General features: G+C 47.0%; 2 protein-coding genes, 1 long non-coding RNA gene and 1 pseudogene across 6 annotated transcripts in view; 3 read left to right on the top strand and 1 right to left on the bottom strand.

The window, feature by feature from the left end:
• C16H10orf143 (chromosome 16 C10orf143 homolog) overlaps positions 1–7,980 on the bottom strand; it is a 108,321-nt gene extending 100,341 nt beyond the window's left edge. The window contains exon 1 of one of the 2 annotated variants that reach the window (XM_067709027.1): positions 7,665–7,980. In XM_067709027.1, coding sequence (XP_067565128.1) covers positions 7,665–7,733 — 69 coding nt within the window. In that variant the 5' untranslated portion in view covers positions 7,734–7,980. The remainder of the gene's footprint in view (positions 1–7,664) is intronic. The other variant, XM_067709028.1, reaches the window with a different exon arrangement.
• A 16,630-nt stretch (positions 7,981–24,610) lies between these two features.
• On the top strand, positions 24,611–55,544 carry GLRX3 (glutaredoxin 3). Of its 2 annotated transcripts, none has more exons than XM_067709024.1 (11): positions 24,611–24,752; positions 30,144–30,252; positions 38,293–38,367; positions 39,073–39,274; positions 44,141–44,313; positions 44,552–44,613; positions 46,779–46,836; positions 47,808–47,860; positions 51,656–51,695; positions 51,804–51,896; positions 55,280–55,544. In XM_067709024.1, the coding sequence occupies exons 1-11, from the start codon at positions 24,664–24,666 to the stop codon at positions 55,328–55,330; spliced, it is 1,005 nt and encodes a 334-aa protein (XP_067565125.1). In that variant the 5' UTR covers positions 24,611–24,663; the 3' UTR covers positions 55,331–55,544. The 2 variants fall into 2 exon arrangements, with proteins under 2 accessions (XP_067565125.1, XP_067565126.1); XM_067709025.1 differs by lacking the exon at positions 24,611–24,752 and adding an exon at positions 26,000–26,019.
• Positions 55,545–62,998: 7,454 nt separating this feature from the next.
• The window catches only part of LOC137208615 (uncharacterized), a 515,571-nt gene continuing 508,034 nt past the window's right edge, over positions 62,999–70,535 (top strand). For both annotated transcript variants that reach the window (XR_010935686.1, XR_010935687.1), the window contains exon 1: positions 62,999–63,077. This is a non-coding gene — a long non-coding RNA (uncharacterized lncRNA). The remainder of the gene's footprint in view (positions 63,078–70,535) is intronic.
• The window catches only part of LOC137209463 (small ribosomal subunit protein uS5-like), an 80,278-nt pseudogene continuing 76,352 nt past the window's right edge, over positions 66,610–70,535 (top strand).

Raw genomic sequence — 70,535 nt, 5'->3', positions numbered from 1 at the left:
TCTTCAGGCCAAGATGGAGCAACAGGGACCAGATTCACCCTCCTACATGCAACAACCAAAAATGGACAAAATAAATGAAACAAAAGATTTCAAGACACTGACCAACAAGTAACAAAGAACAGTGACCCCTGAGAGAGGGACACAAACGGGCTGAGCCCTATACCTGCCCTCCCTCACTGCCTTGAGTTTCCAGGCTGCGGCATGGCAAGGGGAATCGAGGCAGAGCCTGGGGGATTCCCTGAGTTCATAACACATTCCTGAGCATGTTGGGGGCTCACAGGACAGAGCCCTGGAGAAAAGACAGTGGCTTAGAGCGAGAAACAGGATGATGCACACACATACAGCTGAGTGCCGATCAGCATACATGTGTAAAGGAAGTACCCAAGGGCAGGAAAAGAGCCACCCGGAAGGATTAGAAGCAGTAGTGCCTGGTGCTCAGACATGGCTGGGAATACTGTCTGACCCTGCCGCCAAACCTGGAAAACCTCATGACTCATGACGCAGAGGGCAGACTACACAGATCTTGCTTCAGGAGTGGGGACTTATTAGCCCTAGACCAAGCCCTATTCTGGTCTCACCTAACAAATCTTAAAAGCATGATCCAAAGGCTCAAACTTTTTCCAAGTAACTTATCTGTGACCCAGAACAAAGTTCAAGCATGCTTATAGGAATCTAAAAATATCCAGCACCCCATACGGTAAAATTCACAATATCTGAGCAGCAAAGCAGCAGAAAAATATGATGCACAGTGAAGAGAACAACCTACCAAAGCTAGCCCCAAACTAACACAGAGGTAAGAATTAGCAGAGAAGGACATTTAGGAAGTCATTTTGACTGTATTCTATATGTCTGGAATGCTACGCAGAGATATGGAAGATATTTTAAATCCCAATCAAACGTTGTAAGTTGAAATCTACAATGTCTGAGATTAAAAAAAAAAGTAACGGATATAATCAACAGCAGATTAGACACTGCAGAAGAAAAGGTTAGTGGACTTGAAGGCACAGCAATAGACACTACCTGAAAATAAAGAAAACAGATTTTTAAAAAAGAACAGAGCATCAGTGGTATGATCTCAAGAAGCTTAAATGATGTATAACTGGAGTTCCAGTAGGAGAAAAGAGAGGGGAAACAGAAAAAAAATATTTGAAGATATAATGGCTGAAAATGTCCCAAGTTTGAGGAAAACTATAAACCCACAGATCCAAGAATTTCAGTAACACCAAACACACAAAAACATGGAGACAATTATACCAAAGAACACCATGGGCAAATTGCTCGAAGCCACTGATAAAGAGAAAACTAAAAGGACACAGAGACCAAAGATATTACATTCTGAGGAACTGAGATGGGATGACGGCAAATTTCTCATCAGAAACAAACCAATTAGGAAGACGGCGCAGCAACATCTTTAAAGTACTGAAAGAAAAAACTACCAACTTAGAATTCTGTATGTGGTAGAAATATCTTTCAAAAATGAGGGTGAAGTAAAGACATACAAAAGGTCAAAATTTTTATCACCAGTAGGTTTGTCCTATAAGAAATGTTAAAGGAATTCCTTCAGGAAGAAAACCAAAATATAAAACCAGATGGAAATACGAATCTACACAAAAGAATGAAGTGCACTGGAAATGGTAACTCTGTGGGCAAACAGTAAGTTTTTGCTCTTGTTACTGAAACTTCTTTAAAAGATGACTGACTGTTTAAGCAGAAATAGTAATAATATAGTATGGTTTACAGCATATATCAAGGTAAACTGTAGGACAAGAGCAGAAAAGCAGAGAGGAGAGGGATGGAAGTGTATATTGTAAGGTTCTTACATGCACAGTGGTATGGTACCACCTGATGACAGACTGTACAACTTGAAGATGCACATTCTAAATCATAAAGCAAAAAACAAAGTTACAGGTAAGTCAATGAAGGAAATAACATAAAATAATAAAAAATATCTTACTAAACCAAAAAGAAGTAAATAAAAGAAATAAAAAACAAAGAGCAATATGATAGACTTTAATCTAATTATATTAACAGTCACATTAAAAGTAAATAGACTAAATACTCTAATGAAAAGGCAGAGATTGTCAGACTGAGTAACAAAAAAACCCCAATTATAGACTGTCTACAAGAAACTCACTTTAATACAAAGATACAAATAGATTAAAAGTAAAAAGGTGAAATAAGATATACAATGCTGACACTAATCCAAAGAAAGCTAAGGTGGCTATACTAATATCAGACAAAATAGATTTCAGAATGGAGAATGTTACCAGGGATGTAAAAGGTGATTTCATAATGACAGAGGAGTCATTTAATCAAGACGACATACAATTCATAAATGTATATGCACATAAGAGTTTCACAGTACATGAAACAAAAACTTATAGAAGTTTTTGCAAGTTGTTTGCAAGGAGAAAAGACAAATCTACGATTATATTCAGAGGTTTCAATACCATCTCACAAAAACCGTTACAACATTAAAAATATTATAGGACATGAAAAAAATTGTTAAGGATACAGAAGATATACACCAAACTATCAACCAACTTGACTTAACTGACACTTATAGAACACTTCACTCAACAGCAGAATACACATTTTCCAAGACTAACCATATTTTGAGTCATAAAAGAAGTCATCTCATAGGAAAAACAGTATGGAGGTTCCTCAAAAAAATTAAAAACACCATATGATCTGGCAACCCTACTTCTGGACATTTATCAAAAAGAATTGAAATCAACATCTCAAAGAGATATTTAGCATGTCCATGTTCACTGCAGCACTATGCACAATGGCCAAGATGTAGAAACAACCTAAATGTCCATTTCAAATGAATGGATAGAGAAAATGTGGTATATTCAAACAATGACTACCATTCAGCCCTTAAAAGAAGGAAATTTTCGCAATATGCAACAACATGGAGGGGCATTGAGGACATTATGCTAAGCAAAATATGCAAGATAATGAAAGACGAGTACTGCATGATTCCATTTATACGAGGTATCTAAAATAATCAAATTCACAAAACGAAGACTGGAATGCTAACTACCAGGGGCTGTGGAGAGGAGGAAATGGAGAGTTATTCATCAGCAGAGACCCGCTGTACAACACTGTACCTACAGTCAACAATAACTGATTGTACACCTATGATTTGTTAAGAGGACAGATCTCATGTTAAGCATTCTTACTACAATAAAATTTTAAAAATAAATTAAATTAAATTTTAGAAAAAGAAAAAAGTGTCAGTAAACTTCAAAGGATTCAAGTCACACCAAGTGTGTTCTTGGACCACAGTGTAATTAAACTAGAAAGCAGTAACAAAGATCTCTAGAAAATCCCCAAATATCTGGAAACTAAATAACACACTTCTAAATAACAAATGCATCCAAGAAAAAATCAACTGGAAAATTATAAAGCATTTTGAACTGAAAAAATAAAAACCAAAACATTACATTCACTAAAGAAGAAATGTATAGCGGTCAGTGCCTACGTTAGAAAACATGAAAGGCCTCCACCTAGTGACCTCAGAATCCACCTTCAGTCACAAGAAACAAAAGAACCAGTGAACCCAACATGAGAAGAAAAAGGGAAATAAAGAAGATGCGAGTGAAAATTATTGACAAAGTAAATAGAAAAGCAATAGAGAAAAATCAGTGAAACTTAGAAAGACATCACATGTACATAGATCAGAGACTTAATATTGTTAAGATATTAAGAGATAATATTCCTCAAATTAATCTATAGATTCAATTCAGAATTCCAGCTGACTTCTTTGCAGAAATTGACAAGCTGATCCTAAAATTCCTATGGAAATTCAAGGAACCCAGAATAGCAAAAACGATGTTGAAAAAGAACAAAGTTGGGGGACTCTCACTTCCAGGTTTCAAAACTTACTATAAAGCTACAGTAATCAAGACAGTATGGTACTGATATAAGGACAGACATACTGATCAATGGAACAGAACTGAGAATCCAGGAAAGAACCCTCACATTTGCAGTGGGTTGGTTTTCAGCAAAGGTGCCAAGACAACTAAATGGGGGGAAAGAATAGTCTTTTCAACAAATGGTGCTTGGACAGCTTAATACCTACACGCAAATGAATGAAGTTGGAACCTTACCTCACACCATATATAAAAATTAACTTGAAATGGAACGTAGATCTAAATGTAAAAGCTAAAACTATGACTTTTAGGAAAAATACTGGGGTATGAAATAGAATAATTTTGAAAATCATGTATCCAATAAGGGACTGGTATTAAAATATACAAAGAACTATTACAACTTAATAATAAAAAGACAACCACCCAATTTAAAAATGCGCAAAGGATCTGAGAGACATTTCTCCAAAGATATACAAATAGCCAAAGAAACACATGAAAAGATGCTCAACATCATTAGTTATCAAGAAAATGCAAATCAAAACTACAAAGAGGTATTACTTCATATCCACTTAGAATGGTTACAATTTAGAAAGCAGACTAAGTGTTGGTGATGATGCAGAGAAACTGAAACCCTCATACACTGCCGGTGGGAATGTAAAATGTGGCAGCCACTTTGGAAAACAATTTAGCAGTTCCTCAAATGGTTAGAGAGTTACCATATGACCCAGAATTTCCACCACTAGGTATATACCCAAGAGAAATAAAAATATATGTCTATACAAAAACTTGAACATGTTCATAAAAGCATTATTTATAATAGCCAAAAAGCCAAATTGTACACTTTAAGTACTTGTAGTTTGTTATACCCCAATAATGTTAAAAAATAAATAAAAAGAAAGAAAAATTATAGGCAAAAAACCCTGCAATAGCCAATCAATTAATGTATCCTTCTATTTTATTTCTAAAGGACATTGACAAAGAATGGAAAGAAATTACAACACAGGAAATGGCCACTTATCCCTAGGAACCAAAAGCTGGGAAAGGGGATCTTGGATCACCTCAGATTAAACCAGAAAAAAATATCAATTCAACGTGAGCCCAGGTATGCTCTGCCTAGAGAACTTGCTCTTTACAGAGCTTTTATGGAAGGAGAGTCTTCAGGGAGATGAAAGGCTGAGTAGACATGAATCTTCAGGTGTTCTAGGCAGAAACTTCTATTCTTAAAGGAAAGGTGAGTGTGGTGGGCAGGGACTGAAAGGAGCCAGGCACTGGATGCCCCGAGTCACGGGGTCAACCTAGGCAAGGACCTCACGTCTCTTCTTCCAGAGCCTAGAACAGTTCCTGATACACAATAGATGCTCAAAAAACGGCGACCCAACGGAAACGATAATCACTACTGATATTTAACTGCTACACGTGTTACCACATTAGCCAACCTTACCATGATCAGGACACTAACAAGATTACAGGAGAGGCACCTGACTCTGGTTCATGAGACTCACTCATTCCAGAGATGGGTTCTGGTGGCTGTAGCTCCTAACTCCACGGCTGGTTTTAATGCACAGGGTGTAAGGCCACTAGGCTGTCCTACCTAGAGGTAGGAAAGGAGCTGCACTTCCTGAGTGACCAAATTCTGAAGGGGGGGTGTGTGTGTGAGAGAGAATGGAAAACTTGGGACAAGAGCTTGGCTACTTAATTGAACTCAATCTGGATTATTAGATCAAAGACTAGGACACAATACAACATAAACAAGAACTTTATCAAATTAGGAGGCAATATACACCACAGCAATAAGATACCACCTCATCCTTCTTTGGTCACAATCAGGAAGTGTTGTAGCCTCAACCTGGGCGTTTAATTTCAGCAATTCCAGTCTGAAAGATCACTCAAGGTCTCTTCCATTAAGCCCTTCCTGTTCCCTCTGATCAATAGTGACCTCCGGCTCCCCACTCCTGACAGCCCATGGCATCACACTTTTCATCATTTTATGGCCAATTTAGGACTTCGTTTTGAAGTCCCATGTTTTAGTTCCACAAGCCCCCCATGGGAAGCTGTATAGCCCAGTGGTTAAGAACACAGGCTCTGGAGGCAGACAGTGGGGTTTAAGACCTACTGCCGCCACTTGCTAGCTGTATACCCTTAGGCCAGTTGATTAACCTCTCTGTGCCTGAGTTTCCTCATTGGTAATACGGGTATAATAACGGATGGTTGTGAAACTGATAACCCACATGGTAGCCGCTCAAGGACTGGCAGTATCTGCCACATCTCTGCTAAATGTCTCTAAGACACACAACTCAGTGTGGCCTAACAGGAATGCCTCATTTTCTCCTGCAGTCACACGTCAATCTTTCCTCAATGACAGCACCACTGCATATCTGGGTGCTCAAGTCACAACCCTGGGAGTCACCTGGACTCCTCCCTTTATATTTCCTTCCACATCCACTCCACCAGCAAGACCTGACAGTTCTTCCTCCAAAATATACAGCCAAGTCTGTGTACTGTCACCATCTCACTCCCCTCTGTCTGAACCTCTGTCGCCTCTCACGATCTATTTATTCCTGGCCTCCCCTCTGACCACTATCCCTTTCATTTCCCACAAAGCTGCTCTGTGGAAAGAGTTAGCTCTTTAAATGTCAGTATGATCGTGTCATTCTACTATTTACTTCCCACTGTCTGGAGGACAACACCCAGGGAGTGGTGAAGCCACGGACAAAAGGAAACTGAGTCCTTGGATGTCTTTGATCTGGGTACCACCAGTCCCATACTTATATTTAGCGGCTCTGTGTTCCACGGCCCTGGGCTCACCTCCATACTGTAATGTACGGGAGAATCAAACTTCCATCCGGTTTGAGCCAATGTGGTTTGAAGTCCCTCTGTTACACAAGCTTAACCTATGCCCTGTAATATGGCACAAGGGAGTGGGGCGCCACTGTGACAGAACATAAGTGATACTGGCTCGTGGTCAGGCAGTGGGTGGTCAGGAAACATGCTGCAGAGTAGAAAGCTCGTCACTCCTGCTACGCTGTGCAAAACATGAGAAAAACGTTGCCTGCATTAACTCAGAAGGCACACCCCGTGCTTACGGAGCCCGTAGGTCCAGAAGAAGCGGACAAACAATTAAGAAGCACGGTATGGTAGCAGATCCTTGCTGCTCTTAGAAGGAAATAAACGAGATGAAGTGAGAAACAGCAATTCGCAGGCAGAGGTGTTACACAAGAGCGCAGCTCAGAGGCCCTGCACTCCTGCTCCAGTCCCACAGGACTTCTTTCAGTTCCCTAAAAGCCTACGCGCTTCCTACCCACACTGTTTCCCCTTCAAGCCTCACACAGACCCGATTACCCTCCCACCCCAGCTTGATTAGGCCCTGGCCCCCCTTACTGATCACCTCTTACCCTGCTCTCTCACAGCAAAGGACTGGCGTGTCTACTCACCTGGCACCCATACCACACCCAGTCCAGCGCCTGCACGTGGAGGCGTGACTTAGGAACAGCGGCGTGCAGAACGCAGGACACCCCCCTGACCTAGACATCGAGACCCTGCAGGGAGCCCCGCGCACATCTGAGGGACCCTACGTCTCCAGTGCTCCTGAGCGCCCGGGTTCGCATCCCTGCGCAGGCGCGGTCTGAGGGGCGGCCCCGCCCACTACGCTCCGCCCCAGCAGGTGCACGTGGCCCGCTCCGGCCGGGCCTCCTCCCAGGCAGGGCGCCAGAAGACGCGAGGCCCAGTGGGGGCCCGCCGAGAGCCGCCGCCTTCCCATTCCTAAGGCCCAGGCCCCGGGGGACTCACCGCGTCCCCCGGAACCTGCAGCTCCTCTGGCCTCCGCCGTCGCCACCGGCCCAGCGCCAGGGGGTCCATGCGGGCCCAGGCCCGAGGCCGCCCAGCCTCTCATGCCCACAGGCTGCAAGGTGCCGCCGCCGGGCCACGCCGCGGCGACCACGCCCTCTTCACCCACGTGCCCCGAGGGAGCCAATGAGGGGCTGGGGGCGGGGCGTCGCAAGGAACCCTTGAGACCCGGCGGGCCCAGGCGACAGGCCTGAGTAGCGGAGGCCAGAGCCTTGAGGAGACGAGGGGACGTTTGCCTCAGGTCATTGATTAGGGAAGAGGGCTGAACGTCACTTCTCCGATCACTGAGTCGGCCGTGGGGCTCCAAAGAACCTACTCTTAGGGTTTCGTCACGATTCGACTACAGACCCTGGACCGGCTGGAGGAGCGCCCGCCTCCTTTCTTGTGATTGGTCTCCGAGCCCAGTCTGCGGCCGTCTTCCTGTGGCTGGTTGGCTGATAGAAGGCGCAGCGGGCCTTATCAGCTGGGAGAAGCTCTGGCGTCTCTGGGAGATGTAGTCCCGGGGATGCAGCTTCAACTTCCGGGCGGGAGTGGGCCCCCGGTTGCTGCGAGACCGCGCAGTGGCCTCCTGCCGAGTTTGCTCGTTGTACGGTAGCTTCTCGTCTGGAGGCCCCGGGAGCACCCGTTTCTCTGAGGCAGCAGGCCTGAGCTGCCGGGGCCTTTGGGCTGTGCGGAAGGGGAAACCGAGGCCTTGCTGTCCGCGCCGTCGTGGGGTGGGATTCCCTCTGTGAGCAGTCCCCAAACCGTGGGCATCGCACCCCCGACCCAGTGCTGTGCGGAGCTGCACTGCCCTCATCTCAGGGAGCCGAGGGACCTGTCCAGGCTGGAGCGTGCTCAGGCTCGGCCGGCCCCAGTACCCCACCGCGGAGCCGCACCGGCTTCTGCACCAAAGCGCCGAGCCCGAGGTCCTTTCTGGTTAACTAAAATTAGTATAAGCCAGTCCTTTGACGGTGATTGGCTAGTGGGTCTGTTAGGGGCATGGCTGGCTCTGGGACAGATGTTCCTTACTGTTTAAAAAAGGGGCTGGATGGTTGGGGGCTTAGTTCTTTCCTGCTGTTGTTGCCAGTGGAAGCTCCCTGGAGCTGCTGCAGCCTTCTTATCACCATGAGGGCAGCTGGTTGGAAACTGAGTGAAAAGTAGGAAGGCATCCAGGCTCTAACAATGTGAGCTTCTGAACCAACCCCAAACCAGCTGACCACCAATCTCCAGACGTCTTGTCTTGTCTCTGTTATTTGAGTCACTGTAAATTTACCATTTTGCTTCAATTGGAGGCATCTTTTGTCACAAAGACTTGTCCTTACCCGTTGTGGTGAAAAGCATGACTCCCTACTCAGCTGGGCTACTTTCTGCAGGATATTCAGCAAATTAAGTAGCTAATCACATCAGTTTTCTCATTTATAAAAGATGATGACTCTTCTGGTATTGGGAGGATTAAATGTAAAGTGCTTAGAACAATGCCTGACACAAACTAAGTGCTCAATTCTACTACTAGTACTTCTAGGACTACTAGTTAATCCTGTATCAAAAACCTTGGGACCTTCCAGTTACAAGGTGATTAAGTTCTGGGTGTGTAATATACAGCATGGTGATTATAGTTAGCAATCCTGTTTTCTTTATATATTTGAAAGATGATCAGAGAGTAGATTTTAAAAGTTCTCACACAACACACACACACACAAAACGTAACTATGTGATGGATGTGTTAACTTACCTGACTGTAGTAATCATTTTGCAGTATATACATATATCAGATCATTACATTGTACACAGTAAACTTAAATGACAGATGTCAGTTATAGCTCAATAAAGATGGGGGTGGGGGACCTTGGGGCCAGATGTTTTGGAATTCAAAATTTTTTGGATTCTGTGTTAAAGGGCAGTATGCATACTGCATGAAACACCTTCAGCGGGATCTGGAACAGCATAAATCAAAGACAATATTTCTGCAGCAAAAATGTGTGAATATTCACAAATATTAACCCGAAGTGTGATATATAAAGGCTATAGTCTTATGTTAGTTCCAATGAGTTTGCTCCAAACTTAGGGGGAAACTTCTAAGTTTTAGAACTTTTTGCATTTCAGAATTGAAAATAAAGTACTGCTGTGGACCTGTATTACTACCTCTACTTTAAAAACTTTGCATGTATGTGTCTTGCAGTTGAGATTAAATGACCCGCTTTGTCGTCCAGTTTCAATTTCACTGTTCTTTGCACCTAAGGCTGCTTTTTCAGATGCTTGAGCCAACTGTTTGGGTAATGGGGGTACAAACGCTTGGTCCCTGAAGTAGTGACAGATGGTCTCCTTGACCAAACTACTCAGGTTCCTCTGAAATCTCTTATCAACTAGGCTCTGACCTTTGGGCTCCCGTGTTCATCCCTGCATTTTCCAGTTTCAGCAAGAATCTTGCTAAGGCAACTTAGCCAGAAGCCCCCAGCCTTGGTTTCTGGTTGGGCTTCTCATCCTCCAACATCCCCCAGGGGTTGTCTGGTCATGGTGGCCTGCTTTCAGCAAGAATGCTGCTAGGTTAGTTTAGCTAGAATCTCTTCTTACCCTTGATGTTTCCTCGTAGAAATTTTCCATCCACTGACCCCACTCCCCCACCCCGCCATGCTCCTTGGCTATAAGTTACCACTTTCCCTTGTATTTAGAGTTGAGCCCAATCTCTCCACTCCTGCAAAAGCCCATTTCAGTAGTCACTATACCTGTCACAGTGGGGTCCCCCTGAGTAAAGTCTGCCTTATCATTCTTTAACAAGTGTCATGATTACTTTTTTCTTTAACACAATTGGTATATTTAGAAGGACGCAGTTTAGCTTATCACACTATTTACCACACATCAGTCATTTGGGTACCAACCGAAAGATGTATACTAAACCTCTTCTATTATTTACCTAGTATATTTAAATTCTTAATATCTTAAAATTTAAGACTTTAAAAATAATACAAAATATCTATAAAGTGATAGTTTAAAGGACTTGTTATTCTAATATGTTAAATACATTAACAGAAGAAAACAGGAGGAAGCTTCATGACATTGGATTCTTGCATATGATGCCAAAAACAGTCAACAAAAGAAAAATTAGATAAACTGAACTGTATAAAAATGTAAAACCTTTGTGCATCAAAGGACACTATTAACACAGTGAAATGCAACCCAAGAAATGGAGTAAATATTTGCAAATTATATATCTGATAAGGAGTTAACATCCACAACACATGAAGAACACCTACAGGGGCTTCCCTGGAGGCGCAGTGGATAAGAATTTGCCTGCCAATGCAGGGGACACGGGTTTGGTCCCTGGTCCGGGAAGATTCCACATGCCACAGAGCAACTAAGCCCGTGCACCGCAACTACTGACGCCCACATGCCTAGAGCTTGTGTGCTACAACAAAAGAAGCCACCGCGATGAGAAGCCCACACACTGCAACGAAGAGTAGCCCCTGCTCGCCACAGCTAGAGAAAGCCCGTGTGCAGCAGCGAAGACCCAGCATAGCCAAAAATAGATAAATAAAATTTTAGTAAAAAAAAGAACACCTACAACTCAACAACAAAAAACAAACAACTTGTTTAAAAAACAAAGGACTGGAATAGACGTTTCTCCAAAGATGACATACAAATGGCCATGAAAAGGTGCCCAGCATCACTAATCATTAGGGAAATGCAAATCAGAATCAAATGAGAGAGACTTCTCTGGTGGTGCTGCTATTAAGAATCTGCCTGCCAATGCAGGGGACACAGGTTCAAGCCCTGGTCTGGGAAGATCCCACATGCTGCAACTAAGCCTGCGAGCCACAACTACTGAAGCCTGCGTGCCTAGAGCCCATGCTCTGCAACAAGAGAAGCCAACGAGAGAAGCCATCAAAATGAGAAGCCTGTGCACCGCAACGAAGAGTAGCCCCTGCTCACTGCAACTAGAGAAAGCCTGTGTGCAGCAACAAAGACCCAAGGCAGCCAAAAATAAAAATAAACAAATTGATTAATTTAAAAAAATTCTTTAAAAAAAAATTCTTTAAAAACCAAATGAAATGCCTCTTCATATCCATTAGGACAGCGGTCCCCAACTTTTGTGGCACCAGGGACCGGTTTCATGGAACACAATTTTTCCATGGACCAGGGAGGTGGGGGATGGTTTGGGGATGATTCAAGCACATTACATTTATTATGCACTTTATTTATATTTTCATTACATTGTAATATATAATGAAATAATTATACAACTCACCATAATGCAGAATCAGTGGGAACCCTTAGCTTGTTGTCCTGCAATTAGATGGTCCCATCTGGGGGTGATGGGAGGCAGTGACACCCAAAGTGTGTTGCTTATATCCAGTCTACTCTGTAAGATGCGGCTTAACTGTCACTTGCCGCTCACTGATAGGGTTTTGATGTGAGTCTGCAAGCAGTTGATTTATTATGGTGTCTGTGCAGTCAAACCTCTCCGCTAATGGTGATCTGTATTTGCATCCGCTCCCCAGTGCTAGCATCACCGCCTCAGCTCCACCTCAGATCATCAGGCATTAGATGCTCATGAGGAGCGTGCAACCTAGATGCCTTGCACGTGCAGTCCACAGTAGTGTTCGAGCTCCTACTCCTTCGAGAATCTACTGCTGCCGCTGATCTGACAAAAGGTGGAGCTCAGGAGGTAATGCAAGCGATGGGGAGCGGCTGTAGATACAGAGGAAGCTTCGCTCACTTGTCCACCGCTCCCCTCCTGCTGTGTGGCCCGGTTCCTAACAGGCCACGGACCAGCACCGGTCCATGACTTGGGGATTGGGGACCCCTGCATTAGGAGGGCTATTATAACACAAACAAACAAACAAGTGTTAGCTAGGATGTGGGGGAACTGGGACCCCTGTTCGAGGGGAGAAGGCAAGAAGGTAAAATGGTGCAGCCACTATTAAAAACTGTATGGTATTTCCTCAAAAAGTTAAACATAAAATTATGATATGATCCTGCAATTCCACTTTTGAGTATACACACTAAATAATGGAAAGAAGGGATTTGACCACCTATGTTCATAGCAGTACTATTCACAGTGGCCAAAAGGTGGAAACAACCCAAGTGACCATAGATGGGTGAATGGATAAGCAAAATGCAGTCCATCCATACAATGGGATATTATTCAGTCTTTAAAAGAAAGGAAATTCTGACACAGGTTACAACGTGGATGAACCCTGAGGACATTATGTGAAATGAAATAAGTGGGTCACAGAAGGACAGGTACAATACAATTCCACTTCTATTAAATAGCAGAGTAGTCAGACTTACAGACAGACAGCTGCAGGGTGGCTCCTGGGGGCTGGGGGAGGGGACAGAGTAGTCAGACTCACAGACAGGCAGCAGCAGGGGCTGAGGGAGGGGAATGAAGAGTTGGTGTTTAAGCGGGGCAGAGTTTCAATTAGGAAGATGAACAGAGTTCTGGACACCGGTGGTGGTGATGGTTGCACAGCAATGTGACTGTGCTTAATGCCACTGCACTGTACAGTTAAAAATGATTAAAATGGTCATCTTATGTTCTGTGTATTTTACCACAATAAAAATAAATAGAAGTTAACTATTAAAAGAAAAGTTGTTTCTCTGTGCACCACTTCCAGTCACCTTGCACACCACCTACAGGGAAAGCGGCTCTCAGAGGAAGGTACCTGAGCTCCGATTCCACCTGGTCAATTTCCAGCACCTGGGCAAGCTGCTTTGATTCCTCAGCTTTAAATATATATATATAAACGGTGCCTCCTACAGTGGAGTGCTCCGAGTTTACAGTGAGACACCGTCTGTATAGTGCCCAGCGTGATGCGTGGTACTTGGCAAGCCCGCAGTTCACTGTAGCTGGAATGAGGAATCTCTAGTCTTTCCCAGCCGAGCACTGGACCGACCGATCGGAGTCCAGGAAGTTTGTGGAGAGGTTTTGTTTGCTTAACAAGTGAGGTGTGCTGGGGGGAGTGTTCATTCCTGACCCTCAGTTTCCTCATCTGTAAAATAGGAATAAAGCCTTCCAGGGAAGTCAGAGCTTCATGGAGTAGCTGGGGGTTGTCTTTAATAACATGCGCAGCTCCGCTTCCCTCAGATGGGTTGTGCCCATGCGCATGTGTCTTGCGCGTCTGTGTCTGTGTATGTGTTGTGAGGAGGGGGCCAGAAACAGTTTTGATTCAACTGTTGCAAGGTCATTACTTCTACTCTTCCATTGACTTAACCTTCCTCCTTTAAATCTTTAGTGACCTCTCTAAAAGATGACTACCTCTGCTTATCTTGTTGGCATGTAACAGAGAATATATATAGTGTATCTATATACATGCATATCTCCAGAAACACATAGCCTGGCACATAATAAGTGTTTAATAAATGCTCTTTCCCTTCCTTCTTGCCCTCTTATTTTAAAAAAATTCCCAGAACTACTTTGGGCACTAGAATAGGTTATTTTTTTCCTTTGAAATTCACAGTTTCTTTAGACATTATATGACAATGTCGGTTATCGTCTTTGCCTGGAAACACTTCTCCCTAAACTGCAACAGCTCTCCTTCTTGTTTTTCAGAGGCCTAGGGAACTGTCCCTCCGGAGAGAAGCCGAGCCCACCCCGCCCCCACCCCATCTGCCTGATTCCGGTCCCTCAGGGCACTCATGCCTTGATGGTGGGAAGCTTTCTTTTTTTATCCATTGATGTTCCATATCCCCTCCAGGAGGACTGTTCTCCACTGGGCAGATGCAGGCCTGCAGTTGGCACTCAGGAAATAACCATACACTGGGCGTTAACAGACTTTAGTGGTCAATTTTGCAACATTGATCTCACTTCATCCTCCCAGCAACACAGCAGGGCTTGGGCTGTCTTCATGTTCAGATAAAGGAACAGAGAAACATCAGGCTCAGAGATGTTGCCTGCAGTGCCCAGGGCTGCAAAAGGTTGAAGGGCAGACCTGGATTCAGACACAACTCTGTCCGGATTTCTTACCCTTCTGCACGCCTTGCCTTTGGTTCTGGTGGAAAGCCTCCTTGTTAAGCTGCAAACCTCGTGAGTTTGATCAAACAAACAAACAACAGTTCAACAAACAAAACGGCTCTGCTAGTTGCCCCAAGGGCCTTAATTTCACCACACAATTTTCCAGACGCTGCTGGCAGGTACAGAGTCCCAGTCGGCTTCCTCAAGGTGAGCCTCTGCTGCACCCGGACATGAATAATCTTTATTCTGATCACCCACCTTTGCATTCGAAGTGGTTCATGAACGGGAGTGTGTGGCCAAGGGCTTCTCCTCTTGAGAATCTGTGTCCCCAGCGCCCAGCACAGGCGGGACCCAGCGTGAGTACTCAGAGCTAGGCCAATGAATGAATGAGTTCAGCAGAGGTAGCTGTGTGGCATCAGCTCCAGCCACAGCCCAGGGAGGCCTCAAGACAGGTGCCCCTGCCCTCCTGGCCCCTCTGGGCTGTTTTTAGCTAAAGACATCTAACATCGCTGGGATTTTAAATGGGACAAGGAAGAACAGAGTGCACAAGCCGTGCACTAGTCCACCTCTTGTCTCGGTGATTACATCTTATGCTTCTGGGCCACAGTCAAAGTGTTACTGAAGAGTGGCTGGTCAGGACTGCCTGCAGGTCCCCACGCTCTGCCTGCATCTTCTGCCTTGGTCTTCAGCTCAACAGTACACAGGTGACTTGAGGGCCCACGCGCCGTGGACAGCTGCTCCATCCCAAGACGGGTAATCTGAAGGATGCCTGTCTCTCCAGAAAGTCAGCGCATGTTCATCTTCCTAAGGGTCATGGTTTTGTTCCCATGTCATTTTAACTCAGGTTATTACTTTTTTTATGGCAAGACTCAGTATAAGATTTTTCTAAATGCAATCCTTATAATGATCCAGGAATATTTCATTAAGGCAAATAAGAATAACAATAATAATAACCCATCATTTTCAACTTTCAAAATAATATCTCTACATGGAGACCTCTGTGATCTGAGCCATTTCCCTATATTATTTCCTGACATTGTAAATATGCTCTTCAGGGATGATCAAAAATAGATAATTATTTGAAAGACGTTATGACCAGGGCAAGTCAGAGATTTGTATGATACAGTATAACATATGTGCCCCCGTCCATCCCATAATGGAACTGTAAACACTTGCTTTACGCCGCAGGCCAGGATTTTATAGTCTGCTAAACAGGTGCCGTAGAAAAATTGAAATATTAATAAACCACAAACGCGCCTTCTAAAAGCAATAGCTTTAGGTTCGAACAGAAAGTAGTAACTGTATTTCATTTTAACCTACCCCTGCTTCTAATCGCTGGGTAATGATTGTTAAGTGCCAGACACCAGGGTACTTCCTATGAGACACTATGTTTCCACAATAGGTTAAAATTTTAGCATGATGTTTTATATTTCATCCTAAGATTTTTTTATTTGCAACTATATGAAGTCACACTGGCTATGTTTGAGAATCCATTTTTGGCATGTATTTTCATGTAAATTATAAGGTGTTTTTGCCCCTCAGCTCTCACAATATAGTAAGGAGAAACCCCCAGGATGTGGAAATATGACTGAGGCCGCGTTAGTATGTGGGTTGGAAATAATGATTATAAATGACTCGGTAGGTAGAGAAAATAAGGGGAGAAGACTTACTGGGGAGAAGTAAAAAAGCTTGCTCTCTTTATGCACAGCTGGAAGAAAGCACCATGAAAGATGTATTACTAGTCACCTTCTTTTTATTTCTAAGGGGTTTTTATTAACCCCTTTTTATCTATCAAAATAAACTGATTGCCAGCAGATGCCATATTTTCTGACTATTTGAAATTATAAAACGAAAGCAAAGGCACACAAACTCACATACTATATCTTCCGGTAAATAAGAGACAAACCCCTCCAAAGAGATTGCTAAATAGTGTTAAAGATTTTTATAGCCATCCCTTAAAACAGAACATTTCATTTAAGGATCGGAGCAGGCCTCGGGATTCCTCAGAATGTGGCTCCCCCCTGCTGTGTTAGTGGACAGGAATTCCAGAACACTGTTATTAATATTTATGTCCCATCATAAAAGGACATATATCTGTAGGGTAAATACAGTTATGCCCGATAATAACTCTGTCCTGGGTAAGGAATGATATAATAACCTGATTCAATGGGAGAAAAAAAAACAGGGCCCAGAATCCATGTGAAGTGTACCCAGTCATTTCTAGCTGTGATGCAGTGACAGAGAACATGCGGAAACCAGAGAAGCAGCATTTCATCCAAGTGGGCGAGAGCATCTTCCTGGTCCTTACCCGTTGGGGAGAAAGGCCTGAGAGTTTGCGGCAATAGGAATAAACACAGCAGTTTAGGAGCTGGGGCCTCCCGTGTAGAGGGGCTGGGGGTGTGAGGGTAGCAGGCTGAGACTGAAGACCTACCTGACTCCCCGGGAGCTTTGCCTCTTCCATCTCAGCCCTCAGGGCAGCCGCAGCCTGACTTCTGACGGCTCAGTGCCTGGCAGAGCTGGTGTGTCGTGTCCGTGCAGAATCGGCCAGACGTGTTGCTTTCTCCTTCAGGTCCACGCCATAAAGGGTTAGCCAGTTTAGGGTCCCCCACTTCTGCCTCTTATCATAGGAAGGAGACTTTCCCCCTCTGTATCTCCTGTTATTCATTTCTTAGTTCAACAGATATGAACTGAGAAAAGAATGTATGTCATAGCTGGAAGGTCTAAAGGTCATGTTGGCATCGACATTTTTACATGAGATATTTGTTCTGATTAAAATAGTGAAGTGTATTTCATACAAATGAGCAAATAATAGATACTAACTTAAACTTAGGCTAATGGAGTCACCACCAAGTTTTTGCTTTACTCTGGTGAAGAGACACAACCATGGAGGTTTAGCTACTTCATCAAGAGAACATGAAAGACTGACCCATTTATTTTATATACGTACTACAGGGCAATAGCGCCTATGCATCATCTAAAAATCAGTGGTTTGCTTTTTTCCTTTCTTGTTTGGTTCTAGAGGAAAGAATTTAAAGTTGGCAAGGAAGGGACAGCTCTGCTCACGGTGTTTGCTGGACACTCCAGACATCCACTCTGTGACATGACATCTCCAGGCAAAAGCAGCCTGTGAGAGTGCCAAGGTCAGCGGGACAGAGGACCTGTGAACTCAAAAGCCTAGGTGGAAGGATTCTCTTTGAGACGTGACATCTTGGAGCCACACGGCCCAAAGGAGCTTGCCTGGTTAGAACTTCTTAGTTCTCTTAAGAATTACCCCTCATTTTACAAGTGATCTTGTTTGTGACACCAAGGCAAACTCATTTGTATCCTCAGTTTCTCAAATTTGAAACAAGAATTACAAATACAAGCAGAAAATTGACTCCAAATGGACCTGGAGAATAAATACATAGACACACACGCGCGCACACACACACACACACACAACGCTGTTTATATGTAAAACGTTTGACTCAAGACAACACACAGCTGCATACAAACATACACAGTGACTATGTACACTCGTGATCAGCAAAGTGCCATGGAATCTTCTTCCGGGTGATCACATGGAAAACTGAAACTTCAGGTAGGCAAAGATGTATGTGGCAGTGTATGTGTAAGTTTTTCCTTCTCTCTCTCTGCACATGACCCTTCCCTCCAACCCCATACTAGTGGCTTTCATATGTACAGCACAGACTTGGTACATCTTACAGGACCTCAAATACACTGCCAATCGAACTGAGAAGGCAGGAGGTGTTAAAAATTGGCAAGTCAGGGTAAAGCACGTTTTTGGTGGATCAGAAGAACCTCTATAGATAGAGCATCAGTTTGTGTTAATTCTGAATTGTGACGTCTCCAGGTTGAATAAAGAAACCACTCAACAAAGGATGCTCCTTCCCCAGCCTGAAGAAGCGGCTGGTGCCACCTACAGCCTGGAAACTGGCTCTACAATCCTCACCTGCCGCCCTGGCTGGTCTTCCGTGGAAGACACATTAGAATTGATGCAGGGGATGGAAAATGGGTAGTCAACTCTCAAGATGAATTTTCCCTGATAAATTGTCAACAACTAGAAACGTGTTTAAAAATTATTTTGACTAAAGAGCTTTTGAATATTGTAGCAATTAGATCAAGATTTGTGAACTACATTTTCTATAAATATATTTCTTCTAGAGAGCACCTTATGGGAGGTGGTCACATTTTTTTTTTTTTGCCCTATAGCAACCCAAAAACGTTCAACTCAGTGCTAGATTGGGTTAGTGGGTACACGCTTATTCACATTGTTTTATTTTAGGGGAAAAGAGATTACTGTGAAACCATCAGATAACATACACTTCTGAAAAGAAATGAAATGTATTTTTATCGGTGGAGCCAAGATGGAGTACGTCTTGAAATGTGTTTTACACATAAGCTTGCTCATAAATTGTCCATTCACTGCTTCGAAACCTTTTTTCACATGTGAGGAGCTGTCAGAGGTCCCTAACAAACACGAGTCTTATGTAGTTTACTGGATATGTAATTCTTCTTTTCTTTGAAAATAATTATTTTTCAAGCAAGTGCAGCAAAAATACAACCAATAAAAATCTCGCTATGGCAGCATAAACAACCTTTATAGCCAGCATATACATAGAGTTCTTCCAATAACAGCAGTTTCTGGTAAGGAAGGGAACAAAAAATTGGCCAGACATTGCCAAGGTCAAGTGCGGGGCTCCTAAGGGTTGACAGAGGAAACATCACAGCCCATTCCCACTTCCCTATCCCAGACTAGTTCTTGGTTATCAGGGTGATAGTTGTAGCATCCCAGTTGCCAGGGAGGCCCTTGGGCCAAGGAGAACAGGGCTGGTCACTTGGTTGGACCCAGTGTCCAGTTTATCTCAACGTGGTTTGTGAGACAACCTTCCCAAGCCCCATTCTTGGGGCCGCCAAAGCTGATGGACAGCGGGGTGAAATTCCCTGGAGGGCTCCCGAGGGGCAGAACACAGACTGTCCACTTCTTAGTTACCCCACTCTCGGTCCAGGCCGGTGGTCCCTCAGCAGGACTGTGCCAGGGTGGGTGGCAGGGCTAGGGCGGGCCGATGGGGGTCGACTTCCGAGAATGTGGTCCAGGGATTCTTCTCTGGGGTTCTGGTCAACCCGTTGGGGCTCCCGGGAGGGGCGTTTGTTTCGGCCCTTCCAGACCTGCGCCCAGCCGTGGTCACGTGGCCACGACCCCTGCTCCGGGCCACCACGTGGATGGAGCCCGCAGCATTGGGACCCGGGGCCACCCCAGCTCCGCGCGGACTCCTCCCCAGGAGCTCTGTGTCGGCAGGTTCTCAGCAGACGTGCGGGTGCTCATTTATGCCATTTATAGTAGCTCGAGAAGATGTTATCGCAGCTTGAGAACGGAAATTAAAATATGTATCCTTCAGGTGCAAATCTACTGTACTTACAGTTTTACTGTTTCTCAGCAGGGGGCTCCATTAATCTTGTAACAGTGAAATTCCTAAGGAAATTAATTCCCTCCAGTTGGGGTTATTCTCAACCGGCCTTCGGAGGCAGAGTGACTGGGATTTAGGAGTCTCTCTTAAAAGAGAGGGCGCACTGGCCATTTTCCTTGAGTAACAACACTTCTTAATGCCATGCTTTGCCCATTAAAAACCCTGTGTGTGCCTTGGCTCCTCAAGGGAGTGTTTACAAAAACCTAGCCAGGCGGGAATTCAATTCCAAATCCTCCCCTGTAACGACCAGGTGTTTTTCTCCACCTGGGTTATCTGTGCCCACCTAGTACTCAGCACTGTGCCCTGTTGGGGAGTAACACTGGGGCCCAGGAGGGAATGATGTGTCACCAAACGTGGGATGGCTAAAATATTTCCTCACCCATTCAGGAGCGGTGAAATGTTAGCTGTCGTTAAAAATAATTACACCTCAGCCACACAAACACATCCCTTTTGAACTGAGGTCCATTCACAGACACAGGGTGCGGCACCTTTGCCGCCAGGAAGGCCCCCTGCAGCCCTCTCTGAAGCTTGTGCTCTGCCAGGCCAGGACTTCAGCCGCCAGGACCCAGAGCCTCAGCTTCCCGGTCCCCACGGTCCCAGCCCCTGAGGTGCCACATAGCCTTCTCAGCAAAACCTAATTGCCCCATCCTTTGCAGGGCTGTGCTGCTTGGAGAGCTGTCCCTGGTTCCTGACCAAGTGGGCCGGAGAGCCCGGAGAGGCCCCTGCCCAGGGCCACGAAGTGTCACTGGGTTCCCTAGGGGGAGCCCTCTGCCCCAGGAGGGTATAGGATGTAGCTAAATGATGCTTACATATGGGTCAGCAGAATGTCAGTGTCTGGGATTAACCCACACTGGGGACAAAGGCCAAAATCAGCCCCAGCATCTTGCTTTCCTGTGGTTTTGAGTCTTCATGCACTAAGTTCTGTATGATAATGACGAGTTTTCCCCTCTGTGCCTGAACACGCTCAGAGAAACAGAGGACTGGGCTCTCCAAAGTATGAGCAGCGTGCAGGATGGGGTGCAGTGGGGGCAGGACAGGGAAGGCCATGGAATGAGTCCCGGCACTGCCCCTTCCCTGCTGTGGCTTTGGGCAATTTCCTTAGCTATAAAGTGGGGCAGGTGTAACTGGGCCCTATGGGGCCTTCCCAGGACAGAACTGCACCCTGCCTCCCATGTCCTCTGCCTGACTCTTGTCTGCAGAAAAACTTTAGCCTCCTAGGCCTTGCCCGAGTTCCAAAGAATAAATTTAATCAGAGAAGTGAGAAAATGCAGAGAGAAAGGAAAATGGTCAAGCAAGACAAAATAATAGTTTAAACAAAGTCCAGGGCCTTTAGTTCCTCCTCAAGGGCTATAGATAATATTCTGAGCCATGTCTTTGGAGCTGTTTTGCAGATACTGAAGCCCCTACCAGGTGGAAGAAGTTAACTGCATGCTGCCCACAAGCACGCAGAGCCCAGACCAGCTGGAACCAGAAGGTTGATGATGTTGACTCTCGATGACCTCACCACCAAGCAATCAGAAGTATGTCCACGAGCTGATCACGCACCCCACAACCCTCCTCCCTTACCTGTCTTTAAAAAGCTTTTCCTGAAAGCCTTCGGGGAGTTTGGGCCTTTTAAGCACTAGCTGCCTGGACTCCTTGCTTGGCTCCTGCAATGAATGCTGCACTTTCCTTCACCACAACCCGGGGTCAGTAGATTGGCTTTACTGTGGGTGGGTGAGAGGACCTAAGTTTGGTTTGGTAACACAGGCAGTGATGTCTTTGCATCATGATCTGGAAGCAGCAAGGACTTTGGAAAGCTGAAAAGCACTATATAGCTGTGTACACCCTTATCTACCTGTAACTCAGATGTGACAGCCCCCCAAAATGTGGCTTGGGCTCAGGGCTGAGTGGAATGGTCTTTGTTGTGAAATCAGAGCATTTTAAAGCTCAGAGATTCACTTGCTGAACATTAGGCCTGTTGATATCAATAGTGATAACAGCAAAAAGGGCAGGAGGCAGAACTGGAAAGATTTTTAGGGAGTTTTCCCAACTTTATTTTTAAGGTAGGGAGCATGCTCTCTAGCTGGTATATCCTGCTTTCAGCAAATTCCATTTAAAGAAGGAAAAATCAGGATTTTTAACAGTTACATTAGATGGGTGATTCTTGCATTTTTTGAAAAAGATTCACTATTGCACATTTCCCTAGTGCATTACAATTTCATTATTTTTAAATTACAAAGCCCATCCATGTTCTTTGAAAAAAATGCAAGTGAAATGTTTTTAGTATTGATGTGTAAGCTTCCTTCAAATTAGAGATATAATTCTTGTACAACATTTGGTGCAGATGTGTTTCCAAACATACTAACATTTCAATGAATGACTCCAAAGAAGTTTAAAAAACAAAAAAAGAGAAAGAAAAAATGCAGGTGACACTAGGAAGCATATAATGTAAAAGGTGTAGGTCCTCCCTTTAAAACTTCCCTATTTTCACTCTCTGGGCACAAGTTCTTCTAACACTTTGGAGAACATCCTTTTGAAGACCTTTTGCTATGCTACATTTAGCTATACGGAGTTACATGTTTTATTTACATATAATTCTGTTTAAAAATGGTCATCAGAGCATACATCTTGTTTTGCAACATGCTGTTTTCTCCCTTCCCGGTGCATTTTTTCATAGTAGTCTCTAGATTTTATTTACGGTTTTTAAAAAAACTAACCTTTTTATTTTAAAATGATTGTAGGGTCACATGCAGTCATAAGAAATAACAGAGAGAGATTCTGCCTATGCTTTTCCCCAAAGATAGCATCTTGAAACACTGTAGTACAATACCACAACTAGGATGATGATATTCATACGATCTGTCCATCTTCTTCCATTTCTCCAGTTTTACTTGTACTCTTTGTATTTTGTGCGTTTAGGTTTGTGTACCTACCACCAAAGTCAGGATACAAAACAGTTCCTCACCACTCTCTTATTGCATTTTAGATAATGGAATTTACCATCTTCAGGAACACCCACTTCTCAGGATGAGGCACATATGTAACTAAAGACCACTTTCAATCACTGGAGCAGAGTTGCCCAAGAGAAAATACAAAGTGAGCCACAAATGAAAGTCACCTATGTAATTTAAACATTTCTAGTAACCACATTTAAAAGGTAGAAAGAGGTAAATTTAATTTTAATAATATGTTTCACAAAACCCAGTATATCAGAAGTAGTATTTCAACATGCAATCAATGTAAACATTATTAATGAAATATATTACATAATTTTTTTTTTTTTTTTTGTAATAAGTCTTTGAAACTCCACAAGCCCACTTCTCCACCAGCTGCAGGTAGAGAGCATGTACTGAGCACCTGCCACGTTCTTGGCTCTAACTTAGGCACTGGGACAGAGACTCAGTTCCCGCCCTTGATGAGAACCGGGGCTGGTGGAGACTACAGGTGCAGTTCTAACCCGGTGAGATGTGCACGTGGTAGAAGGCACATAGGTGCCCTAACACCCACGGGAGGATCCATGGGACCTGCCCTCAAACTCAGTGCAGAGCCCGAGGACCCCCAGGAGGAGCCTCACGTGTCTGGGTGGAAGCGATGGCTTCAGTAAGATGGGAGCTCCAGGAGTGGCTCTTTGGAGAGCAGGCGGGGTGCAGTTTGGGGAGAACCAAAAAGACTCCCCTGGCCCCAGGGCAGATGGATGCTGGGCTCCGGAGGCAGGGGAGGGCGCTTGGCTGGCGGCTGAGGTTTCCCTGGTTATTGAGGATACTAGGACCATGGACAATTTTACCCAGGCCGGAGAGTGTGTGGGAGTTATAGGCAGGGGAGGTGGAAAGGTGGTGAGCGGACACTACCTGGGGCGTCAACATTAGGCGATGCCAAGGAGAGCCAGGGAAGACCCGAGGTTAGAGGAGCGTGGGGCCTGCGGACCTGAGTGAGAGGGTCCTGGGGCTGGGCCCGTGGTGCCGGAGGCGGCCCAGCTGCCCAGGCCGTGCTGCTCGGAGGTCACAGTGGGTGATGGGCTGTGCCCTGGCTGCGCCCAGGGATGGCCCCGCCGGCGGGTAGGTGGCGGGCCACGCGGTGGCGCGGGTTCGGGCTCTTCAGGACCGAGTTCGAAGCCCCTTGTCAGTGTTGAGGTTCGGAGAGGGCGCAACCTCCCTTTCCCTAACCTCCCATTCCATCCCCACCTTTACGTAATTTCCTTTTAGCTTAAAATTTCACTTTGTTAAACATACACTCACATCACACACACCATTCACCCAGCTGCCGTAGGAGTTGCAAGGAACGTACGGCGCCCCGACATCCGGGAACCCCAGAGGCCAGGATTCTTGACAGTCCGGAGCCCCGGGGGTCAGGAGCCTGGGGCTCTCACTTGGCCTGCCGGTAAGCCCCAACCTCCCGCGTTTCACCAGCTCCCGGCTTCCGCGCGGGCCTACAGGGCGGGGCGGGCGCGAGGGGCGGGGCTTCCGCGGGGGCCGGAGGCGGGGCGGGGCTTCCGCGTGCAGCCGCCCGAGCCCCTCCCCCATCGACCGCCCGCGCTCGATTGCTCTTGTCTGGCGGTGGCAGCATGGCGGCGGGGGCGGTTGAGGTGGCGGCTGCTGTTGTGGAGGTCGGCTCAGCCGGGCAGTTTGAGGAGCTGCTGCGCCTCAGAGCCAAGTGAGCGGGGCGGCGGGCGGCAGGGATGAGGGGAGGCGGCGGGGGCCGGCCGCGACGGCTGCCCGGCTCCCTCGCGCCCGGCCCGGCCTGGGCGGAGCGGCCGGCGCGGCCCGGACCCCGAGGCCAGGTCCCCGCCCCGGAAGGGGAGCGGGGTCCACCGCAGACCCCCGGCCCCGGCCCTCCGGGCGCCCCGAGGCCCGGGTCCCGCCCTGCCGCCCGGCCCGGCCTCCCGGGGCGCGGCGACGCGGGGACTCAGCCGCGGGTCGGGGGTGGGCACGGAGACCCCGGCCCCCGCCCTCTTCGTCACGGGCGGGAGGCGGAGGAAGGCCTAGCTGGGTCGGCGGTCCTGCCTCCTTTCCGAGGGGCGTTTAAGGGTGTTGGTGATGGGGTAGAGCGCACTGTGTGGCGCTGTCCGGGCCGAGGACGCGGGTCTCCTGTTTCCTGGACGGGCTCAGCCGCGGTCCGTTCTGGCTTGGCCCACGTGCCCCTCGCCCTTGGGATGGCGTTTGAAGGAGGCCCACCGGGATGGAGAGGCCGGGCCTGGGGGAACATATGGAAACCCGGAGCTTGCGAGTCGGCGCCGGCGGGCGGGCACGGGGCCTCCGCAGCGGTCTCGCGGCTTCCGCTGGCCGCGCTCTCGGGGGCTGGGCGGTGTCTCGGGGCATGGCCGGTGGGGGCGGCGGAGCGCCAGCCGATTGCCAGGGAGCCAGCCCCAGAGCCGCTGCGCACGTTTCATAACCAGGTCTCAGGAGTGTCCTCTGCGGTGAGAGGGGTAGGACAGTGCCCACCCGGGGGTGTGGGAGCGGACACGCGTGCTGCCTGTCCTCGCGGCGCCTTCGCGCCCGGGCTCTTCTGCGTGCGGCGGCGCGGCTGCGCGGGCTCGCTGGCAGTGGAAGCGTATCGGCGCGAGTGCAGGAGCGGATCGCGGTTGGAAGCGGGTAGTGAGTACGCTGGCGAGCGGCTGAGCTGCGGAGTGCGGGTGCGATGGGAGAGTTGCCGGCGATGGGAAGAGTTCCCGTCTGGCTTCGCCGCCGTGCTGAAGTTAAAGGTGTTCACCAGAGCCGCTCTTGCGGCATTTCCGGTCTTGCTGGGAAACTGCCAGAAACGGGCGAGTGGGGCGGGGGGGGGGGTGCGCGAAGGGAATGACGTGGACTCATTGATGAAAGGTGATTCATCCAGCGCTCCCCCCATCTTACGGCGGCCCACTTATGGAGTGCCCCAGAGGCGGCGTCTTGAAAGGAGCAGGGCTCGGTTGGACCTGCCCTTCGTAAGTGTTCACGATCACCTGGAGGACTATTTTTTGCTTTTTGTGTTTTTCACATTTTTGATTTTATGTATCGTTTTTTAAAGAAAAAAGTCATTAAGACATCACAGTTGAAAAAGTTTAAATGTTAATTCTTGCCACGGGCCCGTACTTGAAATGATCCGGAAACCAATATACCTTTTTCGTGGTGATGAGTTTAAATGGGCACATGGGAAGGAAGTGATGCCTGGCATCTGCGGAAGGAACAAATCTCTGCTACTTTTGGTGAAATTGGCAGCATTTCAGAATATTAAATAGTACCTGTTAATGTAGTTACTTAACGTCTACTTTACAAATCTTCATTTCCCAGTATTAAAATTTCATGTGAATTGAAAATTTTTTTGCTTAAGTCAAATAATCAGATGTTTATATGTTACTGAGACCTCTGTTGGTCTATACAGTGGGGATATTAATACCCATTTACAGAGTAATTAAGGTTTTTACCCATTTGTAAAATATTTAACAGTCTATTATTATATGATCTTAATAGATGGTAGCTGGTGTTACCTGCAGAGGAATAACTATAAGAGAACACCTGTAATAACAGAGAAACAACCATTTATCAATCACTAACTATCTTACTGAAAAAGAACCAAGGTTCATTACATTGTTTAACATCACAGTAGTTAGTATTTGAATCTCGTCTTTCTCTAAAGGTTTTCCTTCAACAATGCACCCTGCATATTGGGCTGTCCATGAAGGTGGAGAGAACACTTACATATAATCCAAGAGAGGGTGACAGCGTTTGTTTGTTTCAGGTTTATGTCCTTATGATGTTAGGCATCGTGTACCTAATTGGAAAGTGGAAGTTAAGCATCTAAATATGAGAATATTGTGGATAATGTAAAATAACAACGTTAATATCATTCTTTAATGTTTTCAAAGTGCGTGCATAGTTTTGTTTGATCTTCCCAACCTCCCAGGGTGTTACTGCTGTTTAACAGATGTGGAAGTTAAGTTACTCTTCCAAGCCACATTAGGAGTAATGGAAGTTAAGTTGTGTACGTGTACTTTTTTCTTTTCTTTTTTACTTACGTTGGCACATACTGTTACAAAGTTTGGTAACTTATTTTAATTTTTTAAAAATGTACTCATTGTGAGCATTTTCCCATGTCATTAAACATTCTTTGACACGATTTTTAATGAGTTTATGATATTTTATTGTATGACCATTAAGAAAACTATCTTGTTGAACAATAGATTTTTACAGTTATTTGCTGTGTAAAATACTGGGAAAATGTTCATATACGTACATTTTTGTCTCTTTAATGACTTCTGTAGGATAGATACTTAGAAGTGTGTAAGTATCTTGAAATTTCAGGAAGGTTCCAATTTAGTTTTTACTGGTAGGATATGAAAGTGCCATCTCACTTTATCCTTTTTTCATTGAATATTATGATTTTAAAAATCTTTTTTCATTTTGGTAAAAAGTGGTATCTAACTTTTAAAAGATTGAGGTATTAACTTACATACTGTAGTAAAATGCACAGATCTTAATTGCTGGGTGTGATGAATTTTGACATTTGTATTAACACAAGTATCCATCATTCAGGACAAGAATATAGAGCCCCAGAATGCTCTTCAGGCTCTTTCCAGTAATCCCCCACCAGTGATCTGCCTTCTGTCCCTGTAGATGAGTTGTGCCTCTTCTTTTACTTTATGTAAATGGAGTCGCAGAACTCCTGGTCTTTCATGTCTGGGTTGTTGTGCTCAGTGTGTTTTTGGGATTCATCCATGCTGCTGTGTATCTGTAGTTGGTTCCTTTTTTATTGCTGAGTGGTGTAGTCTAGCTGCATGCCCGAGAGGAAGAGGCAGCAGGGATTGGTGAAATACTTCCTCCATAGTCTCTACCCACCTACCCACATGTTGAAGCTCCTGCCTTCTGCTGCTGCACTTGGTACCCATGGAGTAGGGGCCCTGCCATGTGTCCTTTCCCACCTTAGGCGGCTCTGCCTTTAGAGCCTCCTGCTTTACTCTTGTGTGCCCCTGGGCAGCCCTCCTGTCTTCCTCGGTCCTGTCTGTGACCCCTGTCCTCCATTTTCCTTCGTTTCAGCACATGACCTTGTTTCCTACCTGGAAAACAGGACTTCCAGAAGCATCTTCCAGAGCTCTTCTTCGACTTGCCCCTCCCCCGACACCTACACATTTACTTGTAGCTTCACCCATTCTTGATTCCTTTGCTCTTGACCCGGAGGAGATTGTCCCTCTTCTCAAGGCGAATTCTTCTCTGCTCTCAGTTTCCCTCTCCTGCCGCCTTTGAGACCTTGAATCCTTAGCTGTCTCTCGTGTCTTCAGCCTCTCCCTCCCCATGTGCACTCTGTCCCCTCACAAAATAAACGGTGAAAATTCTCTTGTATTGAAAAAAGCCCATTCCTTGATCCTGTCTTCATCCTTGCTCTCTCTGTTTACAGCCCAGTCTCTTACAGAGTAGGTTTCTAGCCGTCTCTGCTCCTCATCCTCAGTCCAGTGGTCTACACGCTGCTTCTGTCGTCCACTGGACTTAACTCTCACTGTTGCTGGTTGCCCTTCCTGCTGCATTTGATGATTGTCTCTCCTTCCTTCTTGACTTCTGGGAGACCCTAGAACCTTGCTGTGTGTCTTTTAGGTCCCTTCTCTGGTCTACCACCAGGGCTCCTTTGCCGCCATCTGTCCTAACTTAGTGTTGATGAGCCCCAGAGGCTCTGCCCTCGGCCTCCTCTTTATCCTCCTGCATGGATGAGCATGCTGCCGGCGCTGTTTCTTGATTCCCAGATCTGCAGATCAGGCATGGACTTCTTTCCTGAGCTCCAGACTATCACAGCCCACTAGACTTCCTTTCCTCTCAGGTTGGCAGCTTCTGTAGTGTGATTCGTGGCTAGTGCTATCACTAGCCATCAGTCACTAAGCCAGGAACTTGCAGGTACTGAAATTTAGACTGTGCTCCAGTGCCACCAAATCCTGCCTCCAGCTCTCTGAAGTCCCCAGTGCCTCCCTCGGCTTCCGGCCCCCAACACTGCATGGTAGGCTCCTCCTTCTCTCAATACTTAGCTCACATGAGCCAAGTATTCTATTCCTTTCCTTGCGCAAGGTTAGTTGTCCTTTGTTTCCTTTCTCCGTGTAACATTTTTCAATGTATTTTCTTCCTGGGTTTTCAGATTTTTTTGTAGTCAAGGGGGATTATATTTGAATTTGGAATTCTGTAAAACTGAAGTGTTTTTCAGTTGGGTATGAGGATAGAATTAAATATATCTTTGCCAAGATAATTTTATATGAAAATAGTTGATAGGTACATACTGAGATTCTTGAGAATTTCATTGACAATTTATTAATTGCTATTCTGTCATCGATTTTTAGAAAATCTTCTGTAGCATAATAAAAGTATGTGAAAAGCAGCTCCCTTTTTTTCCCTTTGTTTTCTGCTTATATACCTTCATTTGCAACATTTTTTTTTTTTTGGTGCTACGCGAGCCTCTCACTGTTGTGGCCTCTCCCGTTGCGGAGCACAGGCTCCGGATGCGCAGGCTCAGCGGCCATGGCTTACGGGCCCAGCCGCTCCGCGGCATGTGGGATCTTCCCGGACCGGGGCATGAACCCGCGTCCCCTGCATCGGCAGGCGGACTCTCAACCACTGCGCCACCAGGGAAGCCCTGCAACATTTTATTTCTATTCCTATGGTCACTTCATCCCAGTACCATGTCTAAAAAGTAAATACTAACATGAGTAGTAGTAACGCATATGCAGTCATTTTTCACAAACGTTGTGCCTTGACTACAGAGATCTAGTTTCCATCTTTCTTTCCTAAGGGTCTCAAAATAGAGTTAATTTACGTGGCTAGTAGTTGAGGTGGATGAATATTCAGAACCACTTCATGTGAGCTAAGTATTGACTCAAGAAATATCATTAACTTGGAAATTCATCCAAAAGATTCTCAAGACCTTGCAAGTTGTTATATTTCTGTCTGTGTTTAATATAACAAGATTCTAGCAGTACAAAAACAATTCAGGCGGTCCTTGTACAGGTTTCTTTGCTAATAGAATTTGATCTGCATCAGTATTTGCTTATTTCTAAAGCTACTGTATTTTTAAAAACTGCATTTTATGGATTTACAGGTCCCTCCTTGTAGTCCATTTCTGGGCACCATGGGCTCCACAGTGTGGTCAGATGAACGACGTCATGGCAGAGCTAGCCAGAGAACACCCCCAGGTTTCATTTGTGAAGGTACTGTATTTTCAGTGTCATGTCTTTTAAGAATTTAATTCTGATTTATGGGTTAGACTACATTTTATTAACATATAAGGGAGGACTGGTGTGGGATTCCTCATGTTCATAGCTGGTGTTGGGATCACAGTAGATTATTCTTAAACATCTTAAAATGTTTTTGCATTTTTCAAGTACCGAGTGGTGTAAAACTCACCACACTTTCCCTGACACATGCTTGGTTGGGAGGACAGGATGGCAGTTGGGGGAGTGTCTACGTGGGCAAAAAGCAGATGAGATCATTCATTTTGGGGAATTGTGGTTTTAATATAGTAAAGGTAGTAACAAGACTTACTTCATTGAAAAGCTAGGTGTGACATGGAAAGTGATTCAAGAAAGAGTGTGTGAAGGCCGCTGTAGGGACCGGGGCAGTAGGAGGAGGTTGCTGTCGGGACCGGGGAGGTGCAGACCTGCAGGAGAACCTGAGTTCTTCTGACCTGCCAGGAAGCAGAGGAAAAGGAAGCCAGTCTGTCCCTTGCTGCCTTTGTTTTTTTACCCTGTTGTGCATGCTCTGCATTCCTGGTATCTTTCTTGGGTAGAGACAGTACTAGGAAAGTGAGAGTTGTGACTGGATTAGCTCACTAGGTTTAAGCACATTTAACATTATCAATCAGGACTTAGTACTCATTTAAGCAGCAGGGCCAAAATAAGAACTGAATATCTTAGAAATGAAATTTTGGGAAGGGAGAAAGCTGAATCCTTAGTATTTAAAAAAGCAGACAGGAAACCAAAGCTTTATTTTTATTTTTTAAAAATAAATTTATTTATTTATTTTTGGCTGTATTGGGTCTTTGCTGCTACGTGCAGGCTTTCCTCTCGTGGCGAGCAGGGGCTACTCTTCGTTGCGGTGCATAGGCTTCTCGTTGCGGTGGCTTCTCTTGTTGCGGAGCACGGGCTCTAGGCGTGTGGGCTTCGGTAGTTGTGGCACGCGGGGCTCAGTAGTTGTGGCTCGCGGGCTCTAGAGCGTAGGCTCAGTAGTTGTGGTGCGTGGGCTTAGTTGCTCTGCGGCATGTGGGATCTTCCCGGACCAGGGCTCGAACCAGTGTCCCCTGGATTGGCAGGCGGATTCTTAATCACTGTGCCACCAGGGAAGCCCAAAGCCTTATTTTTTAAAACCAGGGTTTGTGAGTTCAGAGGATATGTTGGCAAGTATTCCTGTATATGGGGTTAAAAGTGACATCAACTGTATTGCTTGTATGCTGCTTTTTATGTAAACTGAAGACCCAGAATTCCAACATACTAATCCATTTGTATAGTGAGTGATACAATTTTCAGACAGTTTCTATATAAATAAGTGTGCTTTGAATAGGTATTGCACTTAGATGGTTCAGAAATCAAAACAGTATACAAAGATGTACTTTGAGAAGGTCCGCCCCACTCCTTCCCCTGTCAGCCCTGTTGTCCCATCCCGTAAGTAGCTGCTTGTATTAATTTTGCATGAATCCTTCCAGTGTTTCTTTATGCAGATAGAGCAAGTATGAATATAACGGTTAGCTTTTTAAAATTTAAGGACTTATTTAAAATTCCAATGAAATGTGTAATGAAACCTTAGAATGTAACCCTAAAATGTTCAATATAAATAATGGAAGGGAACATTAAAACTGCATGTTTGGTCAGTGATAAAAGATAATGATTACAAGTGAAATGAATGATTAAACATTCAATCATAAGATTAATCAAGATGATGTTAATTGTTGTAAGTCTGCTTTTATGTGTATAATGTTACTGGTTTAAGTAGCACATTGTTCTTAGGTGCCATTTGAATGATTTATTTAAAGTGACTATAGAATTACTTCTCACATTGGTACCAAACTTGGCAGTGAGACTTTAAGTTGTTCAAGTGCTTAAGTGTCTCAGCACGCCAAGGGTTGGGAAGCCCTTATCTGTTGGGGATACCTGAACCCAACTGCACCTGCCATTCACGGAGAGGGTGACAGGGCTTAGGTGGGTAGTTTGCCCAGGTCGTTACTTTCTGCAAATTCATTCTGTGGCATAGTTTTTCTTGCTTAGACATCCTCAAAGGTAAAGATCATGTGCGTGGAATTTGGAAGGTAGGTACTTTTAAAGGCCACAGTACTGAACAGTAGTCAGCCAAGGAGAGGTAAAATATTTGAGAGCTCTCTTGGCATTTCCCAGTAAGAGGCATGTGGTTCATTTCAAAACAGCTTTCTCAGTGAGAGCTTTGTGAAACTTCTAGGGTATAGAATTGATGTTCTACCACCCTCTGTTTCTTTTGATTTCTTGGTCTTTTTTTTTTTTTTTTAAATGACAGCCATCATTCAGCATTTTTGACTTTGACGTATAAGAGGTTAGTTCATTCTATGACTTAGATTTACAGAATCATTATATAGATGGTTTTAATCACAGTTTGTGATCATCAACAATTCCTTATTTTGTAGAAGATGGTAAAATAATACCGGAGAAAAGCTAGGATACATTTTTGGTCCCAGTAGTTTGTGCTCATTGGAATAGGTTGCTGAAAGGCAAGATTTTCACACGTATTGCATCTGAATCCCTTCACTTCCTGGACTGATGATATGGTAATAAAGTACCTGTGCTCCTTCCTGGTGCCATGTTTAGGCCGTGTGCTGGTTGCACTCACCTGCATCGGCTGCCACGTCCAGTCAGGTCCTGGGGCTGTGTCCCACCCTGATGTTCTCACACCTTCAGGGGCTTGGAGGAGATCCATGAGTTATTCCTGTTGCTGGAAGTCTCACAGAAACCTTCGTTTGTTCAGAATAAAATTAACCAGCTAATTAAAATATCAAGTGCCGTTGCTTTTCAAATTATGTAAAGTCAGTTTGTTAGCATTTAAAGTGGGAATACGTGTTTATCATTAAATCAAATTGTTTGGTAGATAGACTATTTCAGGATAGTTTCTGGTAGGGGGTGAGAAGGAGGAAGAATAGTATTGGGTCATGAAATTGGGTACCACTAGTCATATTCATGGTCCAAGTCAAATCCATCTTTTTTTTTTTTTTTTTTTTTTGCGGTACGCGGGCCTCTCACTGTTGTGGCCTCTCCCGTTGCGGAGCACAGGCTCCGGACGCGCAAGCTTAGCGGCCATGGCTCACGGGCCAAGCCGCTCCGCAGCCTGTGGGATCTTCCCAGACCGGGGCACGAACCCATGTCCCCTGCATCGGCAGGCGGACTCTCAACCACTGCGCCACCAGGGAAGCCCTCAAATCCATCTTTTAATAGGAGTGGCAATTTATTTTTAAAATTTTGTAGTTGATTTTATTATTTTATTTTTTAAGTAAAGATTTTGTGTATTTAAGGTGTACAGCATGATGATTTAAATCAAATCCATTTTGTGTGAAGTCTTTCTTGTGTACCTCCATGGCTTTTTTTTCCCCCCCTCTTTCCTCTCTCTCCGAACTTAGTCTGTGCCATTGTTTGGACTGTTAGTCGGGGAATATCTTGTATCTTCATCTGCTCTGTCATTTTATTCCCGTTTTGTTGGCTTCTTGACTAGATGGTGGGATACTTGAGGTAGGGACCTTTACCTTACCATGTTTTTTTGTTGTTGTTTGTTCATTTTTGTTTTTGTTTTAAATTGCTTTCCTTTGTGCAGGTGGGAGCAGAGAATACTGATCAGTTTATTCGGCATCTTAGAGAGCATGTGTAGGATTCCATTTTTTAGGAACTCTAAGATGTCTCTCAGATAATTCTAGTAGAATTGTTACATCTTAAAAATATCCTAGTTTTAATCGATGCTGTCTTGGTAATAAAATAATACCACAATTAACATAGTTTATTAGCTGTTACTGGGCTAAGTTTGGTAAAGTGTTAAAAAAAGTTATCAAAAATGTTAATTTAAATACTATTTTGAAATTTATATTTGACTATCTGACAAATAAAGAATTTGATTTTGAAAATTTTTCCTTTTGTATCTTGTCACAGGGCAGAAAGAAGCCCTGTAGGAGGTATGACAGAATGTCCCGGAATGTCAGGTGGTTTTGTTTGTTTGCTTGTTTTATTGAAATATAGCTGATTTATACTGGAATGTCGAGTTTCATCATTCTGGCCTTAACCTTGGAGGCTCATTGCCACCACTGGCAAGTAGTCATTCCCATTTTGGCTTAGGAATAGTGACCACTGTTAGTTCAATATTCTGTTCAAAATTTATTTCTTGAACACTTAATTATATGCCACACAGTATGCTAGTTGCTGGGAATGTGGAACAGTAAAGGTACAGACAGTAAATGGGTAACACATAGTACCAAGGTAGTTTCAGGTGGTAGTAAGTTCAGCAAAAGAAATGAATAGGCAGGTTATGAAAGGTGGGGACTTGGGTGGGTGGGGTGCTTTATTTAGGTTGGGCTGAAAAGGTGTATCTAATAAGTGAGAGTTAAAAAAATGAGAAGGTGGCAGTCATTGGAAGAGCTGGGAGAGAGCTTTTAGGTAGAGGCTTAGCAAGTGCAGACTTCAGAGGATCAGCAGTTGGCCAGTGGGGCTGGAGGACAGTGAAGGAGGAGAGGCTCTGACATGAAGTTGAGAGGTAGGCAAGGGCCGAGTGGCCTTGTGGGCAGTGGTCAAGTTTTGGTTTTATTCCAGCTACAGTGGAAGTGACATAGTCTGATTCCTAAGTCGATTACTGTGGCTGCCATGTGGAGAATGGTTTGAAGGGGGTAAGGGTGCAGCCTAGAAGCAGGTATACTAGTTAGGAGGCTATTTCACTGGGCCAGGTGAGAGATACCTTGGACACTAGTGGGGAGAATGTTGAAGTAATGTCGTGGTCTGAGTCGGCTTGTATTTTGGAGGGGGGCACCCAAGGAGACCTGTTGATGGATTGGATGTCAGGAGTGAAGGAAATAAAATTCGTCAGGGTTGTCTCCTTTTTGATTCGAGCAAGTAGATGGCTTAAATGAGATAGGGATGCCCTGGGGAGGAACAGGTTTAGTGGGAGATACCCAGTAGGGATCTGAGTGCAGATGTCGAGTGTGTGGCTTGGAGGCGAGAGGAGCGGTCTGGCCTGGAGAGAACTTGGGTGGCAGTACCATATTGGTGCTCCTTAGAGCAGGGGGTTGTATGAGACCGCTCTGGGAAAATGAGTGTAGGTGAGAGAAGCAGACTCAGAACCAAGTCCTGGGATGTGTAGCCATGTAGTGGTTGGCCAGAGGTGAAGGAAGAAGCCAGGGATTCAGTCTTTGAGAGTTGGAGGAAAAGAAACCACAGAAAGCCAAGGGAAGGGTATCAGAGAAAGTGGGTGTGGTCATCCGTACTGAAAGGTCAGTAAAGTGAAGAAAAAAGGCATAACCATTGGATCTGGTGAAGTGGCAGCAGGGCCGCGGAGAGTAGAGTGAGGCTGGAGCCAGACTGCCTTGCTCCACCGCCCAGCGGTGGTGTGCTCTCGACCGTGTTACCTAGCCTCTTGAAGTTCCAGTTTCTTCCTTAAGATAGTACCTACTGTGACGGTTAAGTGAACTCAGTGCCTGAACGTACTTAGAACGGTGTTAGCCATTATCATCACGATGGTCAGTGGTGACCCTGGTAAATTGAAGGAGATGATGCAGAATTCCCTTCCTCTGGACTCATCTTGCTTTAGTAACATCTCCCTGCCCTCCTCCCCCTTCTCCACAGACACAAAGCACGCTGCGTGGGGAAGGGTCCACGTTTGAGATTCACGGTATAGGAAGCACGTGGTTCCCCCAAAGGCCTTCCGGCTGGGAATCCATTCTGGAAGTATTCGTGTCTGTTTTGTCCTGAAGTCATGTATAAGTCCTATCTTTGAAATTTGACTATTTCTTGTTTGATTGTTTTAGTAGAAAAGTTAACCTAGTATAGTGAAAAAAGCACAGGCTTTGTAGTCAAACAAACATGGGTTTGTTTCTCAGTCCTGCTGCTTATTAACTGTGTCTGGAGTGACCTCTTTACCTGGCTCCCTGTGAAGCTGAGATGATTACATGCCCCATACTTCCCAGGCTGTGACAGGTCTAGGTGCTCTCATGTAAAGGCATGTCGTGGTTTATGGCACAGAGCAGGCCTCCAAGGAAGGTATTAGCTCTTATTGGCCATCTTTGGTCTCTTCGGAATGCAGAAGAAAATTAAAATTAAAAAATTTTAGTATTTATACATTTATCTTCTGCTTCCATTGTTATTAACGGTTATGTTGTCTTACATCCAACGGAAGTATTTCTAAAGAGTTTTAGTGTTGTGAAGGTTTCGGACTTCAGGTGCCCTTGATATTCTGGGGAACGGCTTTGCCTTTAATGGTGCTCCTGGCCCAGGCTCAGGAGGATTTGCCTGTCACCGTTGCCTGTGTCTTATTAAGATCTCGTCTTCTGGGAGCTCATTTAAGGGAGGCACGTGTAACGATCCTCCTGGCTTCAGCAGGAATTTCAAGAGCATCGTTTGCTTCCCAGAAGAGTTGTCAGTAAGGGACCCTACTGGAAACCAGCGGGAATGTGAGAAGAGATCAAGTTTCAAAAGCATATAGGAATTTGATTGTATGAGTCAGGATGCTGCTTGTTTTGTTCTGGTTTAAAACTCTATTATCTTGTTTCTACTTAGTGTTACCTGGTTTTTGATTTGTATTACTTTTCTGTTAGAATCCAGGAGTGCCAACGATGGGGATCTTCACTGAGCCTGGCCCAGTCAGTGCCCAGTGTGTGGTGGGCACTCACCAGATGTTAGCCGAAAGACAGACAGTGATGCGCTGCCTTTGTCATCACCTTTGTGCTCTTCTTTGGTCTGAGTGTGGAACTGTATGAAGGAATATGGCACAGAAGTTTCTTATATCTTAGAAAGAGTCTCTTCTAAATAGCTGTCTCCAAGTGCTTTACCTTCTCTTTGTTCTTTTTTCAGTTTTATTGTACATTTGACATCGACTTTAAAATGTATATAATTTTTCACAATGGAGAATGAAAATAATTTAAAATATTGTTTAGAAAGGGCGTTGTAAAGAAACGAGAATTAAGGTGATAAGAGAGCACCCAAGGGTGCATGGGCTGGAGACACACGCCAAAGACAGACGGCTGCTTCCCGCTTTGTCACTGCCGCCCGTTTGATGGGCTAGGGCTCCAGACAAAAATAGTGTCTCCAGCCCGGTGGGGGTCTTTCACTCCTGAAAGAATGCAGTGTATATAGTTTCAACTCTTTAGCAGTAGAATTTATCAATAAATTTTATTTCCTACAGGTATAGTGTGAATTTAGATTTTTATTGGTTTTCAGAGTTTATATTACATTGACAGTCCCCTGAGGGAAAGATACAATGTATCTCAGTCTTTCTCGAAGTATACAGTTTAGAAAGTCCAAGTAAAAAGCTTGAGGTAATTGTGTTTTAATTGTTTAGAAAGGGCGTTACTAAATACTGTTTAAGCTTATGTATCAGATACCACATCAGATCTTGTTGAAGGGCTTCAAGGAAATTGTCGAATACAGTGTGGTCATCTTATTTAAAATGCACTTAAATGTATGAATAGACCCAGAAGCAAGTAACCTAGCAAGGTATCTGCTTTGGGTCCAACAGCCTTGCAGGAGTTAAAAGTAAAATTTATCAGACATCAATAGTTTATTGAAGAAATACTCCTTTTTGCTTCATAATTTGCAGAAGGCTGGAACTGTCAGTCATGATGTACTGCCTCTTGAAATTAGTCAATAGAGCAAACAGCAAGAATTGCTGTGGGCAGAAAATAAGCACTGTAATCATGACATAACTGGGGTCAGTGATTTATGGATTTCAATATAGTCGTAGCTGCATATGATTGAAAATTTACTAGGTCACTAGTGCACCAAAAATTTTATTCACAGCCTCCAGGCATCTTTTGAAATGTGCAACAAAATAAAAACCTCTGAACCTGTTTGGATACTGCAGACTCAGTGGATGACATGCCAGCCCAGTGAGTCTCATTTAAATGTAAATGTGTCATAAACTTTTGTACCATACTCTTTAAAAAACATCAACTACTTGAAGGGATAATGCATGTGAAACTGATTTACATATTGAAGTAGTAAAAAAGGATCTTTTTATAATCACGCTTAAATTCTTTTATTTTAAAGTTGGAAGCTGAAGCTGTTCCTGAAGTATCTGAAAAATATGAAATTAATTCTGTTCCCACCTTTCTGTTTTTCAAGGTAAGGATAAGATGGCAGAAGAGGTCGTCTGCCTGCAGTGGGCCACGGGCTGTCTGTGCTGGTTCCTTTGCCCTCTCCCCTGCTCCCTAAACATTAGGCATTTGCTTGCTCCTGGCTTTGCCCTTCTTGTAGTCTCATTGTTTACTTGGCCTTAGGGGTCCTGGAAAAGGGGCATGGACTGTGGAGGTCCAGCCACCAGGATTGGAGAAAAATTCTAGATACATGGTTGTAAACCCAGCATGTTCCCTGAGTTGGGTCAGAAGTTGGTTGTTTGGGGCATGTGCCTGGACGTAATGAAACATCTGGCTGGTTCTGGTTTGATTAATGACTCCTTTAGGAAGTGGGTGCAAATCAGTGCTTCAGGGTACCTCTGGGTGTTAGCATGGTCCCCCAGGTACCTCATTTATACTTAAGAGTAGATTTGATCCCAGCGAGGGTGGGGAAATCCTTTCTGACCTGGTTTGAGAAGTAGTGCCGTTTTCCTAGTATGTTCCTAAAAAGAAAGAAGAAAATTATTTATTTCTAAAATTGAGATGCATAGCAGGTAATCTGTAATCAGAGTTTAAAAAACTTTTCCAGTGATGATGTTGACCTCTTTAAAAACTGGCTAGAGCTATGGATTTGTGCTCGTTGTAATTTTAGAGCCTGAAATACAGAGATGATGAAGAAATGCACACATACTCTAAATGACTTTTTTAACTTTAGAATTCTCAGAAAATGGACCGATTAGATGGTGCCCATGCCCCAGAGTTGACTAAAAAGGTTCAACGACATGCGTCTAGCGGCTCCTTCCCACCCAGTGGTAATGAGCACCCGAAGGAAGACCTCAGCCTTCGCCTGAAGAAGTTAACTCACGCTGCCCGCTGCATGTTGTTCATGAAGGGAACTCCTCAGGAGCCGCGCTGCGGTAAGGGGCTGCTCGGAGGATACTCACCGGGAGGGGCGCAGTTGAGGCGGTGCGCTCTGTGCAGGCTGCGCCATATATCTGATACTTGTGTTCAGACACCCTTAGAAGAGTGGGACACGTTATAACTCCCAGGAGATTCTATAATCAGGTGTGAGAACTCGTTTGCAATGTAGACTTGGAGAATGTTGGAACCAAAAGGCATCTTGGAAATCATCTGATTCAAAATCTTTGTTGTCTACTACCTAAGTCCCAGTGAAGGTGACTTGCTCGGGTCACTGGGTAGCAGAGTTGGGATTAGGTTCCGGCTGCCAGACTGCTGTCTCCATTAATGGGCTTTTGGGCTGTTCAGTTAATTTTGCTCTTAACACTTACCTCTCTTTCTTGGCAGCCTCCTTTTATTCACATAGTCCAGATTCAGCAGTTTGAAAATGTACAGAATTGCAGTAGTGTTCCTGTGTCTACCCGGTGTACTTCTGTTTTCTGTCAACGTCTCATGACTGTATTATTCACCATTGATGTCAATTCCAATTTGTAGCTGCTCATAATTTAAAGATTCCCACTTCTGTGGCTTATAGTCACTCTTATTGTCTTACCACAGGTATGCTTGGAATTTTGTCCTTGAGTAAGTCTCAGAGTTATTTGGCCCCTCTGGTATTGGGGTTACGTTGTTTTCTTTTTTCTGTGCCTTGTACAACATTATTATGCTGCATAATGGAGCATTTAATGCCTTTTGGTGATGCATGTTTGTTTCAACTGCACAGGAGGGATTTATTAAGACAGGTGGCAGGAAAGTTGAGTGTGTTATTGATGTGATTACGGCATGGCCAGTGTGACTTTACAATATAGCCAAGCTTCCAATATAAAGTTAATTGTAAATTCTTCCCTGTATAGTTAGCAAATTACATATTAAAGTATGGAACAGTCTAGTTGTAAACGTAAAGTTTCATGATGAATTCTGTCTTAGGAAGATAAAGAAATGGTTCCTTTTTCTTTCAGTTATGCTTGAAAATTTTCCTTGCCAGTATTTCCATGTCAGATGCCTGCTGTTTGTGTATTGAAAGGCTAACTTAGTCTATACTAGAGTTAACCAAAGATAGCAACAGATAGTCTCTGTGTTTTGGTTGTTGGTTTTTAATGGATGTTGCAGCTGGTTCAATTTCTCCCATCAGGCATGAAAATCACTTCTGGTACTTTATGTGGTGACCTAATAACAGGGACTTAAATCAGTCCAGTGGATTTTATTTAATGCCTTCATTGAAGCCTGAAGTGCCGTAGAACTGGTTGTAAGATGTGGAGGAACCGGTGAGACAGGTTATACACAGGAAACCTACAGTAAAACCAGTAGAGTATTATTTCCTTTGGGAATGAACAGTAGTGTTCTCTTAATCGTTTCTGAATAATAACCTAATGAAATTGGCAGCTGGTAAAAACTGAAGCTTAGGGAAGGTATTCTGAGGCAGCAGAGGGGAAGGTGATAGATACACTGGAAAGCCTAGCAGACTAGATGTCACGACAGGTGAGCTGCAGTCCTAACTGCCCCTATGCCTGCCACCTGCCTTGATAACTTGAGGTACAAATCAGTTACTTTCCGTGTGACTTCACTTCTTCTTTGGGTGTTGGGGGTTGGAGCCAGTCTTGGAGAGCCTTTTCAGTTCAGATGTTATATGATTATTCAAATAAATTAGAATTATACTTAGAAATAATCATTTTTCTGCTTACCTTTTCATTAGACTGGATTTATGATGTATTTCTAGTCATTTTTATATTAACCGTCTGAGTGACATTTGGAAGACTGTACAAATAACGAGGTAGAATAAAAAAGAAACTTTGAAACATTTCAGAGCAATAGGAAAAAACGCTGTATTATAGACATTTAGATAAATACTTGGGGAGTTAAAAAAATATTTCGATACATATTATAAACAGTTTCATTCCGTACAAGTACTTATTTTATTGTTTATAATTTTTATAACTACACTTTAATAGGCTTTTCTGTTTCCCAGTATTTTGGTTTCTGTTACATCATGTCTTTCTATCACATGTAGTAAATAGATTATTTTAGAGTTTTGGTATTCTTTGAAAAAACATCTACTTAAGGATTAATTGGGAGTCTTTTATTGTGACTGTGCCCTGCTGCTTCCTTCACTGATGCTGCTCTGATTCTGTTTGTCCTTTTCTGTGTGCACTGCTACACAAACTGCCTTTATCTTCAAACTGTTCTTTTACAGGAATGTACACGACTTTCACCCTCTTCCTTTCTGAGCCTGTTTAGTGGACAATTATTTTTGCTTTTCTGGTGGTATGTTAGAGATGAGGCGTAGGCAGAGCCTCCTTTATAAAAGAATGGCCATCAGTGCTTACGAGCTCAAGTGGCTGGTATTTCCATATTTTGCACAGCATTCACTTTGAAAGCACTACCGTCAGTAACATGCATTACTCCCTTTGGACGCCCGTTGTGGAGTAGAGCTACACTTGATTTTTCATTAGTGGGCCCCCACCTTGCTTTCAGTTAATCAGAAAAACATGAATGAATAACATTTAAATTTTGCATCAAGGAGACCTTGAAAGCCGTTTCGGGGTCTGCCCTGGAATCTACTTGGACTCAGCCGAGCCCCTGCACATTGCACATCTCTGTCTTCTCGACCTTCACTTTTGGGCTCTACCTAGAGAATGGTATGGTGTATTAGGAGCCTGACATGTTGATAGGGTCTCAGTCGTCAAAGAATTAGATTATCCTTATTCTGTGCTGCTCAGGAGGACAGGAAAGAGAGGGCTCTCATGTTTTAGGATGATTTTCAAGAAGAGCTGAGATGTACATCTTTTTAAACAGAATGATAAATCCTTCAACATGCAGGTTAATCAAGTTATTTGGGAATTCTTGTATCTATTTCTACTAACAAAGCTTTTAGCAAAGCAAAAGGTATTTGAACCACAGTGCAAAAATTTCTCCTGCAGTGAGAGTCATCTAACTGTTTTACTTTTTAAATCAGACACAAAAACATTGCAGGTTCCACAGTGTTCTTTAGGGTCTCGTTGTTGTTACGTAGTGGGACAGTTAGGCTCCTTATTCATGTCTTCTGTCATGAGCAGAAATGATTGTGGGTAGAAATGGTGGTTCTGGGACAGTTAAACGTGGTTTTTCTACTTTTAAATATTTTTATTGCATGCATGAATTTTTCCTAAAAAAAGTGGGTGTAAACATTTTGTTATTAGAATAAAGCCTTCTCACTATTTTATCCTTAAGCATAACATTCCAGTCTGCCTCTTTAACCCTTAAAAATGCAACTCTACCAATCAGTCTTTCTAGTCTGCATGTAATTGCCTAAAGCAAAAATAAAGCTTTTTCTCAGCCCGTTACAGTAGAAGTGAGTTAATATATTGGCAACAGAATAACTATCAGCAATCAGCCGTTAGCTGTTTACTAATGAACTCCCAGATGAATGAAAAATTTCAGAATCAGTGTTTTACTTCGGGCTGTACATGAACTTAACACTTCAGTTGTAGGAAAAGCAACTTATGTGCTATACAAATAAATACTGGTACTTCATCTCAATGAACGGCAGATCTAAAAATGTCTGGAGCCAGTAATAGATCCGTGTTTTAATGGTAAAAGTGCTTTTTGCAGGACATCAGGTAAAGCCTCTTCATACAGTTAATTTTATACTGAATTTCGTGGTTTGATTTTATTTAAAAATAATTGCAGATGCTGTTAAATCTTCCAGGAATTTTGAATCTGAAGGTTATTTTCCAGCGGATTACGACTGTTTGAAAAGAAGAATGATGGAATGTGAAAGAGTAGAGTACAGAGTATTGAAAAACAATGGGGAAGAATGAGCTTATAGAAAGAAAAATACTCTCTTTTCAGACAAGACTAATAGGTTTATAAAAGACTGATATTCACACTCTTATTCTTCAGTACTAATGTCATAATAAGAAAATGATGTCAAAAAAGTACAGAACAAAAAAAAGTATAATCAAATCATGGAACATAAGATTGTCACTACAGTGAGGTAAAAAAAAAATCACATTACATACTTTGGGGAATATAAATAGTTTTAGAAAAGAAACTGTCAAGTTATGACACCAGATGAGAAAGGATACCAGCAGTCTGCTGACAGTTCATGTATAACAACAGAGAAGATAGCTCTGAAATTCAATGTGCTATATCCATTCTAGACTAAAAGAGAACACACTGCTTCTTGATTTTTAATTTATTCTGTTTAGGGATGATGAAAATTGAGAACTATTGAAATGGGTACACAGGAAGTAGTAAAAGGGCAGTAGAAAGCAAACAGAATTGGGTTTCCAGGTATGGTCAAGTACTAGTTAAAAATAACAATTGTAGAGTTTTTTCCTCCACCCAGTGTTGATTCTCATAGATTCACAGAACAGCAGAGCTGGGAGGGACTGTCTGGGCATCCATGTCAGTCCCCTGATTGATGGGAAAGTGCAGGGGGGCAGAGGTGGCTGTCCAGGCCTGAACTGTGCCTCCCCTTGGTGAATGGAGCTGGTGCTGGGGCTTGAGGTCTCTGCTTTTTGGCCAGTACTGTTTTTCCTACAACAAAAATACCTAATATTGAAGAGGAACTTCGATAAATAAACATACTTTGTTTTTGTTTGTTTGTTTAAACTCATGATACTTTAAAAAGTTAAGCCATACCTGAGCATGTGATGTGGTTCAGCGTCAGAGAAGGGGTTCTTGGACTTTGCTTCCTCATTACATACTATTCAGCCATGCTAATTAAATCATTGATAAAATAGAGGCAGGCATCTATGTTCAGTAGATAACATGTAATCTGAATTAATTTAAAATTGTGTGTATTTGAGAGAGAAGTTAAGTTCTTGATTTTCTTTCTCTGTACGCAGGTTTCAGCAAGCAGATGGTGGAAATTCTTAACAAACATAATATTCAGTTTAGCAGCTTCGATATCTTCTCAGATGAAGAAGTTCGTCAGGGCCTCAAAACCTATTCCAATTGGCCCACCTATCCCCAGCTCTATGTTTCTGGAGAGCTCATAGGAGGACTTGATATAATTAAGGTTAGACTTGAGAAGACTAGACCTTATAAAGAATTTTCATATTTAAGCATACTTTTATAAGTGCTGTATTAAATCTAAAGTATGAATTTCTTAAGGTTCTACCTTTATGAATATGAATCTGAAATAAATACGAAGTATTTCTGATGAGATGATTCATTAATATTTTATATTATGGCATGAACAAGGAGATTTATGTTATCATAAATGTTTCTTAAACTTACATGTATGTTTATTTTAGGAGCTAGAAGCATCTAAAGAACTAGATACAATTTGCCCCAAAGCCCCCAAGTTAGAGGAAAGGTAAGCGTTTTAAAAGTTTCAGTCTGCTATTATTTTAAAAACATTTTTAAATTTTCAGTCTTTGCATTACTCTTTCTGTGTAGAAATCAGAGATTTGCTTTTATATGCCAAAGTCATAATTGTGTCATTTGCAAACTAGTCATGCAGACTTGGGAAGGTCTGATTTGGATGGAGAAAATTTTGTACCGATTTAATGATTATGTGGAGGATAGTCTTTGTTTGATAGAAATGTCATTGTCACCATGGAACGACCAAATTTTAGTTCTCTCCATTTCGGAGCTGGGATCCAGTTGTCTTGGCGTTCAGGTTTTAGTAGCGGTTCCTGCTCACAGCCTAAAGCTGGCTTACTTGTGTTTTCTTCTGTTGCTGTCACTATCCTGGTAGAACGCTGTGAAAAGTGGTTGAGTGTGGAAAGCAGATGCTGTGCATGGAGTTCGTGTGTAAACACTTGGGGGAATTCTCACTGCCTTTCGAAGAACTGGTAATTTAAAAATGTGAGGAGATTTTAGAGCGGTAAAATCTCTTTTAGTTTTATGAAGGATCTCAATCTGCTTTCAGAGACTTTATCTAATAGAAAGTTTGGGCTTTGGCCAGTAGGAAGACTTAAAGTTAGGATTTTAAATGTAATAAATATTAATTAATGTAGAGGGTTAAAAAGCAATTTATTTTGAAATACAGCAGCATATCAGCCATTCCTAGTCGGGGCTTGACTTTGTAAGGTAAAAACTTCCTGTTGTAATTTTCTTATCATTTAACATTTTGAGATTTTCTAAAAGTGTTTAATAATAAACACCTCATTTATCTGTTTCTGATTCATGAAGTAGTCCTCATAGTTTGCATATATGTCGAGCTGACCTTTAAGTGCCACATTTTCTCACATGATTGGCGCCTGTACTGCCTTGTGGGTAGAAAGTGCTGCCCCTGGTTCCTTTGATGCTCTGGTGTCTCCAGTTGGGTTTCTGCTGTGCGGCCTGGCGGCCATGGAGGCTGTGTGGCCTCAGAAGACTGCTGTGCTTTTTCTAATTTCTTTTTACAGATACACTTGTATTTGCTTTCCGTTTATTTTCCTCTGTGTTGAATACACTTTTGCTGTTGTTTTTGTCCCTGTCTTCATCAGACCTTCTCTCTCTTTTCCTCATGTGCTGCATTTTTGTCTCCTGTGGTTTCAGACACCAGAAGATAACTGGCTAGAATTACATAGAAAGTAATATCCAGTATATTTTGAGTAAAAATTTAAAGGGCTCCTGGAAAGCAGAGTGCAGGAGCCTGAGTTCCTGGGCTTGGCCATGTCTCTGGGTGGGACAGAGGGACCTGTTTGGTTCCCTGGATCCCGGTAGTTGGGTCTCCAGGTGCGTGATTGGGGTCTTTCTGAGAATTAGCTGATTGTACCACATGAACATGTGTGTGACGTAGCTTTGTGCATGATTGGTGTGTCTCGTTTGTGATACCTTTTTTCTCTGAGGAGATTTGGAGCCATGAATGATCCAGAGCACGTGGAAGGAGGAGAACACAGTGCTGTGACCACCATTGTCCACTGGGGCCTAGAGGCCCTTCAGCAGCCTGTTGTCCTGCTGCGGGCTGTTGCTGAGAGTCGTTACTGGGCTCTAGGCTGCATGTAGATGGTTAGCATTCCTGACAGCAGTTAGATCATGAGGTTTGAAAGATGGTATAAAGTACCAAACATAAAGTCAAGACGAGAGCATTTGATTTTAGCAGCTGGTGTTGGTTGGTGCTCCAAGATTTAGCGCTTCTCCCTCCAGTTGGGACCTTGTGGGCGTGAAGAGTGTAGAGCCATGCGGGCCTCATGATGGGAAAGGGACACAAACGTCTAGTTCTGGAAATTCTGGGTGGGCTCAGTGTGTAGGTCCCTTACTGAACAATTCCTTATTGAGTTGGTTATTATTTTTTTAGTTCTGTGAGTTGATGGGCTTAACTTGCAACTTGAAGGCACACTCATTGCCTTAAAAAGCCATATTGTGTTTTACAGTGGCTCAGGGAGACAGTGAAATAAAGGAAAATGTCAGTGCGTTTGCTTGTTTAATGCCACTCAAAGCTGTGGACCCTCATCCTGCTCTCCCTCAAAGATGTTCGCTGCTCATGAAGCAGAGTGACAGTGCTGTTTAGTAATTTAGCTGAGCCGTTTTATATCCATTTTCTCTCTTCAGGCTCAAAGTACTGACAAATAAAGCTTCTGTGATGCTCTTTATGAAAGGAAACAAACAGGTAAAGAACTAAAAAATGGTTTTATTTTAAATTTCTTTTGATGTTACCTGCAGCAAGGGGACACTTAAATCTTTTTTTCCTGGCTTTAGCTAATGAAGCTGTAGTGGTAGCAGGAAGTTATCCAGGCCTCAGTTGGTGCTTATGGAGATCAAACAAAGTGATCTACATTTTGCTTGACTTTATCATCAAATCTCAGTGGGGTGCATTTCTTCCTGCTGCCAAACTTTGTCAGCTAACGTGGTCAGCACTGTTAACACTGGACTGGTTCTGTTAGCTGCTGTCGACTCCTGGAGTGTGCAGTTTGGTTCTCTACTTCCCGCGTTATACCTTTTTTTAATCTTTTTGGTGGTTATTTAAAGCAGATTTTTATCCTTTTTTTCCTCGAAGCCCAGGAAGTATGCATAAATTCTGGGAACAGAATCATTAGTGCAGTTAAGGTGTTTATGTGGTGCCAGGTCTTTCCCAAAGGATTGGGAGTTGGAATCCTGGGGCGTGAAAAAAACTGTAAGATTTTCCCATAACCTCAGAAAAGTTTGGTGCTCTGTAGTGTAAAGGTAGATTTAAAAAGTGGGAGTAGAAGCCCAGTTGGGAGTAGGAAAACAATGACCCTAATCATTGCAGAAAGGTGGAGTTGAGGCCGTCTGAGTGAAATAGAGAAGGGGCAGCAGAAGCCTCAGGGTTTAACTCAGGACCTTTCTGACCACAAAGGTTATAATGTTAGAGCACGGGTCATCTCCAGTGGTTACAAACCGAGGTAAGTCTAGGGGCTGTGCGTCTCGGACGACGTCTGGATGGGTCAGTCCTGAAGGTGCAGGTCTTATTCCTCTGACGGCTCTTGATGTGAAGAGGCCCTGGGAGGTGGCTGCCTTCTGCAGGTGCTGTCCCCCTTGACAGAGCATTAGATACAACCATGCTAGTGGGCTGTGTGGGAAATGCAGTTCATCCTAAAATTGGTTTTTTTCTAAATTTAGGAAGCTAAGTGTGGCTTCAGCAGACAGATTCTGGAAATACTAAATAGTACTGGGTAAGTAAATCTTGTTTTCAAATGGTATGTTTTAAGAAATGCTAACTTTTCAGTTCTGCCACTGATGCTTTTCAGTTGTTATATCTGTTCATATATTTTTATCTATTTATTTTTGCTCTAACGTTGTGCGAATGCTTTAGCTTAGACTACAATAGAATTTTCTGGCCAGTGTCCAACCTATCGGTAACATAGAGGAGGTATTCTGGCAGTCATCAGAATAACTCTTTGTCTACTTTCCCAGAGGAAACTTGATAACTGAGTTCTTACCATGCATAAAGATATTTTAGGGAAAGTGTATTATAGGTTTTTAATTTTCTTTAAAAAAATATTCTAGTTTCCAAATAGTTCATGAAACTGATAGGATACATATTAGGATCCATTGTCTGGATCTGAGAAATAGGGTAAATTAAATTGCAGAGCTCATGCTTTTGCTCTCCGTAGTGATGAAGCTGCCGGGTAAGAAAATTGTAGTTGAGTTTTGTGGTTAAAAACCAAACCACTTGGGACTTCCCTGGTGGCGCAGTGGTTAAGAATCCGCCTGCCGGTGCAGGGGACACGGGTTCGAGCCCTGGTCTGGGAAGGTCTCACAGGCCGCGGAGCAGCTAAGCCCGTGAGCCACAACTACTGAGCCTGCGCTCTAGAGCCCGCCGTGTGCCACAACTACTGAGCCCACGTGCCACAACTACTGAAGCCCACACGCCTAGAGCCTGTGCTCCGCAACAAGAGAAGCCACAGCAATGAGAAGCCTGCGCACCGCAACGAAGAGTAGCCCCTGCTCGCTGCAGCTAGAGAAAGCCCGTGCGCAGCAACGAAGACCCAACGCAGCCAGAAATAAATAAATAAAATAAATAAATTTATTAAAAGAAAAACGAAAACACCAAACCACTTGTTTGGAGATACTTAGCACATGTTCTATGGGGTTGTCAAATGTTTCTGCTTATCTTTCTTCCTTATTATTTCTCAACTGCTTCTTTTCAATATTGTAAGGATTCTAAACGTAGCTTTTTTTTTTTTTTTTTTTTTTGCGGTACGTGGGCCTCTCACTGCTGTGGCCTCTCCCGTTGCGGAGCACAGGCTCCGGACGCGCAGGCTCAGCGGCCATGGCTCACGGGCCCAGCCGCTCCGCGGCACATGGGATCCTCCCGGACCGGGGCACGAACCCGCATCCCCTGCATCGGCAGGCGGACCCCCAACCACTGCGCCACCAGGGAAGCCCCTAACCGTAGCTTTAAATAGACTAGCCGACCCTGTGAAGTGACACGGAAAGTCATCTCTGAAGCATTTGGGCATTCTTGGGCAGGGTAGAGTAGCACAGGTTCAAATACAACTTTAGGGACCAAAGAAGAAACACAGTTGTTCTCTTCAAATGATTGTGACATTTCACAGAGGAGAGTCTAGTTGCTTTTGTCCTGTGGCCTCCAGCTGCCTTGTTTTCACCCCGCCCCAGGATGTAGGAGAGGCCGGCTTGGCTTTGGTTGTTTTTTTACGCCCCCTTTCTCTGTCTTCCCTCTGCCACAGATCCCAGTCAGTTGCCCTCAGGCCACCTCTCCCTAGTGCCAGTGTGTCCCCTCAGGTCCTGAGGCCAGGGTAGGACAACCCTAGGCCCATCACCGCTCAAGTATTTGGTGGAAAGTCTCCATAACTTGACTTTCTGTCCCATGTCTGTCTAATCGTCATTGGATTGGAAGCACCAGTTAACCCCCAGTGGAGCGCCTTCTTTGGGAGAGAGTGCCCTCCCGGCTCGAGACTGGCTAAACGCCTCCCAGGGTCTGTTAACTTGGGTGGCCCGCGGTCTTGCTGAGAGCCATTAGAATGTGGAGGAAGCTCCTGGCGCTTTATTCCTTTCCTCCATTCTTTCGTTTTTTTTTTTTTTTTTTTTTTTTTGCGGTACGCGGGCCTCTCACTGCTGTGGCCTCTCCTGTTGCGGAGCACAGGCTCCGGACGCACAGTCTCAGCAGCCTTGGCTCATGGGCCCAGCCGCTCCGCGGCATGTGGGATCTTCGCAGACTGGGGCACGAACCATGGTCTCCTGCATCGGCAGGCGGACTCTCAACCACTGCGCCACCAGGGAAGCCCCTTTCCTCCATTCTTGCACTTGTCTGTTCCTTCCCTAGCCAAAATATGTGTGCCTTGAGGGGCTGAGTACCTAGTGTGTATTGGGTGTGAAAAGCACCCTTTACAGTGAACTTCTAGGAGACATATGGGCTGCTGTGACTCTGTATACCTATGTACATTTAGGCCCAGCACTTCTTAGATCCTTTATAGATAATTCCAGAACTCATATTTGTATTGTACTGTGTCAATTAGGAGATCTGCGTCCTTAGTTAAACTTGAAGGGAGACTTACATTGGGTGATTCTTTTTTTTTTTAATCTTTTTTGCTCTTCTTTCAAACATTCCTTTTTTGGTACTTGCTGCTGATTATCCTGTCAGGTTATGTTTTTGACTGTTTCCTGCATCGTGGACAGTCTTCTTTGGAATGTGGTCACTCAGTAAACAATATTTCCCTATGAAGATGGTTTTGGTTTTATGGAAGACAAAATTTGTTTCTTTATATGTGGCATTTTCTTTGGCCAATTTTTGGAATTGCACGTGTACCCACAGTCTCCCTGCAGGAATTCAATCTTACATTCTTACTAATTCTTTGACCACCTTGTAATGAAATCCTCCCCGAGTAGATGTGGTTGAATTTTCATTAATTTATTATACAAGTAGTGTTCATTACATGGCATAAAGCCACAACACTTTCACTGGTTTCGTGCATATTGAAAATAGCACGTGGGACTGCCCTGGTGGCGCAGTGGTTAGGAATCCGTCTGCCAGTGCAGGAGACATGGGTTTGATCCCTGGTCCGGGAAGATCGCACGTGCCACGGAGCAACTAAGCCCGTGTGCCACAACTACTGAGCCTGCGCTCTAGAGCCCGTGAGCCACAACTGCTGAGCCCATGAGTCACAACTACTGAAGCCTGCGCACCTAGAGCTCCGCGGCAAGAGAAGCCACTGCAATGAGAAGCCTGTGCACCGCAACTAAGAGTAGCCCCTGCTTGCCGCAGCTAGAGAAAGCCTGCGCGCAACAACGAAGACCCAACGCAGCCAAAAATAAATAATTAAAAAGAAAAAGAAAGTATAGCGTGTGTGTTCTGTGATAAAGTTTATTGCTGTGTGGAAAGCACGTCTGCAGAGGGTAGAGTTGGTTGGCAGTTTTTTTTCCCAGCTGGTGAGCCCCCAGCCTCCATCCATGGGCACCAGCAGGGCTGCTCCCTCCTGCACCCTAAGCAGCTGCCAGTAGGTTAGGAAGCAGCAGTGCCGAGGGGGCTGGAAATGGAGCGAGGGTGTTAACGACAGGCCTGCATGAACGCTGAGTCTAGCCTGAACTTGGCAAACTGCAACTGGCCGCCTACTTACGTAAATCGAGTTTTATTGAAACACTGTCCTTTCACCTCTGCCTTGTCTGGCTGCTTCTGTGTTTCACAGCAGAGGTGAGTGGTTGGAGCAGAGGCTGTATGGCTCGCAGGGCCGAGATGTTTACTGCCTCACCCTTTACAGAAAGGTCGCCGACCCCTGTCTGACCTGACACTGTGTAGAGAAAACTCCAGATAAATTCGTTTCTTGGGATGACTTATTCTGTGTAGTACCTGACAGATTAAGAAGTAAAATCATTTCTATGTTTCCACAGTAAATTTTGTTAGCAACAAAATAGTTTTACTTTTCTTGACCTTTTGGAACACCAAATAGTTCTTATAATTTTTGTCTAAAACTGTATTTCTTGTTAAAATGTTTTCTCCTTTTTTGTAGTGTTGAATATGAGACATTTGATATCTTGGAGGATGAAGAAGTAAGTTCTGTGTTTTATGTTTTGTCCTTTATCTTAGTTTTAATCGTTAGGATTATCATTTAATCCTAATCTGACAGGAAGGTTTCAGGGTCCCTGTTGTTTCCGTAGGTTCGGCAAGGATTAAAAACTTACTCCAATTGGCCGACATACCCTCAGCTGTATGTGAAAGGGGAGCTTGTTGGAGGATTGGACATCGTTAAGGTGAGGTTGGGATTCGTTCGTCTGGGAGCCCAGAGAACTGAAAACCCGGGCGCGTTTGAAAATTATTTCATTGGGGTTGTCCTCGATGTTCTTTCTTGGCCTCATATCTAATCACTTCTAGACCAGCATTACCATCTTTACGACCATAATATCTGTCGTTCTCTCAGCTCTCACCTCATCCGGGCAAATCAGCCCCCTTACTGTGTGGCCTTTCCTGCCACGCTGGGTCCTTTCACAACCTCCTCCAGCTCTTGAGGGACTGCTGACCAGGGTCTGAAGTGTGACTGGGCATTCAGAGTGGCTCAGGGTGTGGCCGAGCTCAGAACTTGATTTATTCACACTGTACTAAGTTCTTCCACGTTTCAGCTTTCCTTCACCCTGTCTCTGCTTTGCATTTCCTTGCATATCTCATACTGAAGTATGCTTTCTGTACCCTTCAGGGCCTTTCTCTGTGAGTCACTTACAGAGTCTTTCCGGCCAGAAGTGTTCGCTCTGCCCCTGCTCCTGAAGTTCTCCTGTCCTTTTCTATTTATATTATCGTAATTATGTTGTTTTCTGGTGTCATTTTATTTTGCTTTACTCACATGCACTTTGGTGATGGCGTGAAGAGCACCGGGCTAAGGGCCCGAGGGCCTGAGACTTAGTGTCGGCCTGGACCTGCTGGCTGTGTCCCCGAGACTTGAGGTCATCTCCAAGTCCCCCTTTGATTCTCAGATGCTAGAACACTGGAGAGCTCTGTCAGATCGTAAGCGTGTTTCAAGGACGCTGTTTCTTACATGTCTTTAATGATGAATTTCCTTCTTTGGTTTGCTTTAAGTAAATTCTAACTGAATTTTAAACGAACATGACTTTTCTTATAGAATTTCAAGTCCAGAACTTAGGGCACCCTTTCCTGGTAGCACCTGTGTGCTCCGGTGCTCTCCTGATTAGCCCAGGACCCCAGAGGGCAGCTGCAGCTTTCACGTCCTTAAACCCTACCCCTGACCCAGGCCCACCCTGGGCGTCATGGTGTGGGAGGAGGGTGGCAGTGGGTGGGCACAGGAGGGCCTGGGCAGGAATGCAGGGCTCTGCTCCAGAAGCGCCAGCCTTCACGAAAGGCGGGTGGTGGAACTGCCGGGGCTCAGGCCCTCCTCGGCCTCGCCGGTTAGAGGATTTTCCCTGAGGTCAGATCCCTGGTATCTTAAGTGGAAAGCGAGTGGTAAGTACTGCTGTCTCTAGTTATAAAATGAAAGTTTTTAACTCATGCTTTTGTACCGTGAAAGACCTCTGGCCCAGCCCTGAGTGCCGGTAGGTTTTCTGAACACAGGGCCACAGTTTCATCTGCCCAGATTTTGTCTCCTGTCCAGTTCCAGGTTTGACATCACACTTCTTGAGCAAGCCAGTGAGGCATTTCCCCAATAAACTGTCTCATTCCTGGAGGGGAAAAAAAAGGTTTAACACAGTGGCTTTTGAATAGCCCTGAGGCAGCAAAAATAGATCTGCATTCGTTATCTTATATCTATTTTTTATTTTTGTAAGACACAAACTGTCTTCCGACCAGAATACCCTTGAGCCTGTTCTTGTCTGAATGTTTGATGGCCTGTACCTCAGCCACTGGTAGCTCTTGGGGAGATACAATCAATAAATCTCATTTAATTCTAAAGCTGAGCTGCACGGGCAACTTCTTCTTAGGTATATAACAGGGTGTTCGTTATATGACTTTCTGTGTTCACCTGCTAAGAACTTACACATTTGGAAACGTGCGATAGTGTTAACATTTTTCTTTGAGAAGATAACTGGGAATAGTTGTTAGGTTGCCATTTTGGTCTGTTTCTGTCAGAGGGCAGTTCTTCACCTTTAGGTCACTTAAAGCAGCGGTCTCCAACCTTTTTGGCACCAGGGGCTGGTTTCGTGGAAGACAGTTTTTCCACGGACCGGGGGCGGGGCTGGGTGGCTCAGGCGGTGACGCGAGCGATGGGGAGTGGCAGGTGAGGCTTCGCTCGCTCGTCCGCCGCTCGCCTCCTGCTGTGCGGCCCGGTTCCTAACAGGCCTCGTACTGGTACCGGTCCGTGGCCCAGGGGTTGGAGACCCCCAACTTCAAGCCTCAGCTGTGTTGCCAGCGGGTTAATCCTGACTGCGCTCAGCAGGAGCCGTGAACGCCGTTTTGGTGGTTGAGTGGCTACTGAAAGAATGAACGGCTCGGAGACTCAGTGACTCCACAGGCCAGTGTCCTGAGGAAAACATTTGCTGGTTAACATGCACACAGTGTGTTACCGTTACCTCCAAAGGGCTAATGGTTCATCACCGCAGATTGTTTGGATGCAGAAACAGTTGAGAGGCAGAATATTTAGATCCGTTGCTGTTTAACCCACTGGCTCACAGTCACAGCAGCATCCGAAGGGCCTGCGCCACGCCAGGCAGGCCCCTCTGGCTCTTCGTGTAGGCCGCCGCGTCTCCTCCATCGGGTGAGGAAATGGACAGAAGTTAGGGGAGCTGTCTGCCCTGTCGCAGCCAGGGAGCCGTGGCCAGATTCCACCTGAGGGCCACCCGGCCCACCCACCTTGCCGCGTGGCCTGCTGCTGCTTCTGAGTCGTGTGCTCTGAGAGGCCCTGTTTGGCCTTTTGGTGTAGCTGGACGTCTGCTTGTTAAATGGGTAGAAGATCCCAAGACCTTGCTGTCTGAGTTTGTGTGACAGGATCATGCCTATTTGGGTTCAATCCAGAGAGCAGTGTGAGTGGATTTTAGTGGTTTTATTCATTGATGTTCATGCAGCTTAGGAAGAACCTGAAATGTTCTATCAAATTAAGTGTTTACTTTAAACTAGAAAATCTTATTTATCCTCCATGGTCATGTTTGAAACTTGATGGCTGTATTCCATATTTTAGATCTGAAAGATAGGCACAAAAAACTTTCTGAATTACTTCATCTCTTTAACAGTTTGAACTTTACATTTACGTACTAGTACCATGGCTTTTCCAAGTTTGGTTGAAATAGTGAAGCCTGTTTACCACCTGTAGGGCCGCAGGTGTCATGTGCATTGTATCTGAGTGGACCTTAATATCACAGCGTTTCATTTTTCAGTCACTCAAAGTTCGTTTTCCCTGTTTATTGCTATTGTTTAAATAGGAAGCCTCATCATTTTCCCCTTTTGCTGTATTCGCTAATGCTAAAAAATCTGTTGGTGTTCGTTTTAGAATGCCTTTTAACTTTAATTTTGTACTGTGATAGTGCACCCAGTTTTTATGGCATGATCCTTTGTTCAAGTGTGTTGGTGGACTGGAGTTTTCATCCAATAAGGTGTTTCTTTGGGTTCTCTGATATAGATGCGATCTTTCATTGTTTAGATGTTTTCATCTTTTATATATACGTATGCATGATATTATTGTTTCCTTTTTTATTTTTAGGAACTGAAAGAAAATGGTGAGTTGCTGCCTATACTGAAAGGAGAAAATTAATAAACGTTAGACTTGGTGCCCGGCTGCTGCAAGAAAGACTTCACTCCAGTGGAGCAGTTCACGACTGAGTCCTCAGGAGAGGACTAGCTGTAGAAAATGCTCGTCCCCAGCTGCACTTTGTGTATTTCACAAGGTTGGGCTAAACACACGTATGTGACGTTTTTTCCACCAAAAATAGAATGCAATAAACACCTTCAAGTTCAGTTAAAAATAATTGTGTAAAAAAGTGTGTCTTTACAGTGGTGTTAGACATATAGTTACTGTAATTAACCCACTTTTCATCTCTTTTTCATCACATGTGGGCATCTTGAAGCAGTTAAGAAATAGACAGGCTTCAGAGAGTGAAGAACTGTGAGAGTCTGAACCACAGCAGTATTTAGAGCCACTCATAGACCAAACCAGCGGCTCCCCTCACTGGCCGAAGATCTCTTTACAGCTCAGAAAATTCCGCTGCAGACCTTGTCCTGACAGCGTCACTGAGCTGGGCCTGGTGAAGTCGCAGTGGCAGTGTCAGGCGTCTGCAGATCGAGGACCCGTCTCAGAAAGGCCCAGCAGCGTAGCACCAAGAAACGTTTGAGAGGAAGGTGACTTCTCAGTGGGTGTGTCAGCAAGGCTTCTTTCATAACTTGTACAAGGATGGTAGCCTGGCAGCAGAATGGTGTTGTCGAGTTGTGCATTACACATCACAACTTATTTTAATCATTGTATTTGAAAGTATTGATTTAGCCCTTAAGTATGTGTAGAACGTCCAGAATTCCATGAAAATTTCAATAGTTTTTGTTTTTTGTTTTTTGTTTTTTTTTTTTTGGTGGTACGTGGGCCTCTCACTGTTGTGGTCTCTCCCGCCGCGGAGCACACCGGACGCGCAGGCTCAGCGGCCATGGCTCACGGGCCCAGCCGCTCCGTGGCTTGTGGGATCCTCCCGGACCGGGGCACGAACCCGCGTCCCCTGCATCGGCAGGCGGACTCTCAACCACTGCACCACCAGGGAAGCCCTCAGTAGTATTTTTGATCCTGAATCCAACGTATTGAAAAAACAGTTGCTCCAGTAGGCCTGTGCTGTGCATGCCTTAAACAGACGGTTGAATCCACTGTCATGGTTCTTAGACTTTTCTGGTACCCGTGGCACATGTTAGCCTCATTGAGTTTTCCCAGCCTGTCCATCTGAAAACTGTCTGGTGGTTGTAAGGAAAGGGGTGCAGAGGCCAGCAATTTAGGTAAGAGAAACAGTAGAAAACGCAGGTTAGCCCTTCACCAGGGCGCTGGCTTTTCCTGTCTCTTGAGCGGCAGGCCATTTCTCTGCTTTTTGGTTGTGTGGAGAGGAGGGAGCTGATGCCCTGGTGTGTGTTACAGAGACATCTGCACGAGATCATAAAGGTGGACATGGCCTTGCTTCCTGCCGGGAGGAGGACACCCATCATGGTGGGTATTCCTGCCACTGTGTGTAATCAGGTGGGTCTCTTCTGGGCATTAGTCTATGAACTACATTTTTCCACTTAAAATGAAAATAACTGTATAAGCAAACCTTTAAAATGCAGATGGAAATGGAATTTTGACTGAAATTTTATTAAGCCATTGGCTTCAGGGATGTGTGTGGCTCACAGAGGGGTCCCTAATTTCCTTGTGTGCTTTTATCCTAAACCTAAATTGTCTGCACGCCGCTTTCATGATTTCTGCTCTCTCCACGAGTGCTACCTGCCCTGGTATATTTTCTACTAAGTCAAATTTTAACCTCACCTTATCCCAGGCAACAGTGTCTTTGCAATCACAACAGTACCTTTACTAGTTTGTTTTCTTTTTCCCTCTTGCCCATTCAGGTAAACAAAAAATATATATATAATATATAGTATATATATAATATATATGTAAAAAAATATATAACAAATATATAACAAACACGCTGACCTCCAATTTGGGAACCACCCTTCTGGCCAGAGATGTTGCTCTGATAATGTAAGATGCTACGTGCATTTTAGGACAGCCTTCCCTTCCTTCAGGTGACTCTTGCATGATGAAAAACTTTGACGGTATCATCCTTGTTTGAGCATCACGGTTTGGGTTGGGATGAGTGTTCAGAGTTTTTGGGGAGTTGTCCCTGTGTTGAACGTGAGGTTGTCCTCTTGAATTCTGTTAGTTTTTGGGTCTGTTGGCTCTAGGTATGTTGGAGTGACAGTGGCACAGTTTCTGTTTTGCAGGTGTTTCCAGCTAGACGTTGGGAAGGCCAAGATGCCTCCATGCAAACTGATAGCCATTCCTCATTGACTTTTCTGGGTATATTGTAGGAGTAAGGCAGGTGATTCTTGTGCCTGGTGGAATGTCACATTCCATAGGTAATCCCCGATCAGGTTTCCTAACCAGCAAGCCTGTCCTAGTCATAACGTTCTGTCAAAATTGTCATCTTCTCTGGGATCCACAAATCCTGGAGACAAAGTAGTTCTCAGCACCCGAGAGACCGTTGGCAGGGAAGGTGACAGGGTGTCGTTTGGATGTTGCAAGTTTGAACTTTGTTGGGAGCAGACTTGGGGCAGGGGCTGTGTGAGGGTTTTAGCGAGTTTGTCTGGTTTGGGGGAGTAGGGGCGTGCCTGTGGATAGAAGGGCTGGGAAGCGCTGTTGTCTGCTGGGGAGCCAGGGGCCTCTGCACGGCCCAGCCCTGCCAGCTCCTCGCCTACGTGGTTCCCTGTGCTTGAGTTCGCTTGTGACATGGGGCTCATGGTGGGCCTGGGGCTGGGGAGCGGCAGGTCACCGTGCAGGGTGCTGGGGATGCTGGCACTGGCTGCTGTTACGACTTCGTCTTTTAACCCCCAGGTTGCCCTTCAAGAAAGTGACTGTTCCATGGGAACCGGGAGGGCTCACTGAGGAAGCAGGCAGCTCCCCAAGGCTCGTGTGTCGAGCCTGGAGGCAACTTCCTCGCGAGGGAAGGGTTTTTCGGGAATTGGTATCCACTTGGGGAAATAGCTTGCAGGAAGGGACTAAACAAAACAAAACAAAAAACCTCTGATTTTGCTTTGTAACCAGAAGTGGAAAGAAAAAATAAAACCAATGAAAGGAGTTGGGAATTTGGGTGAGGAACTTAGGGAGATAAGTGAGTTGTTAGCACAAAGGCTCAGCTGCAGGCTTGGGCTGAGATTTCCGTCCGGGATTATATGACTCCCTAGACCTGAGGCTCGCCTCCTCCACGCGGCCACCCCATCACGGTGTATGGAATTAAGTTGCCTTTGTACCTGTAATGGGAAATGCTGGGTGACTGGCCGGGACTCTGGGCTCTGGCGGAAGTCTGTCCCTCTCCTGAGCACTGGGTAGGGCAGTTCATCCTTCCTCTTTCTTACCACCTGTTACTTTGTAGTCCAAGGATTGATTTGAAGAAGGCCTAGGAGGTAAATGTGTTGAGACTTGCTAAAATAATGTAAATGGCCCTTGGAACATAAAAGGATGGGGGGGCGGTTGGCCTTGCCCTGGTGATGACGGGGACCTTGTGTCGTCCTGTGGGACAGCTGAGCCTTGCAGGGCAGCCGTGCTGTTCCTGGCCTCGGTCAGGAACTTCAGGCCGTCCATCTTGACTGATCAGTAACTTGCTCAAGAAGGAAGAAAAAAATGATTTTCCCTTTGCAAACTTTACAGAAAACCTCCTGATGAGTTTGAGATAGAGACAAATTTTTAAAAATAGGAAGCATATGTTTATAATTAGAAAATCTCATTGTATTAACTTATTTTTAAAGAAAGCTACGTTTCTAGTCATGTTAAGAAGTTTAATTGACCTCTGAAACAGCTGTAATACATTTGAATGACTTGATGTAGGTAATCATTACCTGCCTCATTGGAAGGAATTACAAAAATAAGACCTATCCCGTGGCCAAATCAGAAGTTCAAAGCTTAAGACTGAAATATGAAGCATGATTTTCGATTTAGGTTTTAATTAAAGTCAATTTTTGTTTTTGTTTTTTTGCGGTACGTGGGCCTCTCACTGCTGTGGCCTCTCCCGTTGCGGAGCACAGGCTCCGGACGCGCAGGCCCAGCGGCCATGGCTCACGGGCCCAGCCACTCCGCGGTGTGTGGGATACTCCCGGACCGGGGCATGAACCCGTGTCCCCTTGCATCGGCAGGCGGACTCTCAACCACTGTGCCACCAGGGAAGCCCCTGAAGTCAGTTTTCTTAAATGTGACAATAGGTACTTGTTACAATTCACATATTTTTTTTCCAAAATAAAAGTAATTTGGTTCTTTGCAGATAAATGCATTTTTTTTATACCCCATTTCAGACGTTGAGTTGTAGGAATGGATAGAAGTTGGTGCCTCATTCACCAAAATGGGTAATTTCAAAGACAGGGTTTTATAGTTAGTAACCCCACTCTGGTTTCAGAATGCTAGGGGCTTTGTCTGATATTCACAGACGTTCAGATCCGGAAGACGTGAGTTTGGCCAGCTTCGGGGCATTCAGGCCCAACAGGGAGGGGGTGTGTCGGGTGTGTGCCCGGGCTCCCCACGCGCCGCCTCGCTGAGGCCGCAGCATCCCCCGAGGAAGGCTCCGGTGCATCTAAGTTACTTCGCAGGGGTCCAGGGAGGGGGTCTGAGCCAGGAGGGACACCAACTCCAGCCCTGAGCACTGTGCTTTGGGCATCGCGGCACGACGGCTACAGCCAGAGGTCTTGGGCTTCCGAAATCCGTCAGGAGTACCGTGGCTGTGTAAAAATTAGGTGACCAAAAAGGCCTTTCGTGTGCTCCCCCACCTTCATCTAAATGGTTTTCTCTTGTAGATAATTTTTAACCATCTCCTAAAACAATGTGTTTTGTTTAAGTTATAAGTTTCCTGTATGAACACCTAGAGGGAGGGCCTGACCCTTTGTGGGGTCGCCCGGGGGATGCCTGCCACGTGGCCTGGAGTTAGGGCGTTAGGGTTCCCGTCTCCAGGAACCAAGTACAGCCCAGCCTTCAAACCCAGGCCTGGAACCTGGATATGGAGTCTATTCAGGAAGAAGAGAAGCTTGGTATTTTTACGGGCGTTTACATAGTTTTTTATGCTATTGCTCTGTGTTTTGTGTTTTAAAAAAGGGCCATGGTGACAGATAGAAGCTTGGATGCCCTCAGAGAGCCCCTCCCTCCCTCCCTCCTCCCTCTAGAGGAAGGTTCCAGGCCATCTGGTGCAGGCAGGGAAGAGGCCCCAGCTGTTTCTGGGCCCACAGTGGAGATCTGGCCAGGATTGATGCAGTCCAGGGCACTTGTCCCTCGTGTGTCCTGAGGGTCTGACTCCAGCGTCATTGCGTCCTGGTGGGCAGGGTGTGTGGGTCTGGCTGTCAGGCTCTGGAGGCGGGGCAGCCGAGCAGGTGGCTCACAAGCACCGCGCCGGGCTCTGTGTCGGGCCCTCCGTTCCCTAAGTGTGTCCTGTTCCGGAAGAGTGCTCCTCAGTGCACTTGCCTCTCCTGGGAAGCAGCCTCCTGCATCACCTTGGTGGGGCCTGAGTGCTGGGCCCAGTGCAAAATGAAAACTCTGGCCCTTTGTTCATAGAGCAGGAAAAAGTGCCCTTAGAGGTGCTAAAACATAAAGCTTTTTTCTTCCACATTCTCTATGTCATGGTTTTAAAGTTTTGCTGTTTAATGCCCTAGTAAAGAAAAATTTAAATTATTAGCAGGAGTCCGCTTTTCTTTGTATTGTGCAATGACAACTTTAAATGCAAATACGAGAGCATTTACCTGTACATGGAGGATGTGAAATGACAGTTTTTATAGTTTGGGCGTGCATGTGTATTTTGTTACCAGACGTTGGAAATGCTGCACAAAACTCTACCTTTTATTCCCCTTCTTGATGGGTGCGCATTCTCTCAACACTGCCCTGGCTGATGCAGGAGGAAGGGCCCGGGGTGGTGGTGAGGGGGGGTCTGGGTACCATCTTTGCCTCCTGTCAGTTCACCGTGAGTGGTTGGCCAGCACGAGGGTTACCGGGCAGAGGGACAGACAGGGTTCCTGGTCACGCGTGGCTCTTGGAACGCTGTTGCCTTCTTTCTGTGTACGAAGCAAGTTGTGGTTTGAACGGAAAGCATGGCCTTTCAGGGCTGCGGGCTCCCTGCTGCGGGCTCATAGATGTAACAGGCTCACCTGTACTTGCTCTGAGGCTCAGGGACCTCCCATGCACAGGGGCACTGGGACTCCATGCTGTGTGTGAACGGGGTGGCGGGGGACAGGTGGGCACGCACGTTGTCCCCTGAGACTTCATCTAGCAAACACAAGTCCAAAGATACAATGATGCATTTCAAGGTGACAGCAGAGTGTTGAACAGCGTGGGTTCCCTGAGTGAGGGCCCTGCCAGTGGGACTGCGCAGGCCCATGAAGCCTTGGGGGTGTGGTCTGAGGGGGGACGGGGGTGGGGGGGGGAGGTCCAGCCCTGACCCTGTTCTTTGCTAGAGGTCCTGTTGAAGAGCCACTTAGTGTAACTGCTGTCCCGCTAATGAGTCTTCTCTTTGAACTTGACCAAAACTGTTCACTAGGGAAATGTGCACATTACCCTCAACACAATCAGTGTCCTGAGTCCTTGCTCTTCATGCATTCCTGTGTTAGTGACGTGGTATAACAACAGCAACACCTACCTACCTGGTGCTGATGACGTGTCAAGTACTGTCCTGTATATTTGACACAGTGAATCGCTTACTTCTCACAACAATCTATAAGGTGGGCATTATCAACCCCATTTTATAGATGGGGAAACTGAGCACAGAGAGGTTAAGCCACTTGCTCCAGGTCACACAGTACCAGGTGGAGCTGGGATTTGGTCCTGGGTCACCTGGCTCTAGAGCTCCTTCCCTGGTGACTTGGAGGGAGGCCATTCAAGGTCCCGGTGGCCAGAGGGCACTGAGCACAGGGCGGAGGGCTGGCTTGTGGATGGGGCCCCAACTGGCCCTAATGGGGCAGAGGGCTGGTGCAGGAGGTGGGGTGGGGAGAAGACTGACGATCACGGGAGCTGCCCTCTGCTGAAGGCCAGGCTCTGCTGGAAGCCCTGTGCTTGTTAGGTAGAAACTGCCAAGGACCCAAGCACAGTGGGTGTCACAGGGGCCATTTTTTGGCGTGGGGGGAACAGGTTCAGAAATTTTCCGGTCACTCGCCTAAGGGGGTGGTTGAGCTTCCAATCCCTGCACCTTCTGGACGCGGCAAATGGTCATTCTCAGCAAGCGCTGTGCTCTGGCTGGGGTGGAGGACAGCAGCCACTCGGTGCGGTCGGCAGGGCAGCCCCTCTGCTCGGGGCGAGCCCCTTCCCGCCCCGTGGGTCCCGGGTGGTTGCTGTCACCCCGGGGCATCCTGGGGGACAGCCCGGCGCTCACGGAGCAAGCCTCTCACTCTCTGTGCAAACAATGAAGTTCTAAATCAAGCGAACAAAACGTTACAATGTGTGCTGTCCTCTTATCATGACAAATACACCCTGCTAATGACCCGGAGGACTGCATTTGGATTGAGCACGGTCAGCCCATGGAGGGCTGTTCTGGGTGGCTGCAGATCGCCCGCCCGCCCGGCCGGCCCCTCTCTCCCCACCCTCAGTTTCCCTCGCCCTTCGCGAGGGCCCAGGTGCCGGGCAGGACGTGCGCCGGCCTGGCCGGCGCCACCGCGGGAGCAGGTGTGCGCCCTCGGGGCCGGGCTGGGGGAGGGGCGCGCCGGGCACTTGCGGGGAGGGGCTGCGCAGGCTCTGCGTCTTTCCCCTCCTGGAAGCCTCGGTCCCTGCGCGCAACTTTCTGGAGGGGTCGACCCCAGTGCACCCCGCTTCTGGAGAGGTAAGTCCCGGTGCGCCCCCTTCTGGAGGGGTGGGTCCCGGTGCGCCCCCTTTCTGGAAGGGCCGGCTTGGGCGCGTCCGCGCTGGCGCGGGGTCGCCTCGCCCCGGGAGACGTGCAGCCTCTGAGGCTGGCCAGGGGCCGCACTGCTGTGGAGGACGCGCGCAGATACCAGCCCCGGAACTGGAGGTCGGAGCCGGTGGCCAGCCCTGACTGGCTGGGTTACCCCGTGTGCCGCGGTCGTGGGATCTACAGGGGCGCCCCTTTCCCCCCAGCCACAGGGCCGGGTGACGGCAGGCGACGCCCAGGGCCCCGCGTGACGCTGAGCTTTCCACCCCCACGGCTGTCATAAACGGAAAGAGGTCCCCCAGGGGTTCTCAAGCGTCAGTTCTGTCGAATGTAGAACGGCCCAGGCCTGTGCGCTCGTTTTCCGGCCCCTGCTGGATTGTAGAGGTCCGCTCGGACTTGGCGCGCGGCCAGCCCCGGAGTGGCCTCCACGCGGGCCGCGGACCTCCGGGCGGGCGGAGACGGCGCGTGTCCACGCGAGGGCGCTGCTCACCGCGCTGGCAGCCGGCCCGTACCGCCTGCAGGGGCGGCCGCCGGGCGCCAGGGAGCGCGCGAGGACCGAGGAGCGCGCGGGAGCCGGCCTGCGGATCCCGGAGCGCGCGTCCTGCCGTGTGCGCGCGCGGGGGGAGGAACCAGAAGCCGGAAACTTCCCCAGAGGGTGCCCGGCGCACCTGTGCAGGTGCCGCTTGGCCGCGTTACCCGCGTTCAGGTTCCGCCCTGGGCCCGACCGTGGGCCTCATTTTCCTGCCCGGGACACGGAGGCCCCGGTGCCGAGGGAGTCGGGACTGAGACCCAGAGCCTGGCTCGGGGCGCTCCCCACCCCCGCGGCCCCCGTGGCAAGGAGGCCCGTCGGGGCCTCTCCGGGGATCTGGGCCCTCGAAGGCCGCTGTGGTCCGGGCGGCAGTGTCTGGGGAGCAGGGGACCCCAGCAGGGCGGGCACCCCGAGACCTTCGCCCTGCCGGGTCCTCGGGGGGCCCGGATGTGGTGCGGAGCCCGCGCCCCGGTGTCTGCGGTTCTGCGAGGGGGGACGCCTGCGACCCCTCCTGGCCTCGCTACCAGCGAGGAGCAGCAGCTGGCACCCCCATCGCGCTTGCGTGCATCTTGCAGCCCACCCGGGTGATGCTGACGACTCCCGGGGGTGAGGGTCGAGCCCCGCTCTTCCCGAGCGGGCGTCCCCGCGCGCCCCTCCCCGTGCGCAGAGGGGACCGTACCTGGTGCTAAGGACGCAAAGACAGGTCCGCCCGGGCCTCAGCACACACAGGCCTCTGGCCTCTTTGGGGCCAGCTTCCCCTCCTGAGTCTTTTGTTTTTTAGCCCCAATAAACCTTCAGTGTGCTCCAAAGAAGGAGCTGAGGGACCTTGAGGGACACTGGGACAATCAGGGGTTAGTTTTTTTTAAAAACTAATAGACTTGAGTTTTTAGACTAGTTTTAGATTTACAGAAAAATGGGGTACAAAGTCCAGAGCGTTCCGTATTCCCCTCAACGCCCTGTTTCCAGTATTAACCACTTACGCCAGTACAGCTGATTTGCCATAATTAGTGAACCAATGTCGATACATTGTCATGAGCCAAAGTCCATACTTCATTGAGATTTCCGTCGTTTTTGCCTAATGTCCTTTTTCTGTCCCAGGGTCCTACCCAGGACGCCACATGACACTTAGGGGTAGTGTCTCCTGAGGCTCCTCCTGTCTGGGGCGGGTTCTCAGACTCTCCTTGTTTTCCATCCACTTGGCAGTTTGAGGAGTACTGGTCAGGCGTTTTGTAAGACGTGTCTCTGTTGGGATTCAGCTGAGGTTTTTGTCGCGATTAGACAGGGGCACAGTGGTTTCCGGAGAAGAAACCCGCAGAGGAAAGTGCCCTTCTCATCACGTCCTACCCAGGGTGTGGGCCGTACTTGCCACATGACTTCTGGCTGCTGATGGTGACCTTGATCACCTGCCTGGGGTCTGTCAGGTGCCTCCCCTGTCAGGTCATTGTTTTCCCCCCGTTCATAGTGTCCTCTGGGAGGAAGTCACTGTGCACGGCCCACACTTAAGGGACATCGTTAGGGAGAGTATCTAACTAACTACTTGGGGTTCTTCTACACGGAAGTTTTGGGAGATTTGTCTCTTTTTCCCATGTATTTATTTTTTGCAATAACATATTTACATCAGCGTGGAGTCATGACACTGGTATTTATTTTATACTTAAAGGGTAGGAGGGAGTATGGTTTCACATTGGGTAAGGCTGGTGGGCTATACATGGCTTTTGTTATATGGGTCCCTATTCTTGTCTGTTTGGAATGTTTCAAATGAAATGAAAAGAAAATGAATTTAGGGCCGATATCCAGGCCCTGAGCCAGGCTGGTGGACAGTCACTGCCCCCGTGGTGCCCCCGTGGCAGGGTGGCCGTACCTGCCCCTTCTCCCTGTCTGTGGTCACAGCCAGGGCTCCTGGGGCACAGGCCGGACATCCCTTGGCGTCCAGAACCTGTTGTACTCAGGGTCCGGTCAGATGTGATTTCTGCCCCAGATGGGACCCCTACCCTGGGTTTGGGCCATGCCTACAGCCCAGTGAGGCGGGTCTGTGGTGGCCTGGCCTCTCTCCTGAGCCCACCCCGCCTGCTTGGACGGCTGCCCGCCTGGGCTGAAGGATGTGGGCTCATTATCTTGTCTGTCTTGGGGGAAGGTATTAGTTTGGCAGTTAATAAAGGATTTTAATTAAAGAGGGAAGAATCATTCTGGCAAACTAGCCTCGTTCCCAAACTCAAGTGACCTGTCAAAGTTATAAGTTTGGTTCTTTTCCATCTGAGCCTCTGCTGTCTGTTTGGGGGGCACCTGGGGGAACTGGTCCCTCTCCTCCGTTTGAAGCCCCAGCAGCCATCCCACCCTCGTTTCTCCAGGTCACCCCCTCCTGCGGCCCCCGACCCCAGCAGGTCCCGATGTGCCCCCATCTCATCCCTCATGGGGTCCCACCTCCTTCTAGCCTCTTCTCCGAGCGCCAGCCAGCGGGACTTTGACAAAACTTGAGATAATTGTAGGCTCACATGCAGTTGTAAGAAATAACAGAGGAGTCCTGGCCACCCTCACCCGGTTTCCCCCAGGGAGCGTCGTGCAGGGTATTGACAGCAGCGACACTGTCCCCGACCTCCATCAGATCCCACCAGTCTGTGTGCCCTCATGTGCGTTCTTGCGCATGTGCATGCCCCGTGTGCATGCATGTGTGTGCGTGTGGGAGCGTGTGTGTCTAGTTCTCTGCAGCTTTACCACATGTGTAAACTCACATACCCAGCTCCACTGTCAGGACACAGAACAGCCCATCCACCACAAGCCTCCCCCCTGCTGCTCTTCTGTGGCCCCAGCCGCCTCCGTCCCCCCACCTCGCCAGTGAGACCTTTTCTAACCAGATCCCTGCCACTCCCCGGTTCTCCCCTTGTCTCCTGACCCTCAACCTCCATGGCTCAGCCAGTGGGGTCTTGGTGATGGTGCCGGATGCGGCTCCTGGCTCCAGGCTGCCCGGCGGGTCTCTCTGGCCCTCCTTTGCCCCTGCACTTGCCCACAGGATGGGACAGGGAGGAGACGGGAGTCCTGGAGTCGGCCCCCTGCCCCTGTGCCTTTGCTGGAGTGGCGCCCACTGCCCCCGCCAGCGTCCTCCCCTTCTCTCCCCGGGCCTCCCTTCCTTCACGGAGGCACAAGGCTCGTCCTGCCTGTCGGCATCTGGCATCCATGTGGGTCCCTCGGCCACTTGGGGAGTCAGCGCAGCGGCTGAAGGCCCCCCCCGTCATAAGTGTGGGGCTGGACCTCGGCCCGCAGGGGAACGGGGAGCCCCAGCAGGCCCCTGGATGGTGGTGATGGGAACAAACACTCTGCTTGACAAAGCCTGGCCTGGGAGGGGAGGCAGGGGGAACTGTGCCGGGGAGGCTGGCCTCGAGGAGGCTGTGGTGGGAGTCCAGGTGCAGGCGGGCTGGATGCGGCTGTGGACGGGCGACGGAAGAGGTAAAGGCCATGTTTAGGTGTGAGCCCAGGTCACCGGGGAGGCCCCAGGTGGCAGTCCTCACAGCCACGCAGGGCCAAGGGCGTGTCGCGCGCATCAGTGTCAGGACCCCTGCCAGCTACCTCCCTGCCGGAAGTGGCGGGGGTCGGAGGGGGAGGAGTGTTGCAGGGTCTCCTTACCCGTGTGATTCTCAGCAGCCCCGGGTGTGGTCTCCTCTGCCCTCTTGTTGCAAAGCTGCACCTGGACGGGTGGCCCTGACCTGACCATCACAGCGGTACTCTGGTTTGCAGAGCGGGGGAGCTGGGCGACACCACTCTGGGCGGCCTGGCCATCTGATGAGACTCCTCCTTGCTGGGAGCGCTCGGTGTCGATCCTGCAGATAGGACAGTGCTGCTGTCACCTCCCGCACCGTAGCTGCAACCCGCCCCTCCTCGCCCCCGCGCTCAGTGCCTCTGGGCCCTTGGGTGCCTCTGTGGGGGCGGGGGGCGGGGGCTCGCCCACAGGTGGGGTGCGCGGGGTCAGCCGGGGCTGGCTGGTGCGCCTTCACGGCTCAGCTGACCCCCAGGGGGCCCCTTGTCTCCCCCGCAACCCCGGCCGGCCTGGGCCTGTCCTCACAACGGTCACAGGGTCCAAGACAGTGGGCGGACACGTGCAGAGCTCAGGCTGGCGCTGGTGCCCTGTCCTTTCCTCTGCAGCTGCAAAGCCAGCCCGGGTTCCAGGGGCAGGGGGAAACTCTGCCTCTTAGTGGGGGCTGCAGAGGTGCGTTGAGAGGGGCCAGGCTGCAGGGGCGGAGCAGAGCTGGGGACCACGCCCCAGACCCGGGGCAGCTGAGCTGCAGGCGACAACTGGCCTGGTGTCCCAGGCAGAGCCTGGGGAGGGAGGTCTGTGTGTGTGTGTGTGCGTGTGTGCAGGCGTGTGTGGGTGTGCGCTGTGCATATGTGCATGTCCACATGCCCGTGCACGTGCAAGCGCACGTGTGTGGGAAGATTCATCCCATTCTCGACACGTCTCTTTAGCATTCCCGCCTGCAACCCTGGGGCGTGTCTTGTGGAGCCAGCGTCTGTGTCCAGATGCCCGGGTGGGAGCTCCAGCCTGGGGTCCGCAGCCCCGGACAGCGCGTGGTCCCTCTCTGCTGCCCACGGGAGCCCTGGGGATGCTCGCACACCCCCTCAGCTGCAGAGTGTCGCTGGGAGCACGTTCTCCATGACAGGATCCTGTGAGGCCCCGTGGACACAGCAGGCTACAAGGGGGCACCAAGCGCCAACTTGTCTGACTTGGGCCAGGGCAGCATCCGGCTGGCTCGTCCATCCCACTGGAGGCTCAGGGCGTCTGGGCTCTGCCTTCCCGACAGTGGTGGCCTGGTGTGGGCTGGGCTCCAGCCAACGCTGACCAGGCTGCCCCTTCCCAAGTGGATGGGCCCTGATGTTGGGGGAGGCCCCCTGGCCCCTACAACCCCGTCCGCCCCGAATCCTCTGTGTTGGCTGGAATCAGTCGGGTTTGACGGAGCTTCCGTCTCCCGGCACAGAGAAGTAGTGTGAGCAGGGAGAATCTTTCTTTTATTAGGAAATAAGAACTGGGAACTGATTCCTTTTAGTGCTTACGGCTGAGACCCTCGACATAAAACAGGGAAAGGGCTAACGATGCTACCAGCTTCTCCACAAACCCCAGCAACGGGGAGAGACCTTCTGAGTGTTGTGTGTTACTGAGCTGAGTGGAAGCCGGGGGACCATCACCTGCGAAGGTACCACGTGCTCGCTCCCTCTTTTAAGCCCCGCGTGGCAGGCATCCTTGTCCCTCAGCACCAAAGTCAACGCAGTGACCAAGGCAAACGGCTGTTGACAAGTTGCTGGGGACACGTTTGGCTGCCTGTGCAGGAATGTGAATAATTGATTTCAAATATAGCTCCAAACAGAAAATGTAATAAAATTTTGGCTCATAGAAGTTTGTTCCTTTCTTGCTAGAAGCAGCCCTTGGAGTTCTGTGAGAACTGTGTTCTCACTTATCCTCCATCTGGAGGTGGGGAAGGAAATTCCATCTGGGGTTGCAGGGCACACCTGGGTGCGCTGTGACAAATCTCTCCCACAGAGATGCCTGCCAAGGTCAAGTTCCTATAAACACCTCCCGGTTCTCACTGAGGTCCGAGTTGCAGAACATTGTGAAAGCATTTCGGTGTCACCACGTTGACGTAGACGACGCATCACAGATTTAGGTAGAAACAAGGTACGCTGTGTGCGTGCTTTCTCCCAGTTAGGGACACGTTCTGCACGCTCTTTTCACAAACATCAACATAAAAGCCTAATTCTGCTGCTTCTCCGTCAAAACACTGAAGGGCGGATGACCCCGGTGCTGTGGGAGAGCCCCGCGCCCCAGGGGCCCCTGGAGTGAGGGGCTGCGGTGGCTTCCTCGGGGGCTTTGGCAGCGGCACCTGGGGCCGGGCTCAGGGCCGGGGCTGAGGCCCCGGAGCTTAAGGAGTGGCTCCCTGTCACCAAGCTGGGCCGCCTGGTCAAGGACGTGAAGATCAGGTCCCTGGAGGAGATCTGTCTCTTCCTTCTGCCCGTCAAGGAATCTGAGATCATGGACTTTTTCCTGGGGGCATCTCCCAAGGACGAGGTTTTGAAGATTACGCCTGGTCAAAAGCAGACCCGTGCTGGCCAGTGGATCGGGTTCAAGGCATTCGCTTCCATCGGGGATTACAAGGGGCGTGTCGGTTTGGGTGTCCAGTGCTCTAAGGAGGTAGCCACTGCCCTCCCTGCGGCCATAATTCTGGCCAAGCTCCCCATCGTGCCCGTGTGGCGAGGCTCCTGGGGGGCATGAGATCGGCAGGCCCCACACCGTCCCTTCCCAGGTGACTGGCCGCTGTGGCTCTGTGCTTGTGCACCTCGTCTCTGCCCCCGGGGCACTGGCGTCATCTCAGCCCCTGTGCCCAGGAAGCTACTGCTGATGGCTGGAATTGACGCCTGCCGCATCCCGCCAGGGGCTGCACCACCAGCCTGGGTGACGTTGCCAAGGCCACCTGTGATGCCGCTTCCAAGACCTACAGGTGTCTCAGCCCTGATCTCTGGAAAGAGTCGGTACTCATCAAGTCTCCGTATCAGGAATTCACTGGCCATCTTGTAAAGGCCCATGCGAACCAGAGTCTCCGTGCAGCGGACCCAGGCTACAGCTGCAGCCACCATGTTGTTTTACGTGAGAAAAACAAAGTAAGTGAAGCCGGTTAAAAAAATAAAAAGAAAAGCCTAATTCCTCCTAAAACACCCTTTAACTTGCACTTGCACATGAGGCGACACCGCCCCAGGACCGGCTTCCAGGTGGGCCCTGGGTCGTGTGGTCTGGGTGACCCTGGCCCCCCGCTCCCATCTCTGGCCGCTGGACTGTGGCCCCGAAGGCCCCCCCCCTCCTGACGGCTGCTTCCAGAGCTCTGGTG

This window comes from Pseudorca crassidens, chromosome 16 (assembly GCF_039906515.1).
Source record: "Pseudorca crassidens isolate mPseCra1 chromosome 16, mPseCra1.hap1, whole genome shotgun sequence".
Classification (NCBI taxonomy): domain Eukaryota; kingdom Metazoa; phylum Chordata; class Mammalia; order Artiodactyla; family Delphinidae; genus Pseudorca; species Pseudorca crassidens.
Note: the sequence above shows the minus strand (reverse complement) of the source record. Positions and strands in the feature narration are given on the sequence as shown.

What these genes read in the sequence shown, in the direction of transcription:
- GLRX3 (XM_067709024.1), top strand. Translation starts at nt 24,664, where the DNA reads ATGGCGGCGGGGGCGGTTGAGGTGGCGGCTGCTGTTGTGGAGGTCGGC. An exon ending in CCACCTTTCTGTTTTTCAAG is followed by an intron (nt 38,368 to 39,072) that starts GTAAGGATAAGA and finishes TTTTAACTTTAG; the next exon opens with AATTCTCAGAAAATGGACCG. An exon ending in GAAATACTAAATAGTACTGG is followed by an intron (nt 47,861 to 51,655) that starts GTAAGTAAATCT and finishes CCTTTTTTGTAG; the next exon opens with TGTTGAATATGAGACATTTG.